General features: G+C 41.3%; 9 protein-coding genes, 1 long non-coding RNA gene, 1 other non-coding gene and 1 pseudogene across 13 annotated transcripts; 7 read left to right on the forward strand and 5 right to left on the reverse strand.

Moving 5' to 3' along the window:
- The first annotated feature begins 3,271 nt into the window (after nt 1–3,271).
- Nucleotides 3,272–13,992, forward strand: LOC102717999 (DNA-directed RNA polymerase 3B, chloroplastic-like). Of its 3 annotated transcripts, none has more exons than XM_040524945.1 (20): nt 3,272–4,133; nt 4,992–5,198; nt 5,277–5,410; nt 5,564–5,630; nt 5,826–5,884; nt 6,056–6,173; nt 6,459–6,572; nt 6,710–6,841; nt 6,932–7,348; nt 7,736–7,786; nt 8,149–8,219; nt 9,121–9,205; nt 9,318–9,470; nt 9,584–9,658; nt 9,826–9,915; nt 10,923–10,970; nt 11,047–11,161; nt 12,959–13,062; nt 13,186–13,331; nt 13,621–13,992. In XM_040524945.1, the coding sequence occupies exons 1-19, from the start codon at nt 3,426–3,428 to the stop codon at nt 13,294–13,296; spliced, it is 2,859 nt and encodes a 952-aa protein (XP_040380879.1). In that variant the 5' UTR covers nt 3,272–3,425; the 3' UTR covers nt 13,297–13,331; nt 13,621–13,992. The 3 variants fall into 3 exon arrangements, with proteins under 3 accessions (XP_040380879.1, XP_040380878.1, XP_006656314.3); XM_040524944.1 differs by having other exon boundaries at nt 13,186–13,257; XM_006656251.3 differs by having other exon boundaries at nt 13,186–13,992.
- A 299-nt stretch (nt 13,993–14,291) lies between these two features.
- On the forward strand, nt 14,292–16,505 carry LOC102717075 (annotated as a pseudogene).
- Nucleotides 16,506–16,844: 339 nt separating this feature from the next.
- LOC102717352 (heptahelical transmembrane protein ADIPOR2-like) lies at nt 16,845–19,293 on the reverse strand. The gene is made up of 3 exons (XM_040525296.1): nt 18,881–19,293; nt 18,633–18,780; nt 16,845–17,736 (listed from the first exon to the last, which is right to left on the reverse strand). The coding sequence occupies exons 1-3, from the start codon at nt 19,219–19,221 to the stop codon at nt 17,080–17,082; spliced, it is 1,146 nt and encodes a 381-aa protein (XP_040381230.1). The 5' UTR covers nt 19,222–19,293; the 3' UTR covers nt 16,845–17,079.
- A 2,975-nt stretch (nt 19,294–22,268) lies between these two features.
- LOC102717627 (putative GDP-L-fucose synthase 2) lies at nt 22,269–23,495 on the reverse strand. The gene has a single exon (XM_040525500.1). It carries the CDS (start codon nt 23,449–23,451, stop codon nt 22,438–22,440), a length of 1,014 nt encoding a protein of 337 aa, XP_040381434.1. The 5' UTR covers nt 23,452–23,495; the 3' UTR covers nt 22,269–22,437.
- Nucleotides 23,496–30,047: 6,552 nt separating this feature from the next.
- On the reverse strand, nt 30,048–31,021 carry LOC102717908. Its single transcript, XR_005812088.1, has 6 exons — nt 30,954–31,021; nt 30,790–30,834; nt 30,642–30,707; nt 30,483–30,527; nt 30,343–30,402; nt 30,048–30,247 (listed from the first exon to the last, which is right to left on the reverse strand). It is a non-coding gene; the product is annotated as an uncharacterized LOC102717908 (long non-coding RNA).
- Nucleotides 31,022–31,733: 712 nt separating this feature from the next.
- Nucleotides 31,734–32,659, reverse strand: LOC121053206. Its single transcript, XM_040525193.1, has 5 exons — nt 32,648–32,659; nt 32,374–32,497; nt 32,217–32,298; nt 31,986–32,112; nt 31,734–31,889 (listed from the first exon to the last, which is right to left on the reverse strand). The coding sequence occupies exons 1-5, from the start codon at nt 32,657–32,659 to the stop codon at nt 31,734–31,736; spliced, it is 501 nt and encodes a 166-aa protein (XP_040381127.1).
- A 1,742-nt stretch (nt 32,660–34,401) lies between these two features.
- Nucleotides 34,402–36,186, reverse strand: LOC107303361. The gene has a single exon (XM_015838176.1). The coding sequence runs from the start codon at nt 36,184–36,186 to the stop codon at nt 34,402–34,404; it is 1,785 nt and encodes a 594-aa protein (XP_015693662.1).
- Nucleotides 36,187–45,283: 9,097 nt separating this feature from the next.
- LOC102718279 (probable GDP-L-fucose synthase 1) lies at nt 45,284–46,885 on the forward strand. Its single transcript, XM_006656252.3, has 2 exons — nt 45,284–45,425; nt 45,511–46,885. The coding sequence occupies exons 1-2, from the start codon at nt 45,404–45,406 to the stop codon at nt 46,473–46,475; spliced, it is 987 nt and encodes a 328-aa protein (XP_006656315.2). The 5' UTR covers nt 45,284–45,403; the 3' UTR covers nt 46,476–46,885.
- Nucleotides 46,886–47,735: 850 nt separating this feature from the next.
- TRNAE-CUC lies at nt 47,736–47,808 on the forward strand. The gene has a single exon. It is a non-coding gene; the product is annotated as a tRNA-Glu (tRNA).
- A 1,310-nt stretch (nt 47,809–49,118) lies between these two features.
- Nucleotides 49,119–51,425, forward strand: LOC107304368 (E3 ubiquitin-protein ligase GW2-like). Its single transcript, XM_040524744.1, has 6 exons — nt 49,119–49,319; nt 49,436–49,487; nt 50,450–50,495; nt 50,984–51,065; nt 51,154–51,275; nt 51,363–51,425. Exons 1-5 carry the CDS (start codon nt 49,119–49,121, stop codon nt 51,226–51,228), a joined length of 456 nt encoding a protein of 151 aa, XP_040380678.1. The 3' UTR covers nt 51,229–51,275; nt 51,363–51,425.
- Nucleotides 51,426–54,610: 3,185 nt separating this feature from the next.
- On the forward strand, nt 54,611–54,963 carry LOC102718187 (17.9 kDa class I heat shock protein-like; the record flags this gene model as incomplete). The annotated part of the gene is made up of 1 exon (XM_015838178.2): nt 54,611–54,963. A coding segment is annotated over one exon (345 nt), but the record flags the coding sequence as incomplete, so codon positions are not given.
- Nucleotides 54,964–55,117: 154 nt separating this feature from the next.
- LOC102718467 (hyphally regulated cell wall protein 1-like) lies at nt 55,118–55,790 on the forward strand. The gene is made up of 2 exons (XM_015838349.1): nt 55,118–55,209; nt 55,312–55,790. The coding sequence occupies exon 2, from the start codon at nt 55,317–55,319 to the stop codon at nt 55,767–55,769; it is 453 nt and encodes a 150-aa protein (XP_015693835.1). The 5' UTR covers nt 55,118–55,209; nt 55,312–55,316; the 3' UTR covers nt 55,770–55,790.
- Nucleotides 55,791–69,921: the final 14,131 nt, after the last annotated feature.

A 69,921-nucleotide genomic window follows, 5' to 3' on the forward strand; every position in this document is an offset into this window, starting at 1 on the left:
GTATGAGTTTATGATTGTCTGGATGGTGACAATGCTGTATAAAATGTGAACTACTACTAGTAGGTTGTTGATTCTTGTTTGAGGCATAAATGGTGGGACGCTTGATTTAGTTTGTTAGTGCATGTAGCAACTGCTAATTTGCCGTGGATGGGTGTGAGTCATGTTGTTGGATGCAATGCTGCATGGATTCATTTAAGCTTAGAGATGAATCAGATGATTGATTAGTGGCGTTTTAGTGTGATGATAATGCAGCGATTACCTTCGGTATATAACTGTCAATAATTCCATATCCAATTAATCCTGAGCTGAAATTCCTTTTAAACTCCGATGAGAGAATGAGAGACATATGAACAGACATACCCAATATATATAGAGGAGCAATTTTATAGTGTTCGAGAAGGTACCATAAGATACTAAAATTTTAATGTAAAAGTGCTAAGAGGTATAAATTTTACATTAAAGTTTTGGTACATCTTAGTATCTACTAAATTACTGTAAAATTTTAGAGAGAATAATGCAAAATAATCTTATTATGAATTATTAAAAAAGATACTTATCACTTACATCTCTTACATCGTCTGTAAACAACACATTCTTGATAAGCCTCAAACGCTACAGCCTTCTTCTGCGTTGAATGTCTGAATAAACTGAATGTGCCACATGAATGGCTATTCCATATATATGCAGCATACAGTAACAGGAACTGACATTTCAGTTAAGCTTCGTTTTGTGCTAAGTTACATGTGGAGTAATGGCAGAGCAGCATAAGTGCAAGCGTGCGGAAACATTTCGATCAGTGTCCTAAACCGAGTGAGAAATCACTCTCCCTCTTGGATATGTCTGTTCAACAAAAGACCCTCTCGAGTCTGAATGTCTGATCGTACCAAGCAGATGAAAGTTCATTCAGAAATCACGCCACCCCGTTTTTTCTGATTATAAGGTTTTAATTTTTAACATTTGAAGTTGATTTTAGATTTTTTTTCAACAGAGTTTGTTTTATAGAATTGACTTTTAGATCAATAAAAATACGTATATAAAAGTTTATTTATAGATTATTTTTCGTTTATAAATATACCGTCAAACAATAATAACCATAATAACCATAGTCTGTTTCATTTTGCCAATGCTCAGACATTCGGTAGGAGTAACGTCCTCTGTTCAGAAAACTATTATTCTGACGGTAACATTCACTTTGTCAGTCCTCAGTACCATGGAGGCGCAAGGCCGGAGTTCTCTGAGTAGAGTAATTTTGGAGCACTTTTTATGGGAATTAAACTAATTAATATGAAAATCCTATAAGATTAATTGTTTCGAAGGAACTCTACCTCGTTCTTCCGGGTAGTACGAGTTCAGAAGTTCAGAGCTCTTGACCAAGTGATGAGTAGCACATTGTCGAGGACTTAACCGTATTCTTTTCCTACATAAAGATGAAAGATTATTTAATTTCATAGATATTTAATGCTACAAATTAATAAGATTAACTATTACATAGGTATAAATCAACTTTAGAATAAACTTCTATTAACAAATATTATATTAAAATACATACCGTTTACTCGAAAATGACGCAAAAGCCAAAAAAAGCTGGACGAAACAAAATAACCTTAAATGCAATCATATTTCTATCTCCCTCTCCCAAAACATCATTTATATGAATCAAAATTTGTACCATAATATAAATATTTTTTATTGATTCTCACGATTTCAATCATTCTAATAATTATAGAGCTAATCAGATATTTCAAAAGAGAAATCTAATAAATTCAAAATAAAAAAACCAATGAAGTGACTACACAAGAAATTTTAATATCCTTAATCTGCTAAACAAACTAAAAAAGTTTATATTTTGAATGGAGGTATAGAACGAGTAAACATATACTCTTCTCATTTTATATTATAAGATATTTTGATCATATTTAAATTTATCTATAGATCAATAAAAATATGTTTTATATATCCATAATTCCATATAAATCTGGGATGAAATGTAACATATTATAATATCAGAGGTAATTAATAATTAGGGCCTGTTCGGATCCTCCTAGCTTTTTTTAAGTCCATATCACATCGAACGTTTGAAAAAGTATTAAATATAGACTATTAATAAAATCCATCTCATACTCTGGACTATTTCGCGAGACGAATCTATTGAGCCTAATTAGTCCATGATTAGCGAATGTGATACTACAGTAAACATTTGCTAATCGTGGATTAATTAGGCTTAAAAAATTTATCTAATGAAATAGCCTTTTATTTATACAATTAGTTTTATTATCATTCTATATTTAATACTTATAATTAACGTCCAAACATCCGATGTAAGAAGGGAAAAAAAAGTCATCGGATACAAATAACCATTTGCACATCCGAGTGCTACTACCAAGGTCTGGCCATTAAATAGCGGAATGCAACAAATACTCTGCAAATGTTCGAACAGGTCCATCACAATCAACAGTTTTCTTTATAATTCCACAGCTTCCATGTTGTGCATAACATAAGCAGAGCTATATATATCCTGAAAGTCAAAGCTGGCACTTGCAGCAGCAGCTAACATGCTTTCGTATTATATTATGTCCTACTTGACACTGCTTCATATCCCAGATCTATACTTAGATTTAGAGTCTCTAAGTTAAATCAAAGTGATTTAAAATTTTATATTTTATTAAAATACAAATAAGATGATTCATCCGTATACTAATATTATCGATGTATCGTGATCTAGATTTTATGTACCAAACAGCCTTAGTACTCCACTAGTAACATGCATGATTAACAAAATTCACAATCTGACACTGCAGCGCTACATCAACCACAGGCACACTTGATCGTTTGGCTCGTGAAAAAACAAACTACAGGTTTGCTAATAAAAAATAATTTATAAATATAACTTTTATATAAATATTCCTAATGATAAAAAACAAAGGTGAAAATAAACTATTAAAAAAAGTAAAATCAACTTTAAATTAAAAATTAAAAACTTAAAGTTTGTCTTGTATTCCCTAAACAGAAGAGGAATGACGAAGCTTAACAAAACGAGCATCACGCATGTGTTCGGTATTAAAGACCAGAAAAAAAAAACAACTCTTGTACTGCAAAGCAAACCTTATCTGCGGCGAGACCCCGTCAGGAGGCCGTTCGATCCATCCACGCGGCGATCCAACGGCCACGGAGACGCTCACCGACCTCCGATATTTTTTCTCTCTCTCTCCTCCTCCCCCTTATCACCTTCCCCCACTCGCCCCCTCCCTCCAAACTCCAAAGTCCAAGGTTCTACGGAGGTTTGCGCCTTCTCTCTCCTCTCCCCCTCCCCCTCCCCCTCCTCCTCCTCCGCCGCCGCTCGCCGTCGCCGGCGGCCTCCAAACCCGAGCAGAAACTCGCGCCATTGCGGTGGACTGGGATCTGAGGGGGTAAGCCCCTAGGCGCGCATGCCTCTCCTCCTCTTCTCCGTCTCCCCCTCGTGCGTGCCACCGCCGCGGCCCCGTCTCCGCCGCCTCTCCCCGCCCCCGCCCATGGTGGCCGTCGCGCCGCCGACGGTGGGCACGCCCGTGACGATACTCCCCTCCGTGTCCGTCGGGCTGCCGCCGCTGCCGCCGCTGCCGCCCCCCGCCACCGATGACTTCCACTGGCTCGACCTCTTCGCGTTCCTCAACTCCCCCGCGGATTCGTACAGGGCTCCCGTGGAGGAGATGGAGGCGGGGGTGGAGGAGGAGCTGGAGAGGGAGATTGAGCTGGAGAGGGGGCGGGAGCGTGAGAGGAAGGCGCGGCAACGGCGGCTGCGGCAGAGGCAGGTGAAGGCGGAGACGGAGGCGTGGGCGCGGGCCGCCGACGAGTACCGGGAGCTCGAGCGGGAGATGCTCGACCGGAAGCTCGCCCCCGCGCTGCCCTACGTCAAGTCGCTCTTCCTCGGCTGGTTCGAGCCGCTGCGCGATGCCATCGCCCGGGACCAGGAGGTGCAGCGGCGGAAGCGGGTCAAGCACGTCTATGCCAAGTACCTGCTCCTGCTGCCCGCGGACAAGGTGGCCGTCATCGTCATGCACAAGATGATGGGTCTCCTCATGTCGAGCAAGGATGGGGGCGTTAGCGTCCGTGTTGTCCAGGCCGCGCACTGCATCGGCGAGGCTGTTGAGCGCGAGGTGAGTGGCTCAGTTGTAGAGTTCTAGGAGTAAAGGCATGGAAATTTGTGTTATCACTCGTGCACAACAATGCCTCGTGATCTATGGGTGGCGATCAGTCACTTTATTAGTGTATTTTAGCTATGGTGTTTCTGGTAATGGGCATAGCTGTGCAGGGATGCATCTATTAATCTAATCTATGGTTTTCATCTTACTGGCCAACAATTGGATCATGAACTGAGACAAACCTAGAAGCTTTGGCATTTTACTCAAGCCATGATGTTGGAGTGGCTTAGCGCTTTATACAACTGATATATGTGTTATGATTTAGAATTTATGTTTCCATAATTGCACTGTGACTTACTTGATCATCAAGTGAAGATGTTGAGACCTAGGAATATTTGTTAAGATACTAAGGTCTTATGAGTTGATGACAGATACACTAACCACTGTATAAGAGGTTTTCTCGCGGTGACATGGTCACATATTAGATATTGTGTTTGATATAATGAACTTTGAATGGCATTGGCATATCATAAAATGTTCAGCTCTGGTTTTCTCGCGGTGACATGGTCACATATTAGATATTGTGTTTGATATAATGAACTTTGAATGGCATTGGCATATCATAAAATGTTCAGTTCTTGGGCATACATCTGAATAACCAATGCTAGGGCTGATAAAGCTCTTGACATGTTGAAACTGTAAAAGGGCTTAGGAGTTCTTCTCCTGCTTAGTCAGCTATTCATCTTCTGTGTTAGAGTTGTATATTTGTGGTAATTTACTGCTTTAATTCCAGTGGAACTCAATACTATTGAAAATTCTTGTTTTGGGCATTGCAGTCTTCACTGAATTTTTTTTGGTTGGCTTGTTCTGTAGTTCAAAGTCCAGACATTCTTTCAGAAGACAAGGAAGAAAAGTGCAAGTAAAACTGAAGGTGAAAATGATGAAGCATTAGAGAAGGAGCAAGCCAAATGCCGAGAACGTGTTAAGAGTTTGGTTAGGCGGAGAAAGTTGACTGAAGCACAGAAGATTGTGCAACAGGAGATTGAATTGGAAGAATGGGGGACTGAAGCCCAAGTGAAGGTTTGCCCACTACACCTACAAACACAGCCTTCTTGTCTTATGTATTGCGAAGACATAACCCTCCTTTTGGAATTGCAGTTAGGGACTCGCCTGATTGAGTTGTTATTGGATTCAGCATTTGTACAGTCACCAGCTGACCAAAAACCGGAGAGTTCTCCTGACATTCGACCAGCATTTAAGCACGTACTTCGACAACCTATAGTAGAAAATGGGTAGGATAGCATGCTCTTATCTACTGTTTACTTTTTGTTGCATACTTGCACGTTATGTCTATACAGACGTATTCACATACACTCTTCAATAATTATCATGTGCTTGGTTATATTGAGGTAGACATCCTTGTAAAATTTATGTTTGATGTGCAGGAGACTGAAGAAAAAGCACTGGGTGATAGAATGCGACCCTCTTGTGCATGAGGGGTTTGAAAGCACTGTAAGTTTATTTTGTATCTCTATGTAGGTTCTTGATTGAATAAAATCTGGTTCATTTCTGTCCATGTTCGTGCCCATGTTATTTGGATTTTCTCAATAATGCCAAACATTTAGCAGATTTATGTTTTTTTTGTCAATTGTTTTTTCTGTCTAAATGATTTTTTCAGATGTATTTAGATATTTCAATATGTTGCAGGCTAGGCACGTGGAGATACCCTATCTTCCTATGCTGGTGCCTCCTAAAAAATGGAAGGGGTATGCTGGTGATTCATGCATGTGTCCTTTCAGAGATTCAATTAGATTTGTATTATATTTATTATTCATTTCATTAACATGTGAAATAAGCTATATTTGGCTAATATGCTTTTACTTCCCATCTTTTCTCTTACTTCCAATCTTTAATTTCTCAGCCATATTCTATTTCAGCTATGATTCAGGTGGGTACCTTTTTCTGCCCTCATACATTATGCGGACACATGGTGTGAAAGATCAAAAGGAAGCCATTAAGAGTGTTCCAAGAAAACAGCTGCGGAAAGTATTTGAGGTCAGCTGCCAGTGACTACCCATCTATTACACAATCATCCACTTTATTCTGAAATACTTCTGTTGGCATAATGGCATCAGTACTTACCATGAAAAAATATTGTTCGAGCATTAATCTCCTCTTTCAAAAAGCTAAAAACATTTCCTGCCTACTCACCATGCTTTATCTGATTATTCCACGAATGTTATTCAATTAATCACCCTTAAATTTTCAATGAACTGAGGATGTATATCCATGTGTTATCGTGTATTTGGGTAGCACTCTGAAGTATTATCACATTGGCAGGCATTAGATACTCTTGGGAGTACTAAATGGAGGGTGAATAGAAGAGTACATGATGCTGTTGAGGCTATCTGGAGTCGAGGTGGGGGCATTGCAGGACTGGTTGATAAGGGAAATGTAAGTAACTCATATGGTTTCGCGTATGTTATTTCTTACATTATGAACAGTCTGTTTCGTAGTATGCTGCTCAAGGCACATTGGCACACACACGTCTGTTAACATGTGATTTGTTTGTGCTTCTGTTTTGTTTATAGATTCCTCTACCTGAACGGCCAGAATCGGAGGATCCTGACGAAATACAGAAATGGAAGTGGGGTTTAAAGAAGGCAAAGAAAACTAATCGTGAACTGCATGCCGAGCGATGTGATACGGAACTTAAACTCTCTGTATGTGATATATAAATTTGCACTCCTTTTACCTTCAAATATTTTCTTCATTTTTTTCTTATGTTATGACATTACCACCTATGTAAACAGGTTGCTCGAAAAATGAGAGAGGAGGATGGATTTTATTATCCCCACAATCTTGATTTTCGTGGCCGCGCATACCCTATGCATCCACATCTGAGCCACCTAGGTTCAGATCTATGCAGAGGTGTTCTAGAGTATGCTGAAGGGCGACCGCTAGGAAAATCTGGTTTACGCTGGTTAAAGATTCATTTGGCTAACAAATATGGTGGAGGAATTGAAAAGCTTTCTCATGAGGGCAAGGTGGCGTTTGTGGAGAATCAGTTGCCTGATATATTTGATTCAGCTACTAATCCTGTTGATGGGAATTGCTGGTGGATGAATGCTGAGGATCCTTTTCAATGTTTAGCTGCGTGCATGGATCTTTCTGATGCCTTGAAAAGTTCATCACCTCATTGTGCTGTTTCTCATCTACCTATTCATCAGGTATTGCTTTGATATGGTGCATGTAATGATGTAATCATTATCCTCCACTGGGAGAGACGTCTGGATCCTCTGATCAGGCTATACTGGCTTCAAAGTAAAATCGCTGGGCCTTTATGGATTCTCTACGAGGGAATTGTCAGAATGTTAGACATACGAGCCTAGAGTTTCTCATCAATGAGATAAGTAATATATCTAATAAGGGAAATGGGTTTTGTCAAACTCAGATGAAAACTAACACTGTTGACACAACACAGCAACATAATCTTTACTGCATAGTCATTCTAGGTTACTCTGACATTTAGTTATGATAGCAATTGATTAATCTATTTCTGCACAACCGGCATTTGCCTTTAAATTACTAATAGTGGGTATCATTTCATCTATTAGGATGGTTCATGCAATGGCTTACAACACTATGCTGCTCTTGGAAGAGACTATGTAAGTCTTGTACCCTGCTATTATGATGTGTGAGCTTCATTCAGCCAATTTATTGTTATGTAACTCATGATATAGTAGAACAGAATCAGCACTATGCACTTATTTGTAATTGTATAGTCAGTGGTAGTTAACAATTGCTGCATCAATAAATAAGTGCATTTGAATCTTCAATTTATTTGTAAGGTAATCTTGAATAGAGAAAGTGAAGATGCTTCCTAGTTTGTGCCAATGAAAACTTCCATCTAGCTGATCCTCTTGTGTGCCTTTTTTGCAAAATTTTAGAACCTAAACGCACAATTTGTCGAGATGTAAACTTTGGATGGTTTGTAGTTTGCCCTTTTGAGTGTTCTACTGTTCCACAGATGGGTGCAGTTGCTGTCAATTTGGTTCCTGGAGAGAAACCTGCAGATATCTACTCAGAGATCGCTACTAGGCAAGTTCTCCTTTCGAGCTTTCATTTTTGTTTATTATTATTTCTTATGCACACCACAGTCTAGGATTTCCATTGTTTCCCTGCAATTATATGTTGTTGCTTCTTGAAACCCTATAAATTTGCTATTATTAGGGATTGAGAAACATGCTTTTCATGCAAAAGTGGTTGGAGCTCAAACTTCTTGGTATTAACCTCCATGGTTGTGATTTCAGTGCTTTACTGAATTTATTACTAGTAAATAATACCTCCGTCCCAAAATAAGATTATTTTTGCCCATTTTTCTAAGTAATCATTGCATCGGAGTTTGTGAAAAGAATAAATAAATGCATTGGGAATAGATAAATAGGGAATGATTGTATTGGGATTTGAGAAAGTGGAGGGTATTCTAGTCTTTTTGCTTTTGTATTGATATGTGTGCGAGGCCTGAAAAATAGAGTTATTTTGGGACGGAGAGAGTAGTAGGTATCTCCTTGTATATGATCTTGAAACTATTAGGAAATATAATGTGTTTAATGCAATTTTTCACTTTTCACATGAATTTAACTTTTAAGATCAAATCACAAAATCTCCTTTCTTAAACATGATTCCAAGTTCCAACAACCGTTGTATGAAGAGACATTTTTTGCTTCTCAAAACCAAAGTAGCTAGATGCCCATCCATTTTGTTTTGATGAATGAGTATTTCTATGAAACATATTTTGGTCAATAATTTTTTTTCAGTTACTAAATTGCCACTAGAGACTTTTGACTGAGGATTCCCAGGCTACATAATATAATTATGTAACTTTTGTGCCATCTGATAATGTTCGTTATAGATTCTTGATTTCATGATGTATTACTGTCCTGATATGAAGTGTGTTTCTGAGGGATATAAATTAACAGTACTTAGAACTTGTGTGAAGGGTGCTGGATGTTGTCCGACAAGACTCGATGAAGGATCCTGCAACTAATCCAACTGCTTCATTAGCAAGGGTTTTAGTTGACCAGGTTAGCCTTTGCTTTCTCCCTTTCTGTTCCTAAATTGTAAGCCTTTTTTTTTCTTCATGTACTTCAGTCAAGTCAACAAAATAATTGAGAGCAGCACATTGGTAGCTTACAGGTGGATAGGAAGCTTGTCAAGCAGACAGTGATGACATCAGTTTATGGTGTCACATATATTGGTGCTCGTCAACAGATAACAAAGAGACTGCAAGAGAAAGGGCACATTACAGATGACAAATTGCTGTATGAAGTGTCGTGCTATGCTACCAGGGTAAATGCACTTGCATCTGACCTTGAATGACGGATTTTTTTAAAAAATGGATCTCCCTATTGACTGCTTTAGTAAGACAAGAGCATAATTTGACTATTCATTTCCTGATGAAGGTAACTTTGGATGCATTAGGACAAATGTTCCAGTCTGCCCGTGGTATAATGGCATGGCTTGGTGATTGTGCAAAGGTATACAGTTTTTCCATACCTAAATAATTTTTTTCTCAGCTTATCTAGCATTCAACTTGGACATCTAATTTTTGATACTTGTGGTACTTTTAACTTACCATTTTACAAAAGTTTCTCTGGTAGCTAAACCTTCAAATATTTTTCACACCTGTGGACGAATGTTCCAGATGATTGCTTCAGAAAATCAACCAGTCAAATGGACGAGTCCTGTTGGTCTTCCAGTTGTTCAGCCCTACAAGAAATATAAGAACTACATGGTGAGCTACTTATCAACAGGCAAACATATGTGGGTAAATATATGATCGAAACCCATATCTACATGGAACTCACACATCCACACCATAGAAGCTCTCAAAAGATTAAAAACATCTTGCGCATAGCTAAGATGACGCTAGACAACCAGACAAAATTTCAGGAAGACACTCAACTTCATCTGTGAGATATGAATGGGCAAATAGCGAAGAAAAAAAAGGAATGTGTTTTTTCCTTACTGTTTGTTAATTTCATATCTCACTAAGGATTTTGAATTTGCTCGTGAAATTTGTATGGTTATCTACCATCACCTTACATATACGCGAGATTTTCTTAGAATTTTTTATAACTAAAATTACAAAAGAGTTTTCAAAATTCCACCTAAGGTAGTGGTCTGATTATATATTTTTCGAACACATATGCTTCCTCTTCTTTCTTCTTTTATAGTTTGTTCTAAACGAGTAAGCAGTATTACCTGGAATAACATGGGTTCTTGTATCCACTGTTTCACAGTGATGCATCGTTTTGGTTATTATTTGCCACTTCCCTTTTTTGTAACTTCTTTCAAAATAGATATGATTGATTGATTGTACATATACTAAATTCAAGGGTGTACATGTGAACTCACATATATTCCCTATGTATTTCGCCTGATTTCTTTTTTTTTTTTTAAAAAAAGAAAACTAAAACTTAGTTCATCGGTTCTATTTCACTGGCTTGCTGTCATGGGTATGTTAAAATTATTGTTGTCTGAGACTTGTGTCACAGCACCTGGCAATAAGAAGAATTACCTTTTTTTTCTTTCATTCTAATTCATGTAAGAATTGTCCATATTGTTCTGTCATATTTGTTTTCACCATTTTGTAAGCCTTCTGAAAATTCACCCACATGAGCAATGGGTATTTAGGAAGAACCAACCATCCAAGTTAAAATTTTCATGACAAGTTCCAGACACCGGTGTAGATTTGCTGCATTGCCCCTTTCTGAACACTATTTGCATATCACTCTGCAGATTCGAACATCACTGCAATGCTTGGCTTTACGACGAGAGGGAGATGCCGTAAGTAAAAATACTTTCTTGACTGACTTTTTATTCCTTTTCATTATCATAATTAATATTGTTTTTGCAATTTCAGATTGCACTACAGCGGCAAAAGGCAGCTTTCCCCCCAAATTTTGTGCACTCTCTTGATAGTTCACACATGATGATGACTGCAATTGCATGCAAAAAGGCTGGTCTTCATTTTGCAGGTTTGATCTGATTTACTGGTTCCATCGGTATCATTACCAGTAGCAGAACTTCTGTAACTTTACATAGTTATTGCACCGCAAGTAGATTTAATTGCATTGCATTGCTATCTACGCATAGCTAAAAAATGGGCACTGGCAGCGCAAAACCCCACTTCTGATGTACTGAAAATTTCCTCTCCTTGAACCTCTGGTAAATATATCAGTGGTCCATCTTGACCTTGTCCAATCCTGAAAAAATGGCTGGGCAGCTGCATGCCTGCACATACCATGTTTGGCTTTACACTTTTCAGTACCTTTTCTATATCATGGTGAGACACGCTGTTCTGTTCATTTGTGAAATGCAGCTGTCTACATAGTCCTTTTTTTTTTTTAAAAAAAAGAGATCATTAGGTTGATGTGAACCAAAAGGTTCTGATGGAACATGGATGTCAGATGGCATTTTATGCTTCTTCCTGACTTGATGTTATATGGCCTAAGAATTTATTCTGGCAAAAAGTGGTACGATATTGTGTCCTTGGTAATTCTTGATGTCAATCACTGATTCGTTTCTGTGAATTGAAATAATATATTTTACAATGGAGCCCATAATTTATAATCCCTTCAGTTTTTAATAGATGACACCATTGAGTTTTAGGCATAGTTTTGATCACATCTTATTCAAAAGGCTTACATAATTATTATTTATTTTGTTGTGACTTGGTTCATTATTCATGGTATTTTAAGCATAACTTACATTTTTACATGTTTGCACAAGATTTTTCAATAAGATAAATGGTCAAATGTGTGCTAAAAAGTCAACTGTATCATCTATCAATAAGGAGGTAGTATGTTTTTACCTACAACTAGCCTATTAAGTCACACATTCATGCGACAATGACCTCCCTCTGTATTATATATGTTTACCTATTGTTTAACAACATAAAAAAGTGTTTATAGAACATACTTAGTAGAAAATATAGATATAACATAGCAATTTATCTTGATTTGTAGTTAACAATATTATCAAAACAACAAATAATTTACGAGACATCACTATGGCTGACTGGCTGTTATTTCCTTTTTTTCTGAATTTCTAAATGTGTCATTACAGTAATATGCAATTCAATATTTCGGCTAAACTAAATAGTGAGTGCAGTGGCTAAGAATAGGTTTCTATTCTTGCATATTACCATAAAAATAAATTATTTTATATGATTATGTGAATATAATTTTACTTTGTGCATATAGTCCCACCTTTTTTTTATATTATGGAAATATATCTATATCGTAATGGCATATTTCAGTACATGTCATGGTGGTGGCTTTATGGCTCTGCATTGAGCCCCTTTTTTTATTCTTTGCTCTTCTGGAAGTGCCCTGAACAGCCATGACGATCAATTGAATTAGCAACATTGCCTTGCGTCATCCAATGGTTATGATCCTTCATCGCTGTTTTGTCTTTTTCTGTATCTGATGGTTGTAGTTCAATTGCTTATGTGGATCACCCTGGTGTCATTTTGAGGTTGCCTTTTCACCTAGAGAAAATATGTATAAGAACAAACAATAATGGCATGAAAAAGGATATCAGGACTGAATGCAAGCTCACTAAGAACAATCAATACTAAAAGTTTCTGTAAGAACAATAATGACATGGTGCTTGGTTCATTAGAATATATTGTGTTTTAACTTTTAGTTCATGAACCATGAACATCTCTAGAGCTCCCAAAGCCATATTTACATATAATATTTACATTGCATTGTCTAAGTTTTTTGTGCAAGTTCTAATCTGTTTCCTTTTGTCCATGCACTTCGATGCAGGGGTACATGACTCATTTTGGGTGCATGCGTGTGATGTTGATAAAATGAATCATATACTGAGGGAACAATTTGTCGAGCTTTACAGCATGCCAATTCTTCAAAATGTATGTTAACTGGCACTATTCACTCAACAGTGTCTTCATTCTATTTCTCCACTCTTCACTCTACCTGTGAGGATTACTTTCCCCTAACAATATGTTTCTTTTCAATTTAAATGTTTCTTTCAGTTGCTCAAGGAGTTCCAGACATCATTCCCAACACTAGAATTTCCTCCCTGTCCTTCACAAGGGGACTTCGATGTGAGAGAAGTTCTTGCTTCGACCTACTTCTTCAACTAAAATTAACAAGAAAGTTCTGCGCATGCAGCAAGTCAGTAAGTTTGGTGTGGTGGTGTAGCTGAATAGCCAGCCATTTGGCACCATGATGATATGGAGCCAAGTATGAAATGCCATGATGAACTGAATCCTCCAAGGGCATTGGCATAAGCAGCAAACACACCATTGCAACTAGCTGGAAGCTTGGAATAGTATATGTATGGGTTTTTGTCATAGGCGAATCAAGTCCCTAGATTGCAAATTTTGTAGGAAGCTAAATAATTCCAAGAAACCTGAGCTGCTGAACAAACCTCAGTACTTCCTGCTGATGTTTTTAGGTTCATGCAGGATCTACAAGGATTTCAGTACATTCGGCATGCTATACCCAGCCTCTGAACCAGAGAAGGCGATTTTGCTACATAACAGGTTATCAACTACAGAATACCGATCGATACTAGTCCTGCTGACCACCCTGACCAATTTTGATCATAGACGACAGTTGAATCATAATTTCACTGTCTATACCTGTAACATTATCTTTTGGCCTCGTAGGATTTTATTATAGCCGATTGCTGTATCAGTACATTAACCCTGTAATAATGTGTAGTAGAATACAAGTGCCAAACTGAAATGTATAATATACAAGATTGATGGATGCTGCTGACACCAAAGCAACCTGAAAGAGAAATGTACATCAAAAGTTGAAAACGGCTCGACTTCGCGGAATCCCCTTTGCTGTCTGCGTCCATGCAACGGCCGCCATGCAACATCGAGGGCTCGAGGCCGTTCGAATTTGGAATTTTGACGCGAATTTGAAGTTTCAAGTTTCAACTGAAGCCGAAGCCATTCGAAGCTTGGAGTCGGCACCGTAATCGCGGCGACCCGGCCCACCGAAGCTTCCAGATAAGGACAAGAGTTGCCGGCGTATCGTGGCGGTAACGTCAGACGCAGCCACCGGCTGATATATATAGGCTTCCTCAGTCGTCACTCCACACTCCCTCTCCGACGTCCAACGCCGCCATTTCCTTCCACCCAAAATCTCGAATCCCTAAACCCTCGAAACCATGGCGGCGGCGGCGGCCGCGTGCAAGAGGGTGTCGTACACGCTGCTCGGCCCGCCGGCGGAGCGGCTCCGCGCTTCGGTGTCGGCGGCCGCGGCGTCGAGCGGGGACGCGTTCGTCGACCTGCTCGACGCCAACTTCAACAAGCCCACCACGACGCCGCCGGCGAAGTGGCTCACGGAGAACGCGTCCCCGACGTTCGGCTCGTCGGGGGACCCCTGCCTCGACTTCTTCTTCCGCGTCGTCCCCGACACCCCCGCCGCGACCGTCACCAGCCTCCTCTCCGCCGCGTGGGCCGCCGATCGAGCCGAACACCGCGCTCCGCCTCGCCTACAACCTCCGCGGCGTGCGCGGCACCGGCAAGTCCGACCGCGAGGGCTTCTACGCCTCCGCGCTCTGGATGTACGATAACCACCCCAACACCCTCGCCCTTAACGCGGCCAGCGTCGCCAAGTTCGGGTACCTCAAGGACCTCCTCGAGCTCCTCCACCGCATCATTCACGGCGGAGTCTCCACGATGACACCACGCCCGGCCCGCACGAGATCATATTCGTACAAGCCAAGGGAGAAGCCTGACCCCGCCACGAGGGAGGCGCGCATCGCGGCGAGCCAGGAGCACGACCGGAAGCTCTCGGAGCAGGCCGCCATGGAGCGCAGGAAGAAGAGCGCGGAGGCCGCGGCGAGAGCCGTCGAGAGGTACGACCGGGACCCCAAATACCGCTTCCTGCACGACAGAACGGCAGATCTCTTCGCCGACCTCATCGCCGAGGACATGAAGAAGCTCGAGGAGTATGGCAAGGTCGCCAACCCGCACCTCTCTCTCGCCAGCAAATGGTGCCCTTCGCTTAACAAGTGCTACGACCGCTCCACGCTCCTCTGCGAGTCCATCGGGCGCCGCCTCTTCCCCAAGGGCTCGGCGCCCGACCTCCCTGAGGACTTGCCCGACGAGTACTACGCCTACCGCGTGCGCGAGCGCCTCCGCAAGATGGCGCTCGTGCCACTCCGCCGCGCCCTCCATCTCCCCGAGGTCTACATCTCGGCGAGGCGTTGGGCGGACGTGGTGTACTCGCGCGTGGCCTCCGTGGCAATGAAAAACTACACGGACCTCTTCCTTGAGCACGACAACGAGCGCTTCAACATCTACCTCGCCAACGTCAAGTCCGTCAAGGCGAAGATCGCCGCAGGGGCTCTGCTCCCGCACGAGATCCTGAAATCCATCGACTACTACGACAACGAAAGCAACGAAGTCGCCAACCTGCAGTGGAAGCGCATGGTCGATGATCTGCTGGAGCTCGGCAAGCTCAACAACTGCCTTGCCGTGTGCGATGTGTCGGGCAGCATGGACGGCCTCCCGTTGGACGTCTGCGTCGCGCTCGGCCTCCTCCTCTCGGAGCTCTGCGACGAGCCGTGGCACCACCGCGTCATCACCTTCAGCGAACGCCCGCGGCTGCACCACATCAAAGGCGAGACCCTCTTGGAGAAGACCGAGTTCATCTGCAGGATGGACTGGCACCTTAACACCGACTTCCAGGCGGTGTTCGACAAGCTCCTCGACGTGGCCGTCTCCGGCAACCTGCCACCGGAGCGGATGGTGAAGAAGGTGTTCGTGTTCAGCGACATGGAGTTCGACGAGGCGTCCTCGCGGCCGTGGGAGACAGACTACGAGGCGATCACGAGGAAGTTCACGGAGGCCGGGTATGGCGACGCGATCCCGGAGGTGGTGTTCTGGAACCTGCGGGACTCGAGCTCCGTCCCGGTGACCGCGAACCAGAAGAGGGTGGCGCTGGTGAGCGGCTACTCCAAGAACATGGTGAAGCTGTTCCTCAGCGGCAGGGACATGCTGACGCCGAGGGCCGTCATGGAGGGGGCCATCTCCGGGCGGGAGTACGAGGAGCTCGTCGTGTTCGACTGATGGGGTACGCAACTCACACGCGGCTTTCTCCGCTGTCTTTTCACAGTTTGCAGCGACTATAAATCCCGATCGTCTTGCGGCGTCCCTGCTAGTTCGTTAGATTCTGTGTCATTAATGACGGTTTAGAAATGGATATAAACCATAAATTCCTAGCTTGATTTGTGCTCTAGATTTGCTGTGTGTTTCATGAAACCGGGAAATCCCACCCATTTCTTTGATCTGATTCCTGTTTCAATGCAACCTGCAAATAATGTAGTATTCACTCTGCTTCATGACTTTGACCTATTAGATTTTATGTGCCTATTATTAATATCTATATAAATATAAGAAATACTATAAAGTATTATAATATATAACGGAGATAATATATTTTTGGGAAAAAACTAAATACGTTCTGCAGTCTGGAAATCACATGTTTGGAATTCTGATTGCTGTTTGGTAGACACCAAATCAGTATAGCAGATTTTGCAATGCACAATGATTCTATCGCATAATTGGATTGGGTTCAGCCCAAATAATGAGCCCATGGATTGAAAGTGGTTGTGTACATATGCAACTCTCTCTTTAGGCCTAAAAGGTTTTAGATTTAGATGGCCCGTTGGAATTCAACCTCATGCCCTCAAATGCTTTACTGTTCAAGCAATCTCGTAGTAACATTCACAGTTTCACATCCTCACGTAGATGTATGGATTGGCAACAACGAACTTCTGATATGTCAAGAGTCTAAAGAATCATGTGTCCTACATACACAAAGATTGAAGCAATAACCCAATGACACAACACCCTTCGCCTACATGCACAACACATCACATTACACATCCCCACGGAAGTCAGTCACAAAAATGCGGCCGCCGCCTCGGCCTCGCGCCAGCTGATGAGGATCCCGGTGGCGGCGTAGTGCGTGAGCGCGCCGGCGAGCACGAGCACGTGGAAGATCTGGTGGCTGTGCCCGACGCAGTCGAACGTCCCCGGCCGCCACCGCTCCGGCACGCGCGCCACGTAGAACCCGGCCCCGGCGGCGTACACGAGCCCCATCGCCAGCTCCAGCGACAGCGCCACGTAGCACTCCCGGTGGCCCCAGTTGAGCCACAGCGCGTGCAGCGCCGGCACCACGCCGGAGAGCCCCATGGACACGAACAGCCCCGCGCGGAGGCCGCGCAGCCTCGGCGACGACCGCGCCGGCGCCAGCAGCGCCGCCACCACCAGCAGGCCCAGCGCGGTGATCGCCGACAGGTACCCCACCTGCGCCGCCGCCTGGCCGAGGAACGCGTAGTACACCGGCGGGAAGAACGAAGCCACGATCATGACGGCGATGCCGGCGTAGTCAAGCTGCCAGAAGAGGCGGCTGAACCTGCGGGAGTGGCACGCCAGGAGGTGCGCCGTCGCGCTCACCGCCAGGCACGTCATGGCGCCCGCCAGGAACACCGTCCGCGGCCACCTCGCCACCGCATCGCCGCCGGCCAACGCCAGCAAATCCTTCCCCACCAATCTCTGCACACATCAGTAGTCCTCCGGTCAGTCACATTCACAAATATTAGCTGCCAAACACACGAAATTATTGCTGGATCAAACTCATTTCCTTTTCTTGTCAGAATATAATAACACATCTGGGAACGATAAGATGCTGCAAGTTGGTACCTAAGTTTGTTGCAATTGCATCAGATCAAGAAAGGTGTCTATTCCTAGGTAGGAAGGACTAACGCACACGTTGCAGTTCTTTTCCTGCCGGCCTGATTAATCAGACAGAGATGCATCCAATCTAGTACTATCAGAAATGCAACTAACCCCCTTTTAGTAATCGCAATCCTGTGCAATAATTGCCTTTAAAATTCTCACCATTTCATCCTAACACCTGCACTAGCTGGCGTCCAGCTCACTGACTTGCCAGCCTAACTTTCATTTGTCACTACACAGCACGCCCAACTGTTTGCACCGTCGTGGCCTGCTGTTCTGCTGCTTGGATGTGTACAGCTAATGGGGATAGGATAGATATATTGATGTTCCATTAGTTTAGTCGGTAATTGCATAGCTTTGTGTTTTATATATACTCAATTCTATAATAATTCAGAGAGAGAGAGAGAGGATTGAACTGGGGGTAGGTAGGTAGGTAGGTCTGAACTTTGAAGATTCTTCTTGGTTTAGGGGCTACCAGTGTCTGCACAGCTGGAACACCACAGGGATATCACCCTTTTTCTTGGAATGTTAATGTTCTGGGTTATGATATATTGATCATAGTGATGTGAAAATAAATTTGTGTTTGTTTGAATTTCCCATGGTTTAATCAAAATTTGCGAGTACAAACAGTGAAAGTGAAAGAAATACTAGTACTGGTCACTGGTCAGAAGTTGAAAAGAAAAATGGGACGTTTCAAAGATTTCTTCGCTTACCGTGGAGTTGGTCTCCCACGACGCGTTGGCTGATGACGCCACCAAGAACGTCATGCTCCCCGGCGCGGCGGCGGCGGTGGCGGTGGCAGCCCGCTCCGCCCCACCGGCGACGGCGAGCCACAGGAACAGGAAGAAGCCTCCCAGATGGCTGCAAGCAAGAGAAACAAAGAATCAGTCGATTGAGCTCAGATTCAAGGGAGATAGATTCGAGAGGAGGAGGAGGCGGCAGCAATGGCGGGGCGACGTACGTCCAGACGTTGAGGGTCTCGTTGTGCCAGGCGAAGGCGCTGCGCAGCGCGTCGCGGACGGACCACTCGGAGCGGTAGTGCCCGCGGATGAACTCGTTGTCCTTCAAGAAGTCGGGCAACTCCTCGAACCGCACCAGCCGCGGCAGCCCCCTCGCCGGAGCAGGAGCATCGCCCACCTTCTTCCCCGGCGCCGAGCACGAAGCCGACAGCGCCATGATCCCCTCCTCCTCCTCGACGGCACAGCCATCCACCCTGGCCGCGTGCCCGCAGCACATCCCTCCCCGGCGCCGCCGCCGCGCCACCGTCGCCGTCTCCGTCACGGTCGTCGTCATCGTCGCCATGACGTTCTTGGCGAGGGGTGCGATGCGAGCGTGAGCCTAAGCGAAGCAAGAGCTTTCTCGCTCGCGTCACGCGGCACGGCACCCCCGAACCCGCAGCGCCGAGACAGAGCACTATATAGCGTCTCGTGTCGTCTCCCAAGTCGGAGTCGGAGATCCCAACCAGAAGGCGGCACGGCCGCGCGCACGTCGTCACCCCGTCGGCTTCGGAATTGGGGCTCGCGGCGCGGCGCGGCGCGACAGGGAGATTGATGGGCGGCCATCCATTCGCGCGTGGATTTATTAGTTGCGAGCAAGGTTGGCGCGCGGCTGGTAGCGTCCCTGGTGGTGAGGCCAGCTCTGCCTGTGTACGGTGGTGATGATTTTTTTTCTAAAAGTTAAACGATATATTTATAAATAAAAAATAATTTAATTATATATATATATATATATATATATTCAGTGATTCTAAAAGTTAAAACTGAAATTCTAAAATTAATTTTAAATTTAAGTTTAAAAATTTAAATTTTATAGGGAAGAGAGATTCGTGCTTCTAGATGGGCTCGCGTTGACGTTTTGAACCATTGAAAAGCTTTGACATTTGACTGGACGAGATGGGCACGGCGGTATTTGCGGTTTCGTCTTTGCGTTCAATTAAAACCGGTCGCCGGGGCGGCGAACGGAGGGACAGATGGTGCATGGTGGGCCGTGAGGCGGCTATTATCTCTAGATTGAGATCACGCAGTCCCAGCTGCAACTACGCGTTAGAGAATGCACACAATCTCATGTATCCAGTTTGCTACCAGCATTATTTTTTTATTTTTCTTATGCTTATAAATTAAGAATTAGTTTTTTTCAATCCTAATTTACAGTATTTTTTTGAGATTTTTTTTATCGTAATTCATTTTCCATTCGGTGATCGAACTTGGGCTATTGGATTTGCATCAGGTAGTCACAGTGCGACTGATCATAAAAGTTACGGTCACGCCGGCGACTGCAGCCTGTGCGTTGCAGCGCTTGGATGGAAAGTCGTAGGCAGCGGATGAAGGTTCCGGCGACGAGCGATGACGCAACTGGGCACGTTTCTGTTGAGGGAAACGAGCACCAGGTGGGAAGGGATTTGCCACAAAATCGAGTGGCTTCATTCAAATAGCTTTTAAATCGTGGTTTTCGTTAAAATAGCCTTGTATCCAGCGCCCTTCCTCTAAAATAACCTTTTTAAATTTATTTGCTCACTACTAATAATTATCAACCAATTAACAATAATTATGACCGAAATACCCCTAAATCAGACATTTTGCCTATCTATCTCTTCTCTTTCTCGCGTGCGTGCCTGCATCTGTATCTCTCTTTTTCGGGGAGGAGGCGCCGCTGACGGCGCCGTGCATGGTCGGCGGCTCCCTCCCCGGCCGGCGATGCCCCACGCCCCCAAACCCCGCCCCCTCGCCGACTGACTCCACCGCCCGCGCCAGCCCCAGGCCGAGGCCGCCCGACTCCACCCCCATTGCCGGCAGGCGTGCGCCCGCCGCCGGCGATGATCCTCGACGCTCCCCCGACGGCGCTCCCTCCACCAGCGCCGGCCGGTTACGGTGATCTGCAGGGCCGACGCGGCGGCGCAGCGCCGCCTGCGACTCCTACATCCACGACGCGAACCCGCCGGCGCGGCGCCACGAGCGCGTCCCCGTGCAGCCGATCGGATCCGCTGCCTCGCATGTCGACGCCGCGGACGCGTTGCTGTTGGGCGGGGAGAAGGACTCCCCCGTTGACCTCGCCGGCGCGGTCGGCGCCACCAAGGAGATGACGAGGCTGGACTTCCTGTTCGGCGACTTCATGGACCTCCTGTTCGGGCGCCTCCTCCTGGAAAAAGAACAAGAGAGATACAGAGTAACAGAGCCACGCACGCGAGAAGACAGGCAGGCAAAATGTGAGATTTACTCGGGGGTATTTTGGTCATAATTATTGTTAATTGGTTGATAATTATTATTAGTGAGCAAACAAATCTAAAAAGGTCATTTTAGAGGATCGACGCTAGAGAGAAGGCCATTTTAATGAAGCCCGATTTGGAGGCTATTTAAACAAAGTCACTCGATTTCGTAGCCAAATTCCTCCTAGGCAGGTGTTCAATGGCCGGTTCGGCAGGCAGGTATCCAGTGGGTGGACGGACAGCTTCTCCATCTGTGCACACGCCTGCATGCAGCAGTAGGGGAAAAAAAAAAGGTGTGTAGTGCGTAGGGTAGACCAAACCGGCGGTTTCTCCGCTATGGTTATTAGGCTGCTCAGTTTCAGTTTTAACACATCTAACTCGATAAACGAAATATAAAACAATGTTTTATTGTATAATTTTCAAAGCTAAATAAAACATTTAATTACTGTTGAAAATTTGATTGCATGCAAAAAATGTTTGATCGCATAAAACGCCTCAAACCCATCAATATAAGTTTCACTACGCTACTGAGGACTTGGTAACGGTCCTAAATATTTTGTGGCCATAAACTTTTGGTGCTGATGTGTTACCTAATTAGTATACATGTCACCTATAAATCGTGATTATCAGGATGAGAAACTACTTACAAGTTAAAACCATACTAATCGTGTAATAATCACGGGGCAGGGACTCAAAAGTTTTCGCGATAAGATAAACCGTGGCGAGATTTGAGCGAGTCTTCCGATCGTTTCGCGGAGTCGAGTTGGATCCGCGCATCCGCAGGCGCACACGCGCTAGCCGCACCTACAAGTCTACAACGCAACGGCCACAAAATGGCAAAGTTGTTGGGCCCTGGCCGTTCTGCTGTTTGGGCCTCCATGTTGTTTTGGACCACAGGCTCGATCGACGGCCCATTCTTATACAGGTTCGTTTGGGCCACTATGGCTAGTTTTATTTCTTGTTACTACTTGTACACTGCCGTAATCTTCAGTATTCGTCAGTTTTCACATGCATGTTTATTGAATGGTTAATTGTAATAAAAAATTATATAAAAGTTAATCATCATCTTTTATTTCTAAAATTAATTTTTACGTTATATTACTTAATTATATCATTTATATCATAAAATAGCTATCATAGAAACCAGATAACTTTTACAAATGCCGCCATAGCATATGCATACATCTACTAGTGGAATTGAGATCCTCTGCAGTACTACGCGTACAACATATGTGCTTCCTACAATCTATAATCTATAGGGTTTACTTGTCCAGGAGCAGTACTGCACGTGCAAAAAATTGCAGAGAATATGCATCCTACTGGTGACGAAGGTAGAAGCGATAGAGGTCCCTGATGCCGTCGCGGAGCGCCACCTTAGGCTCCCACCCGAGCTTCCTCATCCTGCCGCTGTCGAGCAGCCGGCGCGCCACGCCGTCGGGCCGGCTCGCGTCCCACGCCACGCGCCCCTCGTAGCCAACCGCCTCCCGCACCGCCTCCGCTAGCTCCCGCACCGTCACCTCCCCCTCGCCCCCGCTCCCCACGTTCACGTGCTCCGCGCCGGAGTACCTCTCCATCAGCACCACCACCGCGTCGGCGAGGTCGTCCACGTGCGTGAACTCCCGCCGCGCCGCGCCGGTGCCCCACACGGCCACCTCGGCGGCGCCCGTGGCCTTGGCGTGGTGGAACCGCCGGATGAGCACAGGGATGACGTGGGAGCCCTCGGAGGGGAAGGGCTCGCGTGGCCCGTACAGGTTGTTCGGCGCCGCCACGATGGCGTCCATGCCGAACTCCGCGCGGTACGCCTGGCACATCTTGATGCCGGCGATCTTGGGGATGGCGTACCACTCGCTGCCCGCCGCCGGCGGCCCGGACAGGAGCGCCGACTCCGGCATCGGCTGGGGCGCGTCCGCGGGGTAGATGGTCGAGCTGGCGAGGACGAGCAGCTTGCGCACGGAGCCGCAGCGGCGGGCGGCGTCCACGACGTTGACGGTGATGCGGAGGTTCTGCGTCAGGTACTCCGCCGGCGCGGCCGAGCTGGCGTGGACGCCGCCGACCTTGGCCGCCGCCAGGATGACGTAGCGCGGCCGCTCGGCGTCGAAGAACGCCTCCACGGCGGGCTGGCACGCCAGGTCGAGCTCGGCACGAGTCCGGACGAAGACGTTGGTGAACCCCAGCGCGGCCAGCTTACGGTGCACGGCCGAGCCGACCATGCCGCGGTGGCCGGCGACGAAGACCTTGGCGGACTTGTCGGCGAGGAAGGACACGGCGCCGTCGCCATTGGCGTACACGGCCTTTGCAGGAGAACTGCTGCTGCTGTGCTGCTGAGGCATGGTTGGTGGTTGTGCTCTGGACTCTGGTCGTTAACTAACCGTGCGCTCTAGCTCTGTTTCTCCGGTGTACAAATAAGCTAGCGACCTTATATACGAGGGAAAACTATTCTACCGTGCCTTCGTTTATTTCATGCTATTTAAATAGTCATCAAATTTTTTTAAAAAAATTATGAAGATAGATTAATATAAGATATATCACTACACAAACATACAAGTTTAAATATGACTTCTATAATTCATAACAAAAACAACAAATTAAACTCACAGTCATATTTGTTATTTTTGTTATGGATTGTAGAAATCATATTCGAACTTGCATGTTTGTATAGTGATATATCTTATATTAATCTATCTTCATAATTTTTTTAAAATTTTTTAATGACTATTTAGATAACATGCAATAAACAGGCATATCCCCTCAAGGGTATAAAATCCCCTCTCATGTAGAAGACAAGGTGACTAGATTCAGAGGCTCAATGAAAATTTTATATAGATGCCATGCATATTAATTAAGTGATACATTAGTAAAAGAAAAGGAATATTTGCATGAAACTGTGAGGAGAGATGTGAGAAAAAAGAGAATTCGTTTCATGGTCATGAAACTTTTGGGCACCGTTAACAATTCCTCGGTAACATAGTGAAACTCGTATTGAAGGGTTTGAGACGTTTTATGCAATCAAACACTGTCTGCATGCAACTAAACTTTTAGTAGTAACTAAATGTTTTATTTACCTTTGAAAATGGTACAATAAAACGTTGCACTGTGAATAGTTGTTTTATATATCGTTTCATTGAGTTAGCTGTTTCAGAAACTGTACAGTGAAATTGTGCATTGAGATTGACCTTAGTATGAATAGTTGGGGGCTCCGGGCTTGAACTCCTACTACTTTCGTTAAAACCATGAAAACTTCCATTAAATTTTTCATAAATTTTTATGTCAAAAGTTAATGTAAAGGGAGACTTTTAGTTTGTTCAGACTTTTCTAGGATCGTTTGATATATCCGACGCTGACTAAATTTGTTCCCTACTGCCTCCGTTTTCAAACATTTGATGCTAGTTGAATTTTAGCCGACGGTGTTTTTAACTATTTGTCTCGTTTAAAAATAACTGCTACATATATTCTATATATTCTATAAGTATTTCTAAGTTGTTTAGCATATATTAAGTTTAAAAATAAAACTATGGCATCCCTCAATAAATGAGGAATAGCTGAGAGTGTGAGTGTAGATGGGGTAAAATAGAAGAAAAATATAATGAAACGTGATTAATATGATAAGTGCTAAATAGTGCTTAAAATAGTTATATTTTAATGCAAAATTTAAAATTTAAAAATATAAGCATTCCTTTCGTTTTATGTTATAAGATGTTTTTATATTCATGGACCAACATTTGTATATACACGCAAAAACAGATCTATTAATACATATACGACTTTAGAGAAACCAATAGATTGTATAATCTGAAATAAATACAACATTATTTACTTTGTTACGGTAGCAGGGCTAGCAATACCGTCTAGGCTCAACGTTTGTAAAATAATGTCTATAAAATCAACATTATTTCTTTTTTAATTATGTCATCATATTTGATTGTGATATGGATAGACGACAGCTACGTGGCTGCGATATCGACTGAACGAGGTAGGGAGGCTAGCTGGTCACGGCATAACTCCTGGTCACCGAGGTTTAGTACCACGATACTCCGTATTAGTCGGTACTCCTTCCGTTTATGTTCATAATATTTATCACTCGTTTTATTAAAAAAAATTATTTATTTTATTTATTATTAAAAGTAGTTTAAGTATTACTTATAAATTTTTATATTTACACTAAATTTTTAAATAAGACGAATGATTGAAAATAATAAGTAAATAGTCAGACTCCCATATAATTTAGGAACGAAGGAGTATGTATTAGCATTCAGGCACGTGGCACCGGCAGCTTACTAACAGTACCAAAACTTGAAAACTTTTATCCTATATAAAAGAAGAAATATTTTTCCTTGTGAAAAGATAGTTATAATTCCTCTCCTATGGTCCTATATATCTCTTCCATGCGCACGACGGATGAACGGCAAAATTACAGCTATCAGTGAGAGGTAGGGAAAGGGATCATAAGTTTATTTTAGAGTCTTTTCGTATAGTTTATTTTACAATATTTCTTTTAGATCATTAAGAATACGTATATAAAAATTTTATTTACAAATTATTTCTCATTTGCAAATATGTCGTTTTGCTTTTTTCCATCAAAAAATCAAACAATCATCCAGATTATATAATGACAATACTGGCTCCGGCCAATAATAATAGGGCTATTACCCACCAAACCTAAATAAAAATCCCCATCTGCATTGCTCTCTTGCCAGATTCGTTTACACCCTCTGTAAGCCAATACTACATCCTTCGAGCACAACCATATCTACATTTGACCCTTCTTCTTATTTAAAAAATTTATATAAATATTGACTATTTTATTATGATTTGGTTTGTTACTATAGTAACTTTAAATATGATTTATAATTTTATATATTTAAATAAAATTTTTAAATAAGACGAAGGATCAAACGTAAATAAAAAATCAAACATCTTAAAAAAACAAACAGAGGTAGTATATTATAGATATGGTAGTCGAATCATTACTCATCCAAAAGTATCCACGATAAAATTCTGCCTCCGCTCGTGGCGGCATGCAAAAAATGTTATGCCAGTGGCCAGCAGCGACGGCGGGCCCGGGTATACGTGTGCGGCGTACGTGCAGGCTTAGCTGCAAAGAAAACGCACGCTCGCACATTACATGGCCTCGAGGGCTCGTTCGGTCGTTGTCCAGTTAGAGCGGTTATTGCTACCTGCCGGACTAGCCAACAAGGGTGATCGCCAAACCACGGATTTATAAAGAAAAAATAATTTATGATATAACTTTTATATTTATGTTATTAATTAGTCATTAAAAGACACGACCGAAAGATAAACTATGATAAATCATCTAAAAGACAAGACTGAAAGATATACTATGATAAAAAAATATCGTAACATTAATTTTAAATTTATGATTAAAAATTTATATTCTAGCTTATAAGTATAAATATAAGCTAAAAGATAAATTTTGACCGCTTCCAAATAGATACGGCGCCACACCAACCTTTCGTACTACTGCGCAGACTTGTCCACGACAGCTACCTGTTGAAGGATTGGAGGCACTCATGGAATTGAAGGCGAACGCATGTGCTACATCAAACCACAAGTGTAGCATTTCTTCATAGGACGATTCCGAAAGGAAATGGTTGACACATGGTGTGGGTAAGATATGGTGTGGGTAAGATATTCACGGTCATCTTTTCCGCTTCTGGTTATGATTGATTAAAAGAAGTTAAAATTTAAATTTTTAACTTTAAATTTAAATTTAAGTTAGATTTAAAGTTTTTTATTATAATTTATTTTTCAGTTTTTGTTTCTGTATCACTAAAAACATATATATACAAGTTTTATTTATAATTTTTTTATTTATAAATATATCGTTTGATTTTTTCTACAAAAGCAAAAATATTAGTCTCATTGTGTATTAGACGTTTATATTGTATAATTATGGAGTACCACATCGCCCTTGGTGCCTTCGCGGCCACGAACCCATCGAATGGCGCAAAACGAGACAGATCGTATTCGTCACGATCGTGTGGCATCGCTCCGACGTTTCGCTCTGGCCGTGTCGTGTTAGGCTGTGTCTGAATCCACATTCCACAGGATGCAGTGAAAACTTTTCTCGTTATATATATATATATATATATATATATATATATATATATATAAAGATGCTTCCTAACAAGGTAAAGGTGTTTTTTAATATATATATATATATTAAATTTTAAAAATCATATCAATCTATTTTTAAAGGTACACTGTCTAATACTTAGCTAATCATTCGCTAATAATTCTTCTCTCTTTACGTGATCTTTTTCTTTTCTTATTCATCCACCTTCGGAAAGCTGAACCTTAGTATTCTCTTGACTCTGAAAATTTCACTGGTCAAATCACCGTTAAACAGTACTGGGACAGTCATTACGAACTCGCTCGCGCCGCTCACCCCCGGGGCAGCACGGGCGGTGCCACGCCGCCAGGCACAGCTTGCTGATGGGTGTGCGGCGAAGTTGGGTAACAATGACTTAGTGCAATCTCTTCTCGTGTTGACCGTGTAAAGAAAGTGGTTCTTTGGTGGCTTGACTGATGTCTGTTGTAGGTTGTCGAAGCTGCTTATCGCTTTGTCGGCATGCTAGCAACAATATCGTTGTGGTTGTGAATTCGGCACTGCTGGGTCGCTTGGGTGGCTAGTTCGTCACGATAACACCTCTTTTGCGATGTTGGAGCTGTTTATGTCGTATTGTGTTTAGCTTGGCTCCGGTGTCCTATGTTGGGCTCCGCTATTGTAGCTCATTGTGTAATTAGATCTTGTGTCTTTTGTGTGGAGGTTTTAGCCGGTTTTTCTTAATTAACGGTGCTTATAAGGTTTTCGACCCGATTTTCAGTCAAGTCTCTTTTTGTTAATAAAAGCGGAACAATTCCGCTTTGGTTTCAAAAAAGAAATCACCGTTAAACTTCTGCTTCTGCGTGAGACGGATCATGAGAGGCATGTGCATATAAAAAATTTGCGTGAGACGGATCATGAGAGGCATGTGCATATAAAAAATTATATGTTAGTATTATCATAAGATTGCATTCTTTCACTTATACTACTTACAAGCCGAATTTAATCTCTCTGTCAGCTAAAAGTGAAGTCATCTGTCCTATTTCCTACCCCACCTCATGCCAAAAAAAAAATCACTTTGACAAAAATCAGAAAAAAAAATCAAAGTGGTTTCTTAAAAAAAGTTTATTTTCTCTATAAGCATGTTCAGTCCATCATTAATTGGACATGCATATTGCCTTGCATGGCCATATTACGAGTTAAACTTAAATTTGAAGTTCCTTTTTATGATTTTCAATTGTGTTTTGTCCTAAACATTTGCTTTTTCATCGCTGGGTGCAAACACATATATTAGAGTTTTATCCCTAAACTATTCTTCAATTTCCTTTTCTTCCGATAAGTAAAACGATCAGAGCAATAATGTTAAGATGATGATGCGAAGCAGATCACGAGTGGTCTGGTGCTTGGAAGCTCGGGGTAGCGGGCGGCTGCACGGGCCGCGGCGTGGTGGGTGCGAGAGGGAAGGGAGGTGGGCCGGGCCGGGCCGGCGGTGGGATGCGACGTGCTGGCCCAAACAACCATGGGCCGCGGGCACTACACAAGTCCGCTGGGTGCACCAAGTCGTGGTTGGACCTGGGGAGGATGGGCCTCGCGGGCCTGCGTCTCCCGGAAATTGGGTTTCGTACGGTCGTCGAAAAGTAGTAGTAGGCGGTTTGGCGGGTGGAGAGGCTGGGCGTGTTTCCGAGGCGCTGACTCGCATCGCTGGTTGCGATGTAACCAGAAAAAAAAATGTCCATTGGCATATCAGTAAAACACTCAACTTGACGCACTTGCCCCATTTATAGTTCCAAAAATTTTTCTCCAAAAATATTATATCGAATCTTTGGACATCTAAATAAAGCATTAAATATAGATGGAACAAAAAAAATTAATTATACAATTATGGAAGTATGAATCTTTTGAGCCTATTCAGTTTATGATTAGCCATAATTGCTACAGTAACCTACATGTGCTAATGACAGATTAATTGTACTAAGAAGATTCGTCTCTTGGTTTTCAGATGAGCCATAAAATTCGTTTTTTTCATTCATGTCCAAAAACCCCTTCTGACATCCGATCAAACGTCAAACGTTTAACGTGACACCTAATTTTGTTTTTTAACTAAACACCCCTGAGTAAGGCTACGTTCTTTTCCCTTCTTCCTTCTTGTTAACACATATTCCCTCGTTTTTCTTCTCAAACTGTTAAACAATGTATTTTTTAAAATTTTCAATAAAAAAGTTGCTTTAAAAATCACATTAATATATTTTATAATTTTTTATAATTAATTAATCATATACTAATATATTACTATGTTTTTCTCACCGGATAACTTAACTTACACAGAACACGGCCAGAGGATAATAAGAGAGGTAAACAGGCTTTAACAATTATCGCGTCATATTATACTTGCATGAAGGAGTGAGAAAAAAAATAAAAACATGCTATATAACTAGTTGCAGGACAAGCTTCAAAACACCTTCAAAACACTGTGTGTATACAAGACTCTAATAGTACATTGGTTATATAGTATATGCTTGTGTGTAATTATAGTATAAATTAACTCTATGTTAACTCTTAATGACATATAAAGATTTAGAGCTAGTAGTTAGCCCTTATGTGGACCTTGCTTAGGGCATCTCCAAAAAAATGCTAATATTTTGCTATTTAAAGACTATTGGGTACATCTAAAAAATATTGGACATATACACACTCCTCCAACAGAAATCTAAAAATTAATAATTTATATTAGAAACTCATATTTTTGCACTAAATTTAGAATACAATTAAGATAATTTTAGGCATGAGTAAATGTTAAGAATATACTAGATGACACACCGTGCGTTGCCGCGGGATATGCAATTGGAACAATAGAATTGGACTATAGAGAACATGGAAACTCCTTTGCTTGTATTTTAAATATTAACAATGCTATTATTCATTGTACCAGATAGTATGGTATAATTGTTTGATAAAGAACAAAATGGATGCACAGGGAAATAGTAGTAAGTCTTCCGCATTTGATGTCTCAGTGGCACCATAATGTTATTGGAGTCCCTGTATGCCGGACAGCATGTGTCAACCTGAAATATTTGTTGGACTATGTGTTAGTATTAGTAGTATACAATAATGAGAATTGCTTGAATATTGTAGTCAGTGTGCTGAATGAGAGGAGTACCATTCTTATTATGTAGATTTGTCCAGCGAGCCTGGTTGTAGTGCAACATGATTTTTTTGGCTATTTGAAGTGGTTCATTGGAAACTATAGTTAGTATTTTATATGGATCCTGCTTTGGCGTTATTTGAAGTATTACATACCTCTTTTCGCGATGATTGAGTACAGCCTGATCAAGTTGTTTGGTACTGGAAAGAGAAAACAGTGCAAGTTAGGATGTGAGTGAGTGGATATTTTGATATCACTAAAATCAACATAAGAATACCGTGGTGGTGTGTATAGTAGACGCATAAAATATATACCTGCTGGTTTCGTTACTGGAGGAGTTTGGAAAATCAGAGTTTCCCTTTGTAGATTGGAGTTGTTTGCTGTATGCATTTAGAATAAATTCAAATTAGTTAAGCATGATACTTGAAAAGGGGAGGGGGGTTGGGGTTATGTAGTACATACTCTTGTCTGTTACGTTTGACATCAAATACATCTTGTTCTTCAGTACTGTGAGGGCAAATATTGCAAGGTAAGTTTTGAATGGATATTTGTTTATAACCAAAACAAATATAAAATAATGAAAGGGTGTACTAAATGAATGCATGGCTAAATAAAGTGATGTTTACCTTTTGTTTTTGTCAACGGTGTCTTTCGTGAAATCAATGGTCCTCTTTGAAGTTGATTTTCTGCAGTGGAGAATGAGTATATGGATGTTTTTAATTAAGCAAATAGTTTTTTTAAAAATCACCTATTTTTTTTCTGTTGATATGCTATGGGTTATTGTTGATGACTGAGGAGGCGTGCTGTCATTGGATGCTCGTGTATTATCAACAGTTGCGCTAAAAATGATTTGACAATAGCAGTCAGTAAGCATGATTGTATGAAGATAATTAATTACAAATCTGAGAGAAGAACAAACCTTGTTGGAGGTGCTGGAAGCTGGAGTACATCTTTGTTCTTAGAAGGCTTGATTAGTTTGATAGCTTAAATTATTAGATCGAAATATTGAAATTATATGAAAAATAGATTGTACTAACCTCTTTATCAGTAAGCAAACGGGTTGACACAGTGTTATCAATTGTGAGACTCTTCTTAAGCACATAGCTGATAGGGAACTTTGAAGATGAGTCAGTATTCATCCCTATAGTAAAAAGCTTAGTTTTACCAATGGCATTATTAAGGGACACTGGATGATCGGTTGAGTCTATCTTCATGTTTTGGGAAGCCTGTGCTGTATCACGCTCTACCAAATCTTCAGCAATAAAGGAAAATGCCACTGCATCCAAGCTACCTGATTTATCTGTAATTGTCACAGGGAGTTTGTACCTGAAGCATTGCAGTTAGTTAGTGACATTTACATGCCATTATTCGTATTATTTTAGATGCTAAAAGTAAGGTCAGAGATTTTACATTGGTTTGGGGAATGATACTTCGCAAGCACATCTTGGAGAATTAGAATAATTGTTGTACCCTTTCTCACAACGATGGCATGCTATGTAATACCAATTAACTGATGACAATATGGAAGTTATTTCAGCAATGGCGCTATATATAGCTCCTCCCTTGTGCAATGAAAAAGTGTAAAGTTAAATCTTGGCCAAAGGAATTTATGCAATGTCAATAAAATTAAAGCTCGTAAATATCGTATGGAGTTGTACCTGAAATGCTGAAATAGGCATAGTAGATATTTCATTTAAAGTGTATATTTTTCCTGCTGCTTGAACTGGAGTTAAACGTACAACTTTAGGGAGTTGCTGCTCAAGTGTTGGGCATTCCCATTGGAAGCTGCAAGTTAGAAAAATGTAAGTTAGTATATTTGTTAATATAAAATATAAGACATACTGAAAAGGAAGAAGTGCAAGTGATACGAAGTGTATAAATAAAATTACCTTGTGCGGAATTGTGCTACTTGAGGTATGTCAAGGTCAATATATATGTGAGTAGCAGAGCTTGAAGATGCTTTTGTTTTGCCTGCGTTTTTTAAAGTGGTTTGATGATGAAACCTTATATTTTACACGGGAGGAAAATTTCAGTATGAAAATCAACCTGAAAAATTTCCTGCAGTGAGACCAGCAAATATGGCAACTACAATTCCTTGTTTTGATTTAAGGAGTGTTGCCTCTTCGTTGAATGATTCTCCATGTTGTCCCCAGAGTTGGACATCCTGAATCTGTTGACTGCAAAAGTGTTACATAATAGAATTATTGAGACTGCATGAAAAAATTAGTGAAATATTGATTATAAAGTGAAAAGTTTTAAAGCAACATATACTCTAGGTTTTGAATTTGAATTCTCCTGAGCTTTTTATCTGACGTTGGACTGGCGAAATCATAAGGACCAATATGGCTTATTGCTCCAATAATATCTAGCGGGAAAAATGAATGTCAAGTATAATAAGAGGTGTAAGCAAAAGCTACTTTATTTTGATACAGAGTACTATTAAGGGGGGATTTAGAAGGTAGGATTACCTATGAGGGGTTTAGAAGGTATGTCTTTCCCTGGAAGCTCATCAAAAGGGGAAAAGTCAAAAAAGAAATTTGGTATGGTTGACCCTCTAGATTCCATATGATGAATTCTGGTATCGTGTTTAAACTGGAGCATGTACTTCTGGTGTTGCTAGATGTAGGTCTTTCTTTTAGCATCAACAACAGTAGTATTATTGATTAGGTAGACTGATCCTTGATTCAGTAAGGAGCGGAATTGTCTTTCAAACTTTTTTGGCACACTGATTTGTGCTATTGAGCCCTGCAACATTATTATGCATAAGATGATATGGTTAATACATAGTATGTCAAATAAGTGGGATGCATGATTAATATTTGGTAAACAGAATAGACTGACATACATGTTCATCCAATAGGATGCCATCAATGCTGATTAGTGGATCTGCAGATTTTGATTTCATGTTTATAGCATCCCATAACCTTATTAGACGTCCAAGAACCTTGCAGTTTTGCTGGCCAACGGTTATATCTTTCAGTCCTGTAGCTGAGTTATCCATTGAGGTAAATCTGAAAAGAAAAACTTTTTTAAAGAAAAGTAAGAAAATCAAAGTAAATCATGACAGGAACACTAACATTAGATGTATAATAGTAAGATGTAAAAAATGTTGGAAGAATGGACTCAACTATTGCATAATATAGGACATATAGCACAATATAACTGATGTTTAATTTCTGTGTCTATTTATTTGGTTGAAAACCTCGGCATATACTATATTGTGTGTGCAATTCTCATAAGATTCGGGGCTATTCTCTATTAGAACTTTCAATCCATTGGGTGAAGTGACTCTTGAAAATGCAACATATAGTTGACCATGGGAGAAGACAGGAGATGGTAGGTAGGCACCAACTCTATTCAAGGTCTGCCCTTGGCTCTTATTTATTGCCATAGCATATGAAAGGCGTATTGGAAATTGGCGACGCCTCAATTTGAATAGCCACTTGGATTGAGCTGATGTTGTAATAATGCGAGGAATGTATGCTTTCGTACCTCTAGCTTTTCCAGTGATTATTTCTCCCTCTATGACACGACTTGTTAGTTGTGTGACAATTAGCCTAGTCCCATTGCAGAGTCCTTTAGATGGATCCAGGTTGCGTAAAAGCATTATAGGAACACCAATTTTCAAGTGCAACACATGTTCTGGAAGCCCATTTATAGAAATTGTATTTAGAAACTCTGTAGGATATAGTGCTTCTAGAGCAGTAGAGTTGGCAGAACTATCATCAATTGAATCTGAGATATAATAGGACATCTCACTAGTTGCTAGCTGAGCAATCATTGTACTGTTTATTTTTGAAACAACCTCATTTGTAGGGGCTAAAATTGCACGTTCACACAGGTATGATGTAAGATTTGGTGTCTGACAACCTAAGTTGTACACAAATGATATCAATCCATCGAGATTTCTACAATCTGGTGATAGTAGAAGGGACTGAGGTATCTGTATGAACAGGTTTGGTTGGTCTGGGATATCTATAATGGGTTCTGTTCCATTGCCTATTCTCAAAAGCCACTCAGCAAAGTTTCTTAATTCTTCTCTATCCGATGCGAAAATAGATGCAGAGTTTAGCCTCATATTTTCAGATAATTGAAGAAGTTTGCAATGATTCCATAAATATGAGTTAATTTGCATGATTTCAAAATCTGTTGCTTTGTTGCATTTTGGATGACTGGGAGTGTTTGGCGGAAATCTCCACCAAGAACTACTGTTATACCTCCAAATTGTTTGTCCATTGAGCCTGAGCTTGTATCAGATAATATATCTCGTAGAGTACGATCCAATGCCTCAAAGCAATATTTATGATTAACAGGAGCCTCATCCCAGACAATGAGAGAAGTTTTTTGGATCAGTTCAGCTAGATGTGTATTTTTCTTTATACTGCACATGGAATTCTTAGTAATTTCCAATGGGATTTTGAAACGGGAATGAGGTGTTCGTCCACCTGGAAGTAGCAAGGATGCAATCCCTGATGATGCAACAGCTAAGGCAATCTTTCCTTGTCTTCTTATGGAATTAAGCAAAGTTGTCCATAAGAATGTTTTTCCGGTTCCTCCATACCCATAAACAAAGAAAGTATGTCCCTCATTATCTATTGCAAATCTGTAGATAGCATTATAAACTTCTTTCTGGTTGTTATTTAAACCTGAAATAGCCTCATCTATAGTGGATGACATGTCATAAACATCATAACTAAGTTCATCAAGAAGAAGCCTATTCTGTGCAGAAATAGTTCCAATATCATCTGGCAGTGGCAAACTAAAATGAGATAAGTCATATCCAGCATCTCTTAGCAATTTATCTAACTCAATAAGAAGAGAAGATCTAACATAAGGATGTGTGGAGCTGCTGGCCTGAGAAGTGTTGCGGACCACTCGATATGCTATATCTTCGCTCATATGTGATGCATGTTCATTGAAAAGTCTTGTAGGATTTGTTACCTCACAAAAAAGTAACATTGTAACAAAAAGCTGGCGAAGTTGGAATGGTAAGGCCCATTGAGCTGCATCTTTTAAAGCATTTGACCACTCTTGGTCATCACCAAGGAGGCCTAATGCTTCACATGCTGCTCGAAATGTAGGGTATTCACGTCCTGACACAGTTCTGATTTCAGCAAAAGATCTTGGGCCCTTTACAATGTGAAGTAGCATTCGAAGATAGTATGTGTCTCCCTGTGAAGGGCTGACATGAGCAATGCGGCCAATTCTATGTTGAGAACCGTGACGGCCATCCCAGTATTTATCTTTATTGTGCCATGTCCAAGATTCAGGGAATTCTATATATGTAAGTTGCCGAGCAGAGGGGTTGTCCCTATTAGCTTCTAACCATGCAGTCAGTTTGGATTTAGAGTTGGTTGGATCTTCAATGACCTCTTCAAGGTCATCATCTTCAGTAAAAACAACATTGTTCTCAAACGGAAGATGGACAGGGAGGCGTTCTACGGAGGGATCCGTGTGGTGAATGTCAAACTGCTGCAATCGCCAAGCAGCATCATTTGGAGTAACACAACGACATTCTAGATAATTATCTATTTCATTAACAGGTTCGCTCGATGATTGTGAGCTTGAAGCATTAGAGTGGAATCCAACCCTCGAACAATCAAAGCCCTTTGTTACATATTTGAAAAGATATTTGTGCATACCATCATAATTAACTTTCTCCACATTTATATGTGCCTGAAACTTGACAACTAAGTCTACGTTGTGAGGAACCACAAAGCCGTTATCAATCTCAGATCCATTTTTTGTAACAGTTCTTCCATTGTTTGGACGTGCATACTGTGTAAAACCATTTTGTAATATGGTTGTTTCTTCACATAAATCCTTAGGGAAGAATATTGTGCACTTCCCATCAGACATACAGATTGAATAGGCATTGTGAGGACCACAAGGTCCGTGAACCATGAAAGAAGACACGGCATCATATCCTATTTTGTCAATTGCAGGGTCCGGCAACTGAGCTGAAATAAAATAATCAATCTTCTTTGCATCTAGGGGTTCTTTTTTGGCCAACCATATGATGATGTGAACATGGGGTAAACCACGTTTCTGAAATTCGATTGTGTAGATAACTGCATGAAGAGATACTTTTTAAGAGTTGTAATTTGATAAAACACATGTTTATAGGCACAAAGGGGAGTGGAAGGAAAAAAAGAACTTTTCAAAAGCAAAGGGGAAAAATAGATACCTGCATTTATAGGACCAAAGAATTCATGTTTTTTTATGTCATCCATTAAAATATTGAGCTTCATTTTGAAAACCCTATTGACAATATCTGGACGATCGGAGGGCTGTTGGCCGGGAATTGGTGCTAAAGCCTCCCTAATTTCAGGCCAAGCTGAATTTGATGTGAATGTGACAAATAGATCAGGACAACCATATTTTCTACAAATAGCAATAGAATCTTGATAATTTTGATACAAATATCGAGGGCCACCAGTAAATGAAGCTGGCAATATTATCCTTTGCCCAACAGAAGATCCAGATCTAATGCCTCTTGAGACAGAATTAATCAATGAGTTGAAAGGTGATGATCTGTATTTACGTTCGAAGCGTGTACGATAATGTGATATCCGGGTGCCCTCAACACAACAGTAAGAATGAACATCATAAGCTTGGGTTAGCCTTTTACCCCGTAATGGAGTATTGAAGTCTCCTGGTCTATCATGTAGTCTATAAGCAAAGTATTCTAACAGAGTGACTTTCTTTCTTTGGATGGCTTGGGAACGTGGTGTTGGACGATATGTTAGGTTTTCATTATAACCATCCTCTCCATATGGAAACAAAAGAGGATATTGCATTGACATGAATTTGCGGTGATTTTCATTGATTCGTTGTAAATGTGATGAACGATCTTGTATTATAATATCTCGCCCTACATCAGCCGATCCAATATCACCAACAATAAGGCCAACAACTTCAGAAGCAACTGGTGCACTATAAATGTCTCCATGTGCATCTGGTTTACCAAATAGCCTTATGGAAATCTGATCAGATGTGTCTAGGGATAATCTTTCACGTGCTGTTCTGAATAGTTGAACAATTGGATTATTTGTATTTAACATTTCTATCAAGCCAGCAACTAATTGTTCATTAGCATGAAAAGTGCCGCGGGAAGTTGAAGCAACATTGATTCGGTTGGAGATCTCATGTTCTGTGTCAAAAATGTATAATTGTGTATATTCTGGACGATGACCATCTAATGGGACCAAAGAACCAATTCGATGACAGACTTGACCACTAAATCCAATAATGTGGCAGTCAATAAATCCAATAATGATTTGTGCAGTCAATAAATCCAATAATGGTTGCGGAGGAGGCCCGGTAAGGTGGCAGCAATATACTACCACCTTTGCAACACAAAGTATATGTTGGATTTGAAGTATGTCTCTCTCTGCGGGTTCTCTCCTCATACCAAAAAAGGGCACCACAGTGGACGCAAGAATGATTTGGGCCACCAAGGTTTAATGGTTCAAATACAGTGCCTGAAAGGTAGGCCATGGATAGAAGTGAAATGTTTTTAAGCAAAATTATGACTAAACCTATTAAGGTATGATGAGCACAAAAAAGAACTTACGCATGTGAGAGAAAATTTGATTTGACGTAGATGAACCAATATGAGCATGGTGCTCATTTTGGACAGTATGATTAGAAATAGAAGATTGACCAATTAATCGTGGGCGTAATATACGCTGATCTGCAGAGGTTGATGCTAGACAAAAATATTGAGATTTGTGAAGTGAGCAACATTTTTTTCATAAATACCCGAGTTTTTGACGTAAACTTGAATTTCTAACCAACCTCTGCTCCTATTTGAATCAATGACTTCCCTACGTCTGCGGCGAGATTCCGCTGCACTAGCTTGATTAGGATGCGGAGCCGATATATTAGAGGGCTGTCGTCGCGGGCGACCACGACGACGTATAATTTGATGAGAAAAACCCGATGCATTATCCACTGCACTAAACAGTACAGACAGATAAATCCTATAAGAACAGTGTGATTTCAGACAATCGTTGAGCCTAAGCCACACAAATTTTAGGCAATCATTGAGCCTAATCCACACAAAGAGGTTTCGTTAAACAAAACATATGTTAGACACAGCATAATCGAACTGAACGTTTGTAACAACCAGTGGACTTTACACACAAAAAAAAGGATAGGTTCAATTGAACATTCGGTACACAAAGTAGAGCTGAATAAAATTTGAGTGAAAATCTAAAGGAAAGTTGTCACACCCGGAGTTTTATCCTAAGCCTAAAATCGTAAAAGGAAATTAAAAAAACAATTGGCCTAATTAACTCAGAAAAAATCCCTTTAAAAGGAATTAATTTAATTAAATCGAGGTTCGTAAATCGATTAATTGGATTTAAATTCAAATTGAAGAAGTATAAAATTTGGCCAAGCAAATTAATTTAAAACTCGGCAAAAGTGTGGCTTTCCTTTTTCCCCTCCTTTTTCCTTTCTTTTTTCCTTCCTCCTCAAATTGGGCCGAAGTCCAATCTTCCTCCTCTCTCTTTTTCTTTTTCTTTTTCTTTTTTTTCTTTTTCCCTCTCCCTTCCCGGGTCGGCCCAGCCGAGCCGGCCTGCCTTCCCCGCTCGGTCGGCCCAGCCGACCAGCCGCCCCCTCCCGTGCGCGCCCTCCCCTCCGCCTGGGCCGCCAGCCGCTCGGCCCAGCTGGCCGGCCCAGCGCGCCCGCGCCCGCCCGCGAAGTCCGCCGCCACCTCCCTCCTCCCTTGCGCCGCTGACAGGCGGGCCCCGCCCGTCAGCGACCGAGCCCAGGCGCCGCCGAGTCCGCCTCCGCCCCGACTCCTCCGGATGCCGCGCTGCCGCTGCAACGGCCGCCGCCGAGTCCGCCGCCGGGGCCGACTCGGTCTCCAACCACCGCCTCCACCCTAGCCGCGTCGTGTCCCCTATAAAGCCTAGTCGCCGCGCGCCGCCACACTCGTTCCCGTTCCGCCGCCGCCCCAACCTCCGTCGCCGTCGCGTCCAATCTCGCATCTCGCCGCCGGTCGCCACCGCGCAGCGCCGTCACCACCTCCGCCTCGCCGTCGCCGACTTGCTGTTGCCCCTGTCATCGCCGGCGGGCATCCCCAGCGCCCTCGCTTCCTCTCGCCACCCGTTCGCCGCCGCACCCAGTCTCACCACCGCCACCCCCGATCCCATCGCCCGATCGTCGCCGTCCGCGCCGTGGGACGTCGCCACCTGTCCCGCCACCTCACCGACCCGTCGCCGTCATTCCCATCGCCGGTGAGCCTCTCCGCTCCCCTCCTCCCCTCTTTTCCTCTTCGCGGGATGTCGCCGAGGTCGCCGCTTCCGCCGTGCGCGTGCGCGCCTTGGACGTTGCCGTCGCCCCTCCGCTTGCCATCGCCCCCGCCTCGCCGTCGCCGACGCAACCCCATCGTCGCCGGAGCGCCGCCGCCCTCCTGTCGCGCCACCGACATCGCCCTTCCCGAGCTGCCCTCCTCTCGGCGCGGTCGGCGTCTCCGTCGCCGCTCGCCGGGTCGTCGCCGTCACCGTCGCTGCTCTCCGCCGGTGCCGCTCGTTCCCGCCGTCGCCACCCACCACCGCCCGCTCGGCCGGCCATTGCTTCCCTCCTCTCCCGGCCGAACTCCGCTCCCCCTCCTCTCTGTTCCAAGGCCGTCGACAGGCGGGTCCTAGACGTCAGCCCGGTCTCCCCTCTCTCCTCTCTCTCCCCTCGGGCCTAGCTGTCAGTCTCCTTTCTCCCACTAACGAGTGGTCCCCAGCCGTCAGCGCCTCCCTCTCTCCTCGCTGATGTCAGCAGCCCTATTAATTGCGCAATAATTAATTTAGGACTTTTCTGTTTAGTTAAAAACCCAGAAAACTTCTAAAATTCATAACTAATTCATCTAGTCTCCGTTTAGATCCATTCAAATTTCATTAAATTCATAAAAATGTCAAGAATCCATTAAAAATACTTTCTTTTACTGTTTCAGTAGAGTTTGTGCATGTTTTATTTATTTTTGTGCTTTGTCGCTTAGATTCGGACCCCACTGAAGCACTGGTTTATTTCGAGATCGTCGCCGAAGTTCCCCAGGGACCAGAGCAAGACAAGTGACACTCACCTTTGATCATATTGAACCTATTATTGCAAATTCCCCGCTTTATTAATTCAAATATGCATTGTTTTAATTAAAGTATTTACTGTATTTTATTTTTCGAGTAAACCTTATTATTATGCGTTGTTTCTCCAACTTTATTCATGCTGGACCAGGGGTAACTTCATTAGAGTTAGGCCTAAGTTAATGCTTAGTCGTGCTTAGAACAAGTAGCTCATGGGATCATATTTAATCATGCTTAGTTCTGAATAGCTGTAATATTGATTCATTACCCGGTTCGGGTTAATGTCAATTAAAATATTGATAATGGTGGGCTGTGGGTGCATGGTTTTGAGAGTCGCACCCATGACAATTAAGGACCGGTTGGGAAACCTTGGAAGTAATTTAGTGTTAACCACATGCCAAAATGGGTAAGGTGGGATTTGAAGCATGGCTTCGAACTATTTGACGTACCAAGGCAAGGGTAGGCGTGATGGTGTATGGACGGGCAATCGTGGTGTAACGAAAGCCTCTGCTGCTTCCGGATCTACCAAGGCACAAGAGGGGACTGCCTAACTTGGTGTAAAGGAGAGGGTGAAAACTGAAGTGCGGTGCGATTAAATAGGGAGGGTTATGTGACGGGTCCTATCACGGTCTCCTTTCCGGTATGCCATGGTGGTATGTCGGCGCACGTTCAAGTGCAGTGGAGTCGTGTCTTGTGGGTACAGTAGTACACCTCTGATCAGAGTATAATCTATTCGAATAGCCATGCCCACGGTTACGGGCGGACTCCTAGCTTCACTGTGATTAGTGAACCTTTAATAACTTGAGTAAATTGGTTTTCACTCGGGACTACTGCAACGTGGTGTAACGTCGTGGTTGGGCCTGTTGCAACGTGGTGTAACGTTGGACAGTGTTGTGGTATTTTACAATTATTATTTACTTATCCTTTAATTTATTCATTTAATCTCTGTTATTTGTTTAACTGCTGCTTTATTGCAACTAACCCTAGCCTGTCCTTGATGATCCCTACCGTGCTACTTGTTGAGTACGGTGGTTTGTACTCAGCCTTGCCCAATTTTCCCCCTCCAGAGTTAGAAGTGGAATCCGATGAAGGTGACTCTCAGGAGTGAGCTGGTCTGCCGTCGAAGCTTTGCCTGTGGACTGGAGCCGTACCCGCTGGAGCTAGTCTATTTTTCTTTCCGCTGCACTTCCGTTAGAATAAGTGTTATTTTTAGTTGTTTCTAAGAACGATGGTTATGTAATCAACATTGTCTTTTTTTACCCTGGCTGGTCCTAGACATGGATTTTAATACACAATTAAGTTCAGAAATTCGTGTGAGGAATTTTTGAGCGTGACAAAAGTGATACATACCAGATTCTTCTTTCCAAGATAAAAATCAATAGGACCAGAAAAATAAATTCACAAGTAAGGCCGTAAGAGCTGAAATGAGCGCTTGTACACACATCAAATTTCCAAAGAGCTGAAATTAAAACAACCAAAAGATTACAACATGATGAACAAATCAAAGAACATGTTAGATAATTTGAGCCAACAGTACCTATGCATAAGGGGGACGATGCAAAACCTTTCTCGCTTAGAAACTGGGGTGAGATGAAGCATTGTGGTGACAACCGAGCAGAAGCATAGCAGTAATAAGCGAACGGAAGCGATGATTTCGCCATGCCGTTATGCGTAGAGAAAATCAATGCCTTGATGACAGCCATAAAGAGTACTCTTGGTGGCGGGGAGGCAGACAGAAAGGAAGCTGCTAGTGGGACCGATGAGGCGGTAGGACCAGGGAGAGGGAGAGGCCGCCTGACGCGGAGACCTCGCGTAGCGCCGCCGGGCGTGCTGGCTCGTGAAGCACTACCGGAGCTGTAGGCGTCGTGGGGCGCGGGCGATGCGGCGGCGCGTGCGGCACGGGGGGAGAGCGCCTAGCAATGCAGAAGGGTGGAGGGGCACACATCATGGCTGTGGTGGCGTTCAATGCGATGGATAGGGGGGGCGGGCGGGGGAGTGCGGACACCGGACGGCGAGCAGGACGACGGCATCAGATGCGGCGGCGGAAGGGAGTAAAAAAGAATCACGATGCTGCTGTTTTTTACCTAGCCTAGCCTTGGAACTGGGTCATCGTGGGGGCATGGGCCCATTTGTGGCTAGCTCAGCCCAAGAAGAGAGAGAAGCAGCCCAGGAAGAGAGAGTAACGTGTGCTGTGTGATGATTTTCATTGGCCAACTGAGGATGTTTGATGGAGATCGAACGGCTAGAATTAAAAGGGTGACGTGGAAGCACGAAATTGCAGAGAATTGATAATAACTACACTAAGTGGGGATGAAATGTATAGGTTTATAGGATTTGGTAATCTGTTTAAGATATATTTTCTAGTTCAATTCTCAAAATTTAGTTTTAGACACTAATTTTAGACATCCCTTAGAGATGCTCTTGAAACATATCAAAGTTGGGCAAAAAGGTATATAGGACTTCACTTGCTTGGTTGGAGGTGTTTTTACGAGGGAATGTGGGTAAAAAGAGATTGGGCTATTAAAATGGAGAGTTTTAGAGAAATGAGACGTGAAATTAAGGGAGAAACCTCGTGAGTTTTCATACCTAGTAAGGGGGTGAGAATTAGGCCCTGTTTAGTTCCCAAAATTTTTTTCTAAAAATATCACATCGAATTTTTAGACATCTAAATGAAGCATTAAATATATATAAACATTAAAACTAATTACACAGTTATAGAGAAAATAGTGAGACAAATCTTTTGAGTCTAATTAAGACGTGATTAGTCATAAGTGTTACAGTAACCAACATATGCTAATGACAGATTAATTAGACTCAAAAGATTCGTCTCGCGGTTACTATGCGGAATCTGAAACATGTTTTGTAATTAGACTACGTTTAATACTTCAAATATATGTTTAAAGTTTTGATGTGATGTTTTTATAAAATTTTTTTGCAAACTAAACAATACCTTAGTAGGAAATTTCTCTTCTATATTCTCGAAGCAGCGAGAAATATGTTCCCGAAGTAGCAAGAAAGGTTCCTTTTTAGGGAGGGGATCAACCCATTGTAGCAAATCCTTGGGATCTCCGAACGTAGATACCTTGCATAGGTGGTGATCTTTTGTTTTTTTTGACAAACCACCGAACGATATATTTATAATAAAAAATATTTTATGAAAATATTTTTATATATGTGTTATTATTAATCTAAAACCCAAAAATAAAAAACAAACTATAATAAAATCTTAAAATTAACTTTAAAATTAAGGTTTAAGGTTATAAATTTAAATTTTATGGTATAAGTATAAGTATAAGCGAAAAGATTAGATGAATAGTTAAATGTTGCGGTGAGGTGAAGAAAATGACAGAGGATAGAGTAGGAGCCACCCTTTATATACGAGGAAATATCTATTCAAGGTTGAGATTAGTATAGTATACTAGAGGATGTGATATTTTATATATAACATATCGTACACCTCTGCTATTAAACTTTTTTTCTCCTATAGTCCGTTTCGTAATCCGTGGTCAGAAGTCAACTATCCCTGCACGTCGTCTTTGGATCGTGCGCGGCCGCACATGCCATCGCACCGTTCGCACGACTTCGAATGACAAGAGATAAGTAAAGTTTCAGCATGATATTTTCTTCTCTTTTACTCCGTATATAGGTAAAGTTTCAAACATCAGGTCAGATTAAGGACTCCTTCTAAAAAATATACGAGTGAAAAAATAGAATAATACGGATAACACAAGATTTTAATAAGACATAGGTGCAAAACAGAAGATTAGGAAATGTCTTAAAGGCATACATGACCTAGACCGCACAAAATCATATGAAAAAACCAACCTACTACTTCTATCCATAACAATGTCATTTTTGATTTTTGTGTATAATGCTTGACCATTCGTCTTATTCGAAAAATTTATAAAAAAACTTAGCCACACATAAAGTACTATTCATATTTTACCCTCTAGTAACAATAAAAATATTAATCGTAAATTTTTTTAAATAATACAAAGAGTCAAAACATTATATCTAAAAACTGAAAAATAAACTTAATATGGGATAAAAGTATTACATATTTGTAAATAAAAAAAAATTTGCGAATAAAAATTTTATATACAAATTCTTCGTAATCTTAAAGCTAAGGGGTTGTTTCGATCCAGAGATTTTTTTCAGTACCTTATCGGATGTTTGGACGTTAATTAGAAGTATTAAATATAGACTGATAACAAAACTAATTACATAAATAAATAAAGGCTATTTCATTAGACAAAATTTTTAAGCCTAATTAATGCACGATTAGCAAATGTTTACTGTAGCATCACATCCGCTAATCATGGATTGATTAGGGTCAATAGATTCGTCTCGCGAAATAGTCCAGAGCATTGGGTGGATTTTATTAATAGTCTGTATTTAATACTTCTAATTAGTGTCTAAATATTCGATGTGACAGTGACTTTAAAAAAGTGAGAGGGAACAAACTTTGACATAAAAACTTTGACATAAAACACCAAAATCAATTCTAAATTTAAGATTCAAATTTAGGCTTACAAGTATAAGCATAAACAGAAGTGAAAAATCGGATGCAGATAAAATTAAGATACTCAAATTTTTTTCCAAGAGATTAAAGCTCTGATAACCTTTCTCTAAAATCTACGTGCACCATGACATAATAAATTTCATAGGATTTGGACAAGACTACATATAAACAATTTTGTAGTATCTAAATCCTACAAAATTCCTATACAACTCTTTTAATCCAAAGGAGCTCTAAACTCAACTACACATGCTACCGGTATCTAAACAAATTCAGAAATGGTAAGAATTTTCATTTTTTAAATGTTAGAAACATTATCAGTTACTCCAAAGTCGCATAGAACAACTCAAAAAATAGTCCACTCGAAAGAAGAGTAGAACGAGACCCATCCTCGTCCTTGCTACTAATACACCCCAAATCCCCTCGTACGCGAATCGCATCGTCTCCGGCGGCCGCGGCAATCAACTCCGGCGACATGGGCACCGTCACCACCGCCGGTAAAACCCCTCCCCCTCCTCCTCCTCCTCCGGCTCGTGCGTGTGTCTCCTCCCTTCCTCTTCTGAGCGCTGCTCCTCCGCGCAGATCCGCACGCCTCCTTCCTCGCCGACAGGGGCGCCAAGGTCTTCGTCGCCGGCCACCGCGGCCTCGTCGGGTCGGCCATCCTCCGCCGCCTCCTCTCCCTCGGGTTCGCCAACGTGGTCGTCCGCACCCACGCCGAGCTCGACCTCACCCGCCAGTCCGACGTCGAGGCCTTCTTCGCCGCCGAGCTCCCCCGCTACGTGGTCCTCGCCGCCGCCAAGGTCGGCGGCATCCACGCCAACTCCACCTTCCCGGCCGACTTCATCGCCGCCAACCTCCAGATCCAGACCAACGTCGTCGACGCCGCGCTCAAGTGCGGCTCTGTCCGCAAGCTCCTCTTCCTCGGCTCCTCCTGCATCTACCCCAAGTTCGCGCCCCAGCCCATCCCGGAGGGCTCCCTCCTCTCCGGCCCGCTCGAGCCCACCAACGAGTGGTACGCCGTCGCCAAGATCGCCGGAATCAAGATGTGCCAGGCTTACCGCATCCAGCACGGCCTCGACGCCATCTCGGCCATGCCCACCAACCTCTACGGCCCGCAAGACAATTTCCACCCGGAGAACTCGCACGTCCTGCCCGCATTGATCCGCCGCTTCCACGAGGCAAAGGCTTGTAATGCCGCCGAGGTTGTTGTCTGGGGCACTGGCTCGCCGCTGCGTGAATTCTTGCACGTTGACGACCTTGCAGATGCAGTGATCTTCTTGATGGATCACTACTCGGGGCTGGAGCATGTCAATGTAGGAAGTGGGAGCGAGGTGACGATCAAGGAGCTTGCGGAGTTGGTCAAGGATGTGGTTGGGTTCCAGGGGAAGCTGGTATGGGATTCTACCAAGCCCGACGGCACACCGAGGAAGCTCATGGATAGCTCCAAGATACAGGAGATGGGGTGGAAGCCCAAGGTGCCCCTCAAGGAGGGGCTCGTCGAGACATACAAGTGGTATGTTGAGAATGTCATCTCTGCGAAGAAGTAGAATTGTGATGATGGTGGCATGTTGTTCTCCATCGCTTCCGGCGTCTCTTAAGTTGGTGTTATGATTAATAGTTTTCATGTTGTTGCTGGCTACTAGATCATACAATTAGCACTTATAAGTTCTCCCACAAAAGAAGAGGTTGTTGTGTCGGTTGAATAATGTGGATCAAATTAGTATACAATTAGAATCTTAATTGATCTAGAACAATTTCTGTTGATTAGACAAAGGTTCACACTTTCCACTGTCTGATTGTAATTGGCCTGGAAAGTTTTACACCCATGGAATAAGGAAGTTCCTGTCTTGATTTGTGAAATATCTTTACCTGTTCAGTTTGTATGGTCTATGCTCTTGTTCTGTATGCTAATTATCACAAAGAGGAAGTACTAATGGAAATAAACTAATTTCTTGTGATTTTAGTGCTGGATGAGTCGTGAAAATCAAAGTGTAGTTTGTAATGAAATTAATTATTGTTTTGATATTGTATTTTTGTGTTACAGTAATTAGGTGGTTTACAAGTGATTTCTTGTCTTACAGTTTTTGTATTGAACTCGTGCCAACTTAACACTTTAATTCATTCCCACCTTGATCAAATTAATATTTACCATCTGTAAACATGGAGGGTAATACTTCTTTGTTTGAAGTACCTTTGGGGTCTGAGAATGCAAAAAAGGTACTGTTTATGTGTATAATCTGAAGAAGATGGAATGTAATTTGGAAGAATGTTCTTTTCCGATTTGGCACTCAGTGTGGGTTGAGTACATTTGATTATTTGGTCTCATCAATTCACCATTCTGAATAGACTTCTTTTTATTTATAGGTTCATACTTTATTGACAAACTGAACTGTAAAATTCACTGTTGAGAAATTGAACCTTTATTATTCCTGGCTTACTGAGTAACTCTGGTGCTATGCTGCTGGGTGCTAATAGTAGTGGCAGTTAAAACTGCTTGGAAGATTGCCTTTTCTTTTAGCCAAGGTACATGTTTAGCTAGCACAAACTAGGTGCATGATACCTAACTTGTGATGATAGATTGATAGTAAATGATTCCTGGAGTTTGAACAACTTAAACTAAAGTGTCCCGGCGCGACAAGCCGTATGGATAATTGTTTACACAACATATTTAGCTAGCAAAACTGAAATACTCGGTGAAATGAAATATGCTGTCAGCGAGACTCTTCTCATATCGATTCCTTTTTCGTATTTGGATCAAACAGAGCTTAGATAATCGATAGATATCTGTTGCAACGAGAAGAGCAGCCTCCGTTGTAGTCTAGCTGGTTAGGATACTCGGCTCTCACCCGAGAGACCCGGGTTCGAGTCCCGGCAACGGAATTTTTTTCTAGTTCTTTTTAATTTGATCCATCCATTCTCCAACCAATCAGTTCCTTGTTCTATTTTTTCTTGTTTTGATCCATCTATTAAGCTCCCATTTTCTCTATTGCTTTGATCTGTCTGTTGCATTGGTTATTTTCCTCCATCCATCCCAGATTGTCAGTAGCTCTTTGATGTACATTAGATGATTAGACTACCGTGGATGATCTGCAGCTATTGCCCTTATGCCACCGACACATGGATCCCCACCCTTTTAGAAAGCGGCGGTCACGTAGAAAATGTGTATCTAGTGAAAGGGTCCGTAGTCTAGTGGTTACAAAGTTCTTAATAGCACTTGAAATACTGGGCTCGACTTCAATGTTGAAGCGAATATTTCAGAATTCTAACGGCTTCGTGCTTTTAGTGGTAGGCGACGTACCTGCGCCTGTGGTGACTTCGTCAGGTCCAGGATATGCCGACAGGCTTCAAAGGTGTGGTGACTTTGTCAGGTCCAGGATATGCCGACAGGCTTCAAAGGTGCTCATAGGGGTAGGGTTTAGTGACTTCGTCAGGTCCAGGATATACCGACAGGCTTTAGAGGTGTTCATAGGGGTAGGGTTTGCGTGTGTACGTTGTTACGGGAGAGTGTAGCGTTGTACTGCATTAAAAAAATGTGCATCCAATCTAACTGACCTCATCTACTTGGTTCTATCTTTTCGCTTCCGACAATACTTACAAGCTAAAATATTAATTCTAAACTTTATATATAAAGTTAATTTTATGTTTTTTTCACCAAAGTTTATTTTTCAATCTAAACTTTAGATCGCGAAGAATATTTTTTATATATATATATATATATATATATATCGTTTACAAATATGTGTTTAACATTTTTGTTATAAGTTTTTTGGGGACGGATTGAACGGTATCTATGTGCGCCAGCTGATCCCGTAGAGGCCATCGAATCTGTTCCAAAAAGAAAGAAAATTAAAGCGGGATGACGAGATGATCCCTTGCCTCCTTCCCTCCACCACCGTTTCTCCTTTCCCTCCTCCGCTCAAAAAGCGGCCGTTGCGCCACCGCCTCCTTCCACACCTCCACCACCGCCAAGGCGGCAAGGCAAAGACGACGCAGCCGCCGCCTGCCCGCCCGCCCACCCGCGAGGCTATATACCTCGGCGGCCCCGATCCCCCACGCGCGCGCCATTGCTGCTTCTCGCTGACTTTCCCGCGCTGCGGGTTGCCTGCTTCCCGCGAACGCCAGCGTTAGGATAGGATAGGATAGGAGGGAGAGTATACGTAGGCGGCCGGGGCGCGGCGGTTGGTTGGTCGATGGGCAACGTCGCGGGGCGGCGGCCGGCGGTGGAGGAGCGGCTCACGCAGCCGCGGAGGCTCCTCCGGCAGCTGTCCGACGTGGACACCGGCCGCCTTCGGCGGCTCATCCGCTCCGGCGACCTCGCGCCGTGCTTCGACGCGGCCGAGGATGCCGCCGCCGGCGCTGGCCACGATGAGGATTGCCCCATTTGCTTCTACGTGCGTATGGGTTTCTGAATTTCTCGCGCGCTTTCTAAGGTGTGTGGGTTCTGAATTTCTGACCATTCTGCTCTGAATTCTGATCCTTTTTGTTTTCCCCTTTGTTCTCATTGCAGTTCTATCCGAGCCTGAATCGATCCAAGTGCTGCGGCAAAGGGATCTGTACAGGTGAGTTCAAAGCTTTCCCCGTCGCAATTTGTGAAAATTTGTTTTGATGGTAATAAACTGTAGTACTTAACTCCATTAGATTACACCTCGAACTATTGTATTGCTCAGTAGCAAACTAGCAATCACCAATCAGCTGGCTACTTACCTGAACAGTGAGTATCAGGGAGTGACACCGGCGAACGAAAAAACTCACTCCATTTCATATCATAAGACTCTTTAACTATGTCTAGATTCATTTATTGATCTTTTATATATATATGTCTAGATTCATTTGAATCTATATGAATCTAAGCAATGAAAAAGTCTTACACTATAATTGACATGGTAGTAAGTATTGTGGTTGTCATCTGCAGTTCTGTATGTCAATATCGATGATATTCTCATTTGTCTCCACGAAGCATTTGGCATTTTCAGTTGTCGCTCACTTAGGCCTTGTTTGAGAGCCCATTTGCCGGCCCGGTTCATTTCGGTGTGGATTGGAAGAAATGTGGTCTCCTACTCTCCCATACAGGCCCTTAAAGTGTCCACTAAAATATTCATCACTAAGGTGTATATACATTTTTTTTATTTTTATATGTGTTACCTAAATAGTCATTAAAAATTTAATAAAGTATATTAATGCGACAGTATATTACTCTATGAACATGCAAGTACAAATCTGGCTTCTAAAAATTATAACAAAAATAAAAAAAACTCAACTTTAAATGTGTCCACACTAGTTTCAGTTTAGTTTATTTTTCTTTACAACTTAGAGAAGTCGAACCTGAATTTCATGTTTGTGGAGTGATATATCTTATACTGATCATCTTATCAATTTTGTAATTTTTCATAACTATTTAGATTGCACGCAAGAAAGAAGTGGATGTCCAACTGAGTATTAAGAAATGCTCTTTCATATAATGCTTGAAAAGTACATTTCAATACTTAATTGTGACATCTTTCTTTGGCTCTTTGCCCTGCAGAATGCTTCTTGCAGCTCATGCCTTCAAAGTCTTCAAAAGTTGTCCAGTATCCTAATTTTCTACTAGTATCTAGTATGATTTGAAATGTATGATGCAATGAATTCCTTTTGCACTGAACGTAAGGTGATGGATATTCAACCTCAAGTCTCCACTTGCTTATGCTTATAAACCAAAATTTAAATTTGCAACCTTGAAGTTGGAGTTGATTTTGAGTTTTTTTTGTTTACTTTTCTATCTTTGGTTTTAGATTGCTAAGAACATATATATACAAGTTTTTATTCATAAATTATTTTTTTATTTGCAACTAGGTTGTTTTGTTTTTTTTCTCTCAAAAGGCCAAACAATGACCTTTTTAGTTTCAAAAATCCTATTATGAACAGTCTTTACAGATGGGGTATTGGGAATAACTTTAATAATTAGGATTGTTTTGAAAAATAACTTTTCCCCTTTTACCTAGATTTACACAAATAAAGCTGATTGCCACCTGAATTTTGCACCTGAGAACTCCTTGGGGTCCTTAAACTAGCAATGCAGCTGTCCTTTCTGCAAAACCGCATCCTACGCAGTTGAATACCGAGGCAGTCGAACCAAAAGCGAGAAGAAACTCAATCAACAAGTAAGTTTCATCCTCACTTGCTAGAGATTATGATCCATCATGTCACAGCCTCTCTTTTATAGCATGCCTTTCCTGTGAAAACATGCAGGAAAAACAGAACGTCAGCGAGTCTAAGAAGATACAGTCGAAATCTCAGATTGCTGGTGAACTTGTTCAACCCTAACAATCGCAAAACATATTTTGACATGGCTAACTTCTTACAAACAACTGGTAATTTGTTAGCATTACTGGATACCGTAGTATTATGAATGCATGCTATCATTATAACTGAAGTTGGTGTACTTTTGATGTGTGCAGAAGCGAGTCTGAGTTCAGCATTACTTGTTTCAGAACCACTGTACAATGAAGCATAAATATTCGGCCAATGGCAGTGCATAAATATTGGCCAATGGCAGTAAAAGAATGAGGATTTGGTGCAGAATTGTACAATGATTCTCTAGCCGAATCTGAAGACAAAGATTAAGTTCCAAGTATTAAGTCCTAAGTTACATTCGTGGCTGTCAAGGGTTCCACGTAAGCATACCATTAGGCAACTACAAATGCTTCGTTTCAGTGCGGTGCACTTGATCTGCTGTAGGATCATGTACTATCTCTTCATTTTCCATTTCTCCCTCTCGTCAGTAGTATATTTCAAGCTTTGGAGGTGTGCATTTTTCATACTCTTTACAAGTCTGGAGTGACACTGAATTACTGATACCCTAATACTATGTTGCATGTTGTAAACATTTTTTGCTTGTTGATGAATTCTTCAGACATGATATAAACTATGTTTCAGTTTGTAGAACAAACTCTGATATTTCCATTCCAAACAAGCCATTACTATGTTGAAATGTAGAAGCTGAGAAGTATGATAACAATGGGAGTTTGCAGTTCACTTAATGACTGAATAATATTGCACAACATCCAATTAGCATTATCTGAGTACTATTGCAGGAGAGAGAGGCCTTCACAAAATGGCTGAAATGTTCAAGAGTATTAACTAGTACATAATCTCAAGCCAAAATAAACTCTCTGTACTACTTCTATAACTGAATTTTCTTAAGACCATCGATTTCCAGCACTGTGTTTTCAGTAGAAATTAAGAGATGAAGCAATTCAGGTCATTTTGGCAAGCCCAAACTAGAACCTTCCATCAGGAACTCTCTAGTATCAGCATACAAAATTGACAAACATCAAACATAGATTGAGCCAAATCTCTCATCAATTACCAGGACAGGACGAGCTGCCAATGGTTAAGCTCCAAAGCATTAGGTTTCATCCACATGCGCGCGTGCAGGAACGCAGTCACCAAACTGCACTCCCTTTGTACAGTAAGCACCATGTGCAGCGACTACCTTAGACTGAAATTGCGGCTATATATGCGTGCAGAAACCACACGCTTCAGACATCAAACTCAGCAAGATCACAGCAACGCTCTTGCACAGAGACCTGATCAGCAATGGCATCTCGTAGAGCTGCCGTTCTTGCTGTTCTTCTTGCGCTGCTACTCTCAGTAGCTGCCGTTGCAATGGCCAGGCCAATCAGAAGAAGCGATTTGGGCTTGGGCCTCGGTGCCAATGGCAGGCTAGGCGTCGGGCTTGGGCTTGATATTGGGCTAGGCGGGTCCGGCTCGGCTTCTAGCTCAGGCCAGGGCTCGGGTTACGGTGCCTGGTCAGGCCCAAATGGTGGCTCTTCTTACACTGCGTCTGGTCATGGGTCAAGGTCAGGCTCCGAGTTTGGGTACGGGTCTGGATCCGCATATGGAGCTGGTAATGGGGGCTCCGCTTCGGGCTGTGGTTCAGGCACGTTGTCCTGCTCGGGCCCGGGCTCAGGCTTAGGCTCAGGTTCTGTAGGACTAGGCACCTCGATTAATATTGGTGTGGGTATTGGATCCAATAGTGGCACTAACGGTCAGTCGGATTGTGATAACGGGTCCAGGTCAAACTATGGCTCTAGCGGGTCGGGCGGAGATTCCTACCGCTCGCGTGGTCATGGTGGGTCTTCCGGTGTTGGGTCGGGTTCTGGGGTAGGAGCGGCTTCTCGTGTTGATTCATATTCTGGATCAACTAGTGGATCATCATCGAGTTCTGGCTCTGGCTCTGGCTCAAGCTCAACTGGAGTGACAGGATCAAATGGGGGTTCCTACTCAAATTCTGGTGCTAGCTCTGGATCTAGCTCGAATGCAGGTTCAGGATATGGTGGCTCTAGTTCTGGTTCCATGTCAGGATCTGGCTCGAGTTCATCGTCGGGTTCCACAGGGATGTCATATGGCTCATCAGGTCAATCTTTATTCTTGTATATATATTCATGTTGCAGCAATGGCAATGTAGTAGCCTTTGCGTGCCATATTTTGCTGTCAAGACTGATTTAGGTATTCGTATCTTAGGTGCAGGCTCATTCAGTGGATCAAGCAGCGGTTCAAACTCTAATGCTGGCTCCATGTCAAGTGCAAGCTCTGGAGCCGGTTCAAGCTCTAGTGCATTTGATGCATCTGGTAGTGGATCAAACTCCATGTCAAGTTCAGGTTCAGGGTCAGGCTCAAGTTCTAACTCAGGATCCGGCTCGAGCTCAGGTTCATCAAAACTATCCCGTATTTTATATGAACTAGAAATGTGACGCGGCTTTGCCGCGTGGTAATTTTAGATGGACCAATTGTTTCAGTGACTATAATCGTAAATGCACACTTAATACTGCTATGAATTATTTTAAATGAAGAAAAAGACATGGCCTTGTTGCACGTTGGCGCAACTGCTTAGGCCAGTCTAATCTTTTCAATACCTTTTTTACCATACCTAGATCCATATGAGATATCCTAAATATTCTTAACATGTTGGATCAGGAATGCTAATGAAGCTGGAGCGGAGCTAAAATATTTTTTCGGGGTTAAGCAACCTCGATGACATACAAAGAAATACATGTTTAAATAATTTAAACAATGAAGATTATAATACAAATTAAGCAAGATCAGTGTATTTCTTAGTGTATCTCTCCTTTTCTGTAGTACGTGTATATCACTTAGATAGTTTGATGAGTTTTTAGTTTGTAAATATACATAGCTCACATTTAATAAACAGAATGCACATACTCGATATACATAAACTATGCAGCAATTGGATTATTCTAATTATTCAATTGTGTCGATAGCATGAACTTACGATGCGAAACCAATGATGCACGCATACATGTGAATTACTCGCGCTAAGCAACTATTTCATACATATCTCACTGAGATCGATTAAGCACATAGATTATGGTCATTTGGAATCTATCAATTCACATAGCTAGCTCTTGCTACTTAATTAGAACCAGGTCGAGCGGTTTCGAGTCTCATAAGAACGTACGCAAGAGAACTCTCGAGAAGCTACTTTCCTCTCCATCCTCATCATTCCCCGCCGCATATAAAAACGCAATCAGCTCATCGACATAGACCGGAGCAAGAGAAAAAGGCAGCGACTGATCGAAACCCGAAGCTTACACTTCGCCCCCAATTGACGAAACTGCACATCAGCCTGTAGCAAGTAGAACCAAATCCAACCGACGATGTCGCTGATCCGCCGCAGTAACATTTTCGACCCATTCCCGGCCCGTTCGACTCCGACAGCGGCAGCCTCTTCCCGTCCTTCCCCCCGGCGCACGTGTTCAAGGCGGACGTGCCGGGGCTGAAGAAGGAGGAGGTCAAGGTGGAGGTTGAGGACGGCAACGTCTTCCAGATCAGCGGCGAGCGCAGCAAGGAGCAGGAGGAAAAGATGGACACGTTGCACCGCGCGGAGCGCGGCGGCGGCAGGTTCCTCCGCAGGTTCCGCCTCCCCGAAAACGCCAAACCCGAGCAGATCAAGGCGTCCTCCACCGTCACCGTGCCCAAGGAGGAGGCCAAGAAGCCCGACGTCAAGTCCATTCAGATCTCCGGCTAGATGCCATCATCGGCTCATGTGCGATCGGTGGAGCACGGTGGGGTTTTTCTTTTGCCTGCTTTGTCTGTCCTGAAGGAGCAATAAAAATCGGCGGCGGCGGAGCTCGAAGAGGTGGCGGCGGGGGAAGAGCCTTTCTTTCTTTTTCCTTTTTTTTTTCTTAGCCGGGGGTTGCAGGGAGAGCGGACGAGCTGGCGACGTGTTTTGCGCGCGATGAGGCGTGACACGTGGCCCAATCACATGCAAGAAACGGACACGTAATTCGTATATAGAGATGTATATTTGTGTTTTTACAAACACAAAGCAATCAATCATAGCATGTAGTGAACAGTACGTAGCTATTTTGTCTTTGTTTGCAGGATCCATGAGTGCTTCTGGAAGTGAGTCCAACTCCGGTGCAGGTTCAGGTTCAGGTTCAAGCTCTTCTTCATGGTCTGGCTCTAGCTCTGGTTCCAGCACAATGTCTGGAAACGATGCTCTCTCAGGTTCAGAATCTACTGCCAATTCATACTCTGGATCATCCACAACCTCTGCCACCGCTGCAAACTCGGGCTCGGATTCAAGCGCATGGTCCAGCTCCAACTCTGGAGCTAGCTCAGATACTGTGCCGTCTGGCACAGGAGCTGCTTCCAATGCCGGCTCTAGCTCGAGTTCTTGGTCTAATGGTGGCTCAAACACCGGCACATTCTCTGGAGCTGGATCCTCTAGCTGGTCTAGCTCAACATCTGGAGGAGGATTTGGTTCTGGATCCCAATTTCCAACTTTTGGAATGGGTGGAGCTGCAGCCGGAGCTGGAGGTTGGGGTAAGCACCATTGAGATACCGGTGCTTCTATACGTACGACGATTTTTTTACGATGTTTGTACCATGAAACGTTTCTCTCGCCGTTACGTTTGATCGTAACCAGGTCGGGAGAAAAGATCGTATGTGTAGCATTTTCCATTGAGATACTCTGTCATGGGTCTTGGAGGATCCACTTTGCTCTTATGTCTGATAATTTGATTCTGTTCTGAATTTTCCCGGAATAATAATCTTATGCAAGCAAGCACAGCGGTATCAATTTTTCTCTGGTAAGGTAGAATCGTTGTGGTCATCGTGATGGACAGCTTTTTCTTTATATGTACCGGCAGATGCTATCGTGGAATGAAATCTTTTCTGATACGCACTTTAACTCTGTCTAGCTTGCATTGCATCTACTGAATGTCTGAATCTGCAAGATGATGTTCCTTTCTACTCGCGAAACAAACGTTGCTTGAGCTTGAATGCAACAGCACACGATTCCCATAATCCCATCACCATTCAGTCGTAGCCCCAATCTGCCCTCGCCGACTCGATCTCGCTGCCAAACCAACACATGAAACTACGATGAATCATCACATCATAACCAGATCAGATCACCCAAACACGCATGTACACTACGAGTACGCCGACCCATCACGCTTTGCTTGGACCTGGATGAAAGATTGGAAGAGAAAGAGGTACCTAAAATCCTATGCCATTAGGCATTGATACGTGGATTTTACTCTTCTACGATTCACATACCGGTATCTATAATAATAATAATAATAGTGGTGGTCGTGAATCCGGTAGCTTCATACATGGGGCATGGGCACACCCATGTTCCACTGAGCGGCAAAAATAATTTCAAAATTTATGTTAATATCATATACGTCACTGCATAAACAAGATCAAATTTAACCTTTATAGATTAAAAAATAATGATTATAATTATTTGTATCATAATCATAATTTAATTTGGACATGTTTACGGAGTAATATATCATATATTAATCTACCTACCAAATTTTTAATATATTTTGGATGACACTGAAAAACAAGGAGATATCCTCTAGAGAGATTATAATTTATTTTCTGGACTTGGTATACGATAAGAGTCGTGTGATTTCTATTGTTTCATTAGGGAATGTATAAAAGTAGAGCCTGATATGATCTCTTAATTAAAATCTGTCATCTAGGACTCAGGCCGCGTTCCCCACCCCCATTAGTTAACTTATACCTCCTCGTTTTCCATGCGCACGTTTCCCGAACTGCTAAACGGTGTATTTTTGCAAAAAAATTCTATAGGAAAGTTGTTTTAAAAATCATATTAATCTATTTTATAATTTTTAATAATTAATTAATCATGTACTAATCTATTACTACGTTTTCGTGCCAGGGCCATAAGTTAACTAACCTGTATATGCCGAACGTGGCCTCAGGGTATCTACTAGAGTCAAATATGGTTTTTTAATTAATACACCAAAATATTTTTATTACTCTTCTTTTCTTTTTTTTATCCACTACCATACAATATATTTTGTTCGATAAATGCTAAGAATTGCCGTTATCATGCGTAACAATAATCTTTGTCTTTTCTCTCGTCTCTCCTCCATATCATTATTATCTTCATCTTTTTCCTTCTACTTATGGTTACAAATCAATTGTAGTTTTTAACCTTAAATTTGGAGTTGATTTTGGAGGATTTCATCGTAGTTTATTTTTTAGTATTTATTTTTATATTAATAAGAACAATATAACATGTATATAAAAGTTTTATGCATAAATTATTTTTCGTTTGTAAATATACCGTTCGGTTGTTTTCATAAAAAAATTTCTATATCGTAAGAGCTAACTTATACAATAGTTATACACAAGCATATACTATATCATTGTAATTATGGTTCACTTCTAATACACATTTAATGCCTTAGAGCTTGTACTATAGTTGGTTGTAAAATTGTAAGAGCAAGGCTAATAATATAGCCAGCAAACCGGCGGTAAGACTTTTTATAGCCATATCTTAGCCCATCCATATAGTAGTGAGCTCTTCATCATCAATGCAATGCACACTTGTGTCTCTTACAGAGTTTCTTCGTTCTGGTGCCCAAGTCGGCTGTAAGCTTACAACCCACTTCTCCTCTCTCTTCTCCACCTCAACATTTAGCCAATTTATAGCCTGCTATTATACTTGTTCTAACCCATTTTCCCTCTCTCTTCTTCATGTACACATAAATACGGCGTGACAAACCTTGAAACCTGTTTAACTTACTTAGAGCATCTCCAACAGACAGCCTAAATTAGGCTCTCCAAATACTTATTTGGCAACTCTCTATTTCATTTGGCCACTCAAATTTGTTTTTTACTTCAATAGTCTCTCCATCCACCCTCCCTATTCCGAGTCTATGACAGTTGGGTCCCACATGTCATCCTCTTCTCTCCCTCAATCTCTTTTCTCCCTCTTTTATTTTTCTCTCTTTCTTTCTCACCCGAAGCAGGCGGTGGCGCAGGGAGTCGCGGGAGGCAGCGCCGGCCTAGAGCGGGCAGCGCAGCCGGCCGCGGGGCGGGGAGACGGCAGCACGGCCGGGCGCGGGGAGGCAATGCCGGCGTGACGCCGCAGCAGGCGGCGCAAGGAGGCGCGGTGCAGCGACGACTTGCTCCGGCGACGACCCGACGATGGCTTACTCCGGCGATGACCCGGCGACGGGTTGCTCCGGCAACTAACACGGCTTGCTCTTTGACCTGGAGGGGCAGACGACTTGGTAGAGTGGTAGTGCAGCGTGGGCCCCACACGTGAGATCCACGGATGGCAAGTTTGGTTTGAGTGGCTAAATTTGATAAGTGGGATAACTGGTTTGGCCATCCAATGACTTGGCCATCTCGATGGCAAGTCTGTTAGAAAACTTTTTTTTTTTACCATACTATCCAAATTTTAGTCCGGAGAGTTGATAGCTAGAGATGCTCTTGCTGTACTCGCTCCTACCGTCGGAGCGGTTGATCGAGGAGGGGTCATATATGAATTAATAAGAAGTACCAATCAACCACCTCAAATTTACGTGCCCTACTGTAACAGTACATCTCCAGCGAGCGGCGGGCAGTTAATAATGTCAGATGGGGATTCACATGAACAGATGCAGATGGATGGATGAATTGACAAGAGCCCAGTCGGCCATGGGCAGGGCCAGACGACGATGAATTGATGGCATGCAGTATATATCTTCCTCTCATGGACGGCCTGCACATGCGTGGTTATGCAACAGTACGTGAGCCGCCCGTTCATGAATTGATGTGTTGTGTACAGTGAGCAGAGTTGAGTAATGCTTGCTTAATTCGTCTGTCCATAACGCCACTCTTTTTGTACGCCAAATTAAACCGTTCATTCATTATGCCCATGCTGATGAATGATGCTAGCTAGTCAGCTTCTGCGTGTTTACAAAGTACATGAACATCCACCGCAGGCAGGCAGTACTACACATTTGCACATGCCAACACCGATCGATCTCAGAGCTAATCAAAGCCTCATGCATGATTCAGTTTAAATTCTAAAAATGATTATATTTTAGAACCAAAAAAGTACTTTTATCTGTTATATATAATCGTTGTCCTATCTAGTTTATCCTAAAATAAATTTAGTTTGTAGCGATTATTGCAGTGAAGTCTGAGATAGCTGAAAGCGGAGGATTGAAGAATTATAAAATTATATATATAAGAACGTAAATGGCTGAATTAACTAATACATAAATTCTTTTGCAAGAAACAAATTACTTAGAAGCTTAAAAATATATGCCCGTGAAAATTTGTAATCGTTCGGTACGAGGCTTTAGTGAATAGTGAGTGGCATAGATAGCGGGTACATGACTATATTCTATTTTACATACCTAACTCCCATCAAAATAAATATATTTTCAATAAAAGTTATAAATATACCAAGATATAAAAATTTATAGTATAATTAGGCACACCCAGAAGAAAAAATATGACCATACCACTGCGGGACACAAGAAAGGTCGTCTTGCAGCTTTTAAAAGAATATACCAAACAACATATTTATAAATAAAAAATAATTATGAATAACAATTTAATATACGTGATTTTAGCATCTAAAAGCAAATGCTAAAAACTAAATTAAAATAAAAAACCCTTAAAATCAAATATAAATTTAAAGCTAAACACGAGTAGGAGAAAAAGATAAAAGGCCGTGGAGGCGTGGAGCCCGAACCACGGAAGGTTAGGCTGTCACTGACCGTCGGCGGGCATGGCGCCGGCGTTGATGAGGGCGGTGGCCGGCGGGCGGCGGCGACTGACGGAGACCTGGGGGGGTTGACCGGCAGGGAGGCGTGTGACGGCGGATGTCTGGGGTGGTCGGCCGTTGGGAGATTGGCAGTTGAGGCGATGGACGTACCGTTCGTGCACCTCATTCCCGGCGGCCGCCCGGCGACCAGACCAGTCGGCCGCTACTCTGCTCGATCTTCTCATTTCATTCCGGCGTTTCCTGACGCGGTTTCAATCTCCCGGCGCTGGTTTAGTGATACTCTCCCACCTTTTCATTTAACATGTGTTCGTTTATGTAATTTATTGCTAGATTATTTTTTTTTCGTATGTGTTTTCTAAACGGTTAAATATCATAGTTTCTTAAAAAAATATTGTCTTACTTTTCTAAAATATATATTTTTAAATTTATAGCATTATTTACATCATTTATATTATTATGAGCAATTTTATTATCATTCAGGAGGTACCACTATTTTCTATATAAAATTTGGTATCAACAGAAGATGCCAAGTTTTACATAGAATACAGTAGTGCCTCTTGTTATCTCCCCAAGAATGAAAAAAAATACTCTATCATTAAATAACTATATAAAATCAAATACTTTTATTTGAAGAACAACGTAACCTTACTCGTACTATTATCTTTTTACTACTCTTACATTCTTGTTTGATAATATTTTTGCACCACACATTCTCTTACATGTCATGTCTTGTCGCGGATGTATATGTTGTCGGCCATGGTGATCGAACAATGCGTATTATTGGCACATCTACGTCTATCTTTTTGCTTTTATGTTTTTATGCCAAATAAATCTTTTAACCTTAAATTTAAAGTTAATATTAAGATTTTTTCACCGAATTTGTTTCATAGCATTGGCTTTTATCTAAAATAGATAAGAATATGCATATAAATTTTTATTTATAAATTATTTTTAATTTATAAATATATCATTTGACAATTTTTCATAAAAAAACCCAAACAATCGCCTCCTTAATAGAAAATCTCTATAGTGGTATTGGAAAAGAGAGCTACTGTACTAGGGAGCATGTAAGGTTGTTTCTTGCCAATATTTTCTGTCTTTTCTAAAAATTTAGTGATATAAATGGTGAAATTAATTTCAACAAAATTAAAAGTTTATTTTACAAATGCGAGATGTTGAGTTTTTATATAAAACTTTTCTAAAAACACACAATTTAGTACTAGGGAAACATGTAAACAGAAACCAAAAAAAGTGAATAGAAAAAATACAATCTTAGGTCCCCTTTGATTCAAAGGAAATTCAAAGTAATTTTAGAGGATTTCATTCTATAGAAATTTTTCCTACAAAGCTCTTTGAATCAAAGGAATGAATCCTATGAATTTCTAAGGAATGCATCTTCCCATACAAGTTTTGAAGGAAATTTAGCAAGAGGTAGAACCTCATGGAAAAAATCCTTTGAGTCTTTATCTCTCCTCAAATTCCTGTGTTTTTTCTGTGGTCCAATCAAACGGTCATTCTTACGTTTTTCCTGTGTTTTGTAATACTCTTTTTTACACTTATATTCCTATCAGAATCCTATGTTTTTCATATTCCTCTATTTTTTATTCCTGTGATTCAAAAGGGTCCTATGTTCATTTGTGAAAATGAAGACAATGGGGTAGATTTTATTATTCCAGGGACGAGTATTTAATAATATAAATGATAAAATTAATTATTACAAATTTTTAAATATACTCTAAGAAAATGAGATGATGAACTTATACATATTTTAGAAAAGTTTAACGCGTCAGGAAGAGCGAGTGCAAAAATTTTAAAAACCTATGAATCAATAGAAAAGAACAAAGACTTAGTCGTCTTAGGTAACAGTTTGGATCGATTTTTATATATATAAAAAGGACCGGAGGAAGTAGTTTCGACTTGCTGCAGCATACTGGTCACAATTTATGCGATGCGAATGCGACGCACACGTAATTAATGGTCAGAGATAATGCATGGCAGCCCCTACATAAAACTATTACAGTACGCATCAATCTGCGCTCTGCATTAGTGCGTGCGTTGAACGAGTAAGCACGACCAGCGTTCGCCTTAATTTCCAAATTGAGCACCAGATTTCCAACTCCAGCGAAATGGCATTTTTTTAAAATCAAATTTTGGTCGAATTTTACTTTTGGAAAACCGATTTCTTAAAAACCATTCCAAACTTAACTCGGAATCTACTCCCGTCCCGCGTTGAAATCGCCTAAATCTAGCTGTTTTTGACCGGTTTTCGCCGAAAACGTAAACTCTGAACATGAATTTGACAGCTAAGGCAAAACAAATCCAACCTCCAACCGCCCTTTAATAACTGATGGATCAGTGATTCCTTACCGAAGTCGAGCCCCTGTCAAGTGTCAACTGCGACACGGCTGGCACCTGGCTCTGTCCTACCTCTATCTCTACCTTTATATAAATTGTGAAATTAATCGCTCTAAAAGTTAAAGGGTCTGCTATAAAGATAAAAGACAATAAAACTCTTTAAACTATTTTTTAAATAAACATACCGTTTAATAAGAAACGTGTGTAAAAATAGAGAGAAAAAAAAACCCAGTAAAATAACGCAGCCGTGCTGCTGGCTGCTGCATTCATTGGGCGGTGAGTGGCACGCGCAGCAGCTCGCGTGCGTACAACGTACAGCTGCTCCGCGTAGCGTGATGAGCTGAGCTCCTCCCAATCGGCGGTGGCCACCGACCATGCCCTGCACCCGCAACAGCTGCATGCAGACAGGGTATCTGATCACGAACAGCGGGTGATGAGATCAGACGAGATGCACTGCCCTGCAAAGCTAATACGGAGTATACGCAGCAAGCACACGAGGAGCAGGAATTCCTTCTCTCTCGACCTATACAAGGATCACAGGGACGGATCCAGCATGGGGACAGCGAGGGTCTGAATCTTCACTGTGTCTCGTTAAAATTATGAGTCCTTACTAAGACTCTTTTAAAACATTTAGTCAAAGATTAATAAATTTGAATTAATACGAGGCTAAAGCTATATCTAATTTGGAAATTGCTACACGTACAACTCAACCATCTGATTTACGTACGACCCAATTGATCAATAGCTGCAGTGTCATTCCCTTGACTCCGTTTGTCTAATCAATGGTGGTAGTGTTTTAGTCCTACGCAGGTAGTATAATTAGATCTTGCGTATAGCAGGACTGATCTAATTTTAATGTTTTTAGCTAGATCTGCCCCGAAGGATGGAGCAGCATCTTTTTTTCCGAATCCACACAATATTTTAGCCAGGGCTTGCAGTTGCAAGGGGTTATTGTTTGACTTCTATATGACAACGTATTTCCTTACGAAAGATATGTTATGAATAAAACTTTTATACATAACTATGGATAAAAAATAAACTACCATTAAAAAACTTCAAATTAACACTAAATTTAAGATTAAAAATTCAAATTTTGGCATATAAAAAGGATCGTCTTCGAATTGACACATGAATCCTTGCAGGAAATCTTTCAGATGAATCAACCGAGGCTCATACACCCCCCCCTCTCTCCTACCGATCAATCTGATTACAATGAATCCACTGGTTTAATTACCACTAGTGCTGACAAACTTGCAGTTAAGTCTGCAACTAGGTAAAGTGCTACAGTAGGCAGCACTGTGTTGCAGGTTTCCCAGCGAGCTCATATCCGTAGGCACGAGCGAAGGTTCAGTGAGAAATGTGGCTGCTGAGATCGGGCGAGCAAGGGGGCCGGTACGGTGCGTGCCATTGCCGCCTCTAGGCTCCAGTATGTGAGCACATTAATGAGTGGGATGGCACATGAACATTACTCCTAGTTGGCAGATGTGGCAGACTGGCACGCTGCAATCAATGTGTCTGAATGGAGGGTACTTCTTATATTATATTAGGTGTTGTTTAGCTGTTAAAATTTTTTGATAAAAACATCACATCACATCGTTTAGATTGAAATTTTTTTTAAAGAAATGTCACATTAAATGTTTGACCGGACGTCGGAAGGGGTTTTCGGACACGAATGAAAAAACGAATTTCACGGCTAGCTTGGAAACCGCGAGACGAATTTTTTGAGCCTAATTAATCCATCATTAGCACATGTTGGTTACTGTAGCACTTATGGCTGATCATAGACTAATTAGACTCAAAAGATTCGTCTCAAGATTTCTTCCATAACTGTGCAATTAGTTTTTTGATTCATCTATGTTTAATATCTAAAAATTTAATGTGATGTTTTTGGAAAAAAATTTAGGAACTAAACAAGAACTTACTATCAGTTATTTTGGTCGAAAAGAAAATACTATTTTCATCCTAAAATAATTGTATCAGTAGATTTACATGTCAAACGGTTGACCATCTGTCTTATTTGAAAAAATTATATTTTTTAAAAATAATTACACATAAATTATTATTCAAAGCGTTACACTTGTTATGGGACATAGGTAGTACTACAGTAATCTTTCTGACAAAGAGTTGATTTTACAACATATTTGTAAATAGAAAATAATTTATAAATAAAACTTTTATATACTTATTTGACAAATTTTGAACTTTTAATCTTAAATTTAAATTTAGGGTTTTTAAAAAACTAATTTATAAGTACAAAAACTAATTTATAAGTAATTATTTACATACATGTGCATATCGATTAAAAAAATGTTGTTAAATGAATTACAATGGAAGAATCAGATCTAAAATAAGTATTACAATTTAAAATTTAGCTTATAAGTAGTTCAAAAGTGAAACTCTAAACATAAGAGAAAATTATTATTTATTAACATATGCAAAATTCACTTTTGATCAATTTTATATTTCTGTTATATATATTGTATGTTATATTTGTGAAATTTAGAAAAATATATAATTTAAGTCACCTAAACTAAAAAATTTGAACACATCACCGAGGATTACTGCATGCCCAAAGAATACTGAAAGAGACATAGGCCATGTTCGGTAGAAGGGGTGGGATGGGTGAGTTATCCGGCACGAAAAATATAGAAATAGATTAGTGTATGATTAATTAATTATTAATTATTAAAAAATAAAAATAGATTAATATATTTTTTTAAAAAATAACTTTCTTATAGAAAATTTTTACAAAAAATACACCGTTTAACGGTTCGGAAACCGTACGCGTGAAAAACGAGGTGGCTTAAATAACTTAGGCCTTGTTTAGTTGCCAATTTTTTTTCAAAAACATCAAATCAAATCTTTGGATACCTAAATAAAGCATTAAACATACATAAACTAAAAAACTATTATACAGTTACGGAAGAAATCTCGAGACAAATTTTTAAGCCTAATTTGTACATGATTAGCCATAAGTGCTATAGTACCAAGATTTGCTAATGAAGGATTAATTAGGCTCAAAAAATTCGTCTCGCGGTTTACAGGCTAGCCGTGAAATTTGTTTTTTTATTCGTATCCAAAAACCACTTCCGACACCCGGTCACACATTTAACGCGACAATTCTCCCAAATTTTTTTCCAAACGCCTTACCTCCCCCGCCGAACGCGCCGTACTATATTCATGCATCCATGGAGCCGAGCCAACACTATGAAGCAAATGTACCACATGCCGCTGCGACCAGAGATGGAAACGGTTTTGTACCCATCAGGTTTCCTTGCCCGTACTCGTGCCTGCGCAAACTAAGATATATCAGTTTAAGAGCCCATTTGAGGAGCTTTTGGTACCTGGATCTTCTTTAGAAGTCAAAACCTCTTTTCAACGACACTTAAGCTTTTAAGAATCTAGAGTTATAAAATCCAAAAAGTAAACTAGAAGCCAGGAGCTGGGTTTCCTAACTTTTCTAGACTATGAGAAGCTATTCTTACCGGTTGTTTTTTAAATCCTAAGCTCCTCCAAACAGGTCCTAAATCCCACAGCCACCGTCAGTTGGGGATTTTCCCGTACCACATCCACATGGGTAGTTTGTACTGGTTGGGTACCCTTTTAATTTAGCGTAATATTTAGGTGAATAATTTTACTAACATGTTTCAAAAACAAGTAAATAAACAATAATAGACAGTACTTAGGCGGAACACATAGCATACCAATTAAGTCTACTACCAAAAACATACCAATACATTATTACATCCAACATCATCATCATTGTAGCAAGTTTAATGACACATCTCGTAGCTTGCTAATGTACTCCTAGATTCTGTACGAGGAGTGGTCATATTTTCTCCGAGATTTAGTTTTTATATGAAATATGCAGTAGGCACACACACTACGCGAAATGGACGAACTTTGGATTTTATTGGGTTAATTAGCTATTGAGGACACAGTGAAAAAACCGGACCAGACCGGTAGTTCAACTGGAAAAAACCAGAACCGACATTCTTAGCGGCTTCAGTTCCGCTCAAGAGCCACCACCGCAATTGACCCGGTTTGACCCAGTAAAAACCCGGTGAATCGCCGGTTTTTTCCATGAACTGGCTGGGTTTTTTAAGAATTAGACTGTTTTTTTAACAATCTGACTAATTTTTTAATTTGACTTATGGTTGTACTGCATTATAATATATTAGGTTACCATGCTATAATTATATTTTAATGTTGTAGCCATATAATAATATATATTGATTTATTTATATATATTTTACTAGTTTTTTATAGTTGTATATCAAAAATAATATAAATAGTTATAATACTAATAAATAAAAAACTAGCGATTCGACCGATGACCGATGGCCAGAGCGGGTCATCCTCCAATCCGGTTTTATTTACTATGGTTAAGGATTGGACGAAAATAAACGAGTGTGTGGTAATAATTTTAAATAAGACGTGATAGATAAGATAAGTAGAACTATAAATAAAAAAAATATCTATGTTGTGGTACCACATATAATGCATAGAAATAAACGAAGGGAGTACTTTGGTATCAGTCGATCGGTCAGTCGCGAGTGTTAAGCTCATGATCAGCTGCTGTGGGCACGCCATGGTACTGCAAAAGGCCAGACTGAAACTGTGTTCGGACTTCGGACACAACAACAGCTTCCCATAGTTGTAGAGCTTGCTTAAAAGCGGCTTTTATGGCTGCTGCTAATTAATAAGCCACGACTTATAACCTAGAAAGTGTTTCTGCTTATACCTATATTATTCGTTTGTTTCTGCTTATACCTATATTATTCGTTTCGTATTTTAATAGATGATATCGTCGGTTTTTGCTACACGTTTGTATATTTGTGCAATTGTTATTTGTTTTGCTGTGATTGGATGTATCACTAAATATATTTTAATTATGACTTACATTTTCATATGTTTGGATAAAAATTTTCAACAAGACAAACGGTGAAACTATAGAAAAAAAATCAACGACGTCATATATTGAAATACAAATGGGTAATCTTTAATTGAAAATTTTGTAAAATTGTCCACCTTAACCAGACATGTTGGTTGAGTAGGTAGAGGAAATCATGGCCGTACGTAGATCGTAAAATCCGAACGGTGTTAACTTGTAATGTAAATTAAAGCTATTAGAGATCACGAAGACTTAATTTGTAGTTTTCTTTACTTTAAAATACTCTTCTGTCCCTAAAACACGAATCTGCCCTTCATTAAGGTTATATGCTTCTGCAAGGCTTGTTTGCCTGTTAAACTTTGGCATACCTAATTACTGACGTTTACACCTGACGATCGTACAATCGTCTCTAAGCAAGGATACAAAATGAGGATAATAAAAAAATAGCAATATAATATGCAATATACTAGTCATGTTTTTTATATCTCCACGTCATAAAAATATAGTATTTTAGATACTATTTTTTTATAATACAAAGCCTACTAAGTCCGTGTTCTTTAGATTATTAGATAAATCAGATTCTCTCGTTTTCCTTGCAAACACTTGCTGAACAGCTAAACGATATATTTTTTAAAAAAATTCTACATAATTTTTTTAAAAAATATTACATCAATTCATTTTTAAAGTTTTTAATAGCTAATAATTAATTAATTAATCATATACTAATTCATTACTTTGTTTTCCTCGCAAGATCTTGGTTATATCTTGAATTTAAATTTAATACTAGCTGTCCCTTATTATATTTTGGTTTGTTATATAAAAACCATATCGCATGCAAGATATGATATTCTTATATTTCTTCATCTATTCAATTATCATATCATCATCTGTCCTTTATGCCAACTCACTTAATTATATGAACACTATCCTAATAACTGCGTTGTGAATATCCTAAAGGGAACATTGAAATCTATAAGGTCTTTGTGGTATGAATGTTTCAGTTAAAAAATATTACCTGAATTTAATATTATAAGATTTTGGCACTCACAGCTAATAAATCTAAGCACATATGTAAAATGTATTTGTTGATCTATGGTAGAGTAAGATTTTATATTTTTATTCGTAGCAGGTAAAAAAGATAGATATGAAGAAAAAAGAATTACGAGCAATAAAAAATCTAAATAAGATAGAGAAAAAAATAAAAATTGGTTGTAGCTCAAAGAAGCATACCCTATAGTTTAGGCCCCGTTTAGTTCTAAAAGATTATGGGAGAGGAGTCACATCGATGCATACGGTCATATATTTGAAGTATTAAATATAGTCTAATTATAAAACAAATTTCAGATTCCGTCTAAAAATCGCGAGATGAATCTTTTGAGTCTAATTAATCCGTTATTGGCACATGTTGGTTACTGTAGCACTTATGGCTAATCACGTACTAATTACGCTCAAAAGATTTATCTCACGATTTCTTCATAACTATATAATTAGTTTTAATATTCATGCATATTTAATGTTTTACTTAGTTGTCCAAAGATTCAATATGATGTTTCTGGGAAAAGTTTTTAGACTATTTGCATGGGATCCTACGGCCGTAAGTAAATTGCTCTTTCTGGCAGACAATTACTGCTACGTCTTTAGCTAGGTGTAGTAGATATTTTTGGCCATGGCTCTCGTAATGTGCTGCTGCTACGTACCGTGGTACCACAAAGCTACCTACACTGGAAGGTGCACTTGAGACCAAATTAACAACCACTAATAATGGCAGTAAGCTGTGTATGTGTGTATGTAACTCATGCAGTTGCACGTCAATTCAATTATTCGCATTCATATTAACAACGTTTTTATACCTGATTGGCCAGTTGTTTTTAATAGTACTATACCAAAGTGCATCTAACTAAGTAAGGGACTAATGATCTTTGATTAGTTCAACATATGTTTAGTCCTTAAGATAAATTAGAGTAAGCTTAGTGACCCCTACGAATGAAAGAAAAAGGTTTAAAGTCTCAAAACAGATAAATTTGTTTTTTAATTGTATTTGAGTCCTTAGTAAACCATACTATTAAGAGGGCTACTACATAACTCAATGTTTATGTCCAGGTGCTCAAAGTATATACTTAATATATAAAGTGAGAGATACAAAGCACCATACTCACAAGAGAAAATGGCCACAACTATTAAGCGGTGTCCGAAAGTTCTGATCGATCTCATCTATCTCTCTGAGAGGCCTTAGAAGTTTCGATGATCGTCATTGAAAATTCAATCAAGGCTCTGTAGAGAGGGTTGATCGGAAGTTCTGATCTAATATTACTAAGAGTTTTCATATGTTGGTCGGAGATTCCAACGGCTGTTTTAATGTTTGAATATGTGAATAAGGGTAGTTTCTAAGGGGTGCGATTATTTAACAAATGCTCACCTCACTTGAAGGGGTTGGTTGTCACATGTTTTTGCTCGCCCTCGCTCGAACACCTTCCAACCTGCGACCTACATGGTCTCGCCAGACGCCTTTCACCAACTATGTCAATTCGACCGTCACTACTAACCATTCCTCTAAGCCCAGAAACACCATCCACTTCTTCACCCCCAACCCCCTCACCATCCCTCCACCCACAGCCCTCAAAACCTAAATAGCATGTTCTTTGCCAGAGTTTGGGGTTCGTTAAAGCATGAATCTCGGCGGTGATACGAAGGT

Source organism: Oryza brachyantha, chromosome 6, assembly GCF_000231095.2.
Source record: "Oryza brachyantha chromosome 6, ObraRS2, whole genome shotgun sequence".
NCBI lineage: Eukaryota > Viridiplantae > Streptophyta > Magnoliopsida > Poales > Poaceae > Oryza > Oryza brachyantha.

Bases quoted from the DNA above. Each gene is read 5' to 3' on its own strand.
- LOC102717352 (XM_040525296.1), bottom strand. From the start codon at position 19,221: ATGGCGACGATGACGACGACCGTGACGGAGACGGCGACGGTGGCGCGG. The intron at 18,781-18,880 runs GTACGTCGCCCC...TCTTGCTTGCAG, and splicing joins GAGACCCTCAACGTCTGGAC to CCATCTGGGAGGCTTCTTCC. The intron at 17,737-18,632 runs GTAAGCGAAGAA...TGATGTGTGCAG, and splicing joins CGTGGGAGACCAACTCCACG to AGATTGGTGGGGAAGGATTT.
- LOC107304368 (XM_040524744.1), top strand. From the start codon at position 49,119: ATGGGCAACGTCGCGGGGCGGCGGCCGGCGGTGGAGGAGCGGCTCACG. The intron at 49,320-49,435 runs GTGCGTATGGGT...TTCTCATTGCAG, and splicing joins ATTGCCCCATTTGCTTCTAC to TTCTATCCGAGCCTGAATCG. The intron at 50,496-50,983 runs GTATCCTAATTT...CTAGCAATGCAG, and splicing joins AAGTCTTCAAAAGTTGTCCA to CTGTCCTTTCTGCAAAACCG.
- LOC102718467 (XM_015838349.1), top strand. From the start codon at position 55,317: ATGAGTGCTTCTGGAAGTGAGTCCAACTCCGGTGCAGGTTCAGGTTCA.
- LOC121053206 (XM_040525193.1), bottom strand. The intron at 32,113-32,216 runs GTAATTTTATTT...TCTAACTTGCAG, and splicing joins GTAGCACAATTCCGCACAAG to CTTCCAATGGGAATGCCCAA. The intron at 31,890-31,985 runs GTACAACTCCAT...TCATTGCACAAG, and splicing joins TGCCTATTTCAGCATTTCAG to GGAGGAGCTATATATAGCGC.
- LOC102717999 (XM_040524944.1), top strand. From the start codon at position 3,426: ATGCCTCTCCTCCTCTTCTCCGTCTCCCCCTCGTGCGTGCCACCGCCG. The intron at 5,411-5,563 runs GTAGGATAGCAT...TTTGATGTGCAG, and splicing joins CAACCTATAGTAGAAAATGG to GAGACTGAAGAAAAAGCACT. The intron at 8,220-9,120 runs GCAAGTTCTCCT...ACTTGTGTGAAG, and splicing joins TACTCAGAGATCGCTACTAG to GGTGCTGGATGTTGTCCGAC.
- LOC102717627 (XM_040525500.1), bottom strand. From the start codon at position 23,451: ATGCCTCAGCAGCACAGCAGCAGCAGTTCTCCTGCAAAGGCCGTGTAC.
- LOC107303361 (XM_015838176.1), bottom strand. From the start codon at position 36,186: ATGTCTGATGGGAAGTGCACAATATTCTTCCCTAAGGATTTATGTGAA.
- LOC102718279 (XM_006656252.3), top strand. From the start codon at position 45,404: ATGGGCACCGTCACCACCGCCG. The intron at 45,426-45,510 runs GTAAAACCCCTC...TCCTCCGCGCAG, and splicing joins GGGCACCGTCACCACCGCCG to ATCCGCACGCCTCCTTCCTC.